This window comes from Homarus americanus, unplaced genomic scaffold, assembly GCF_018991925.1.
Source record: "Homarus americanus isolate GMGI-L3 unplaced genomic scaffold, GMGI_Hamer_2.0 scaffold57965, whole genome shotgun sequence".
In the NCBI taxonomy this organism is placed as follows: Eukaryota; Metazoa; Arthropoda; class Malacostraca; order Decapoda; family Nephropidae; genus Homarus; species Homarus americanus.
Genome location: NW_024725031.1, coordinates 3,543,737 through 3,612,459, shown reverse-complemented (window position 1 = coordinate 3,612,459; position 68,723 = coordinate 3,543,737). Strand labels below are relative to the sequence as shown.

Genomic DNA, 68,723 nt, shown 5'->3' with positions numbered 1-68,723 from the left:
TTATTGCTTCTCTCATCTCTCCTTCAAGTTAAAGTGAATTTTCTGACTATTGTTATTCTTTCTGTTTTATTGGCATTACTTTTCGACACATTTTGGAACCTCTGCTTATTACACCAAATGATTAAACACCTAAATACTAAATAAGAGATATTAGGTTAGGTTAGGTTAGCATTTGGGTGTTCGCTTATCAGTTGATATAAACTAGGGAGTCTAATTACTTTTTTATGCCGGGAATAGCCCACCCGGGCACAGGTCATCGACCCACAACGGGGCCTGGGTGGGGGCGGGGGGATATGAATAAAAATAAATTTAAAATAGAAAAGTAAAAGATTATATTAATCTACACCGCGAAGTTGCCGGAAAAACCAGCTTTTTGAAGTGAGACAGATTGTATGAGTATGGAAACACAGAAGAAGGCAGAGCATTCCACAGTTTGGCTGTGTGAGGAAAGAAGGATGTACTGTAATAGGTTATTCTAGTGTGACCGACAGCCACATAATTGAAATAGCCATTACCTTTGACTGAGGAAGGATTTAAACATGTAGCCCCTTTACTTATCACCCACAGAGCAAGTTATCAACCTCAAATACTTAATTATTTATGTTTAATGTTCAACACCCCATCTTATTTTACCTGACCCCCAAATACCGTAACCCCACCTACGGGGGTTAGGTTAGGTTATAGTAGGTTACAGTAGGTTAAGTTAATCTAGATTAGATTAAGGCTTAAGTGATTATTGTCCATCACACAGACACACACATACACACATGAAAATAAAATTACTCACGTAAAACTTTAACAATAAGAATAATAAAAAAAAACCCACAAAAAAGATACATAAGCCATATTTGCCTTATAAATACAACAAGTGTTAGAGACAAGAAAAAGAAGTTACCTTTTATTGATGCGAAATTCGATATTTTCTTTAATATATACAAAGTTACTTATTCCTTGTTTGTTACATTCAATCTTAGAAATAACCCTGACAGATGGGGCACTTACAAACAGTAATAAGCAGTCACACTCTCTTGAATGGCTGCAAACTCTACAATTTCTTATTCTTAACACTAAATAATCACACTTTGTCTTACAGATAAGCACAATAACACAAGTCCTTCAAAATATTATAAAATAGCTTTATGTTTTCAATGTTCAAAATCCTTCCTACTAATTCTCATTTAGAAGTTTTAGAATCATGAAGAAAATTTGGGATCATATGAAGATTAATCTCTAACTTATATCACCTTAAGATTAGCCACCCTAGCTTAATCTAACCCAAACTAACCTGCCCTAATCTACAAAGTTGGGGTGTTGAAATACGCTGGGGTGGGGCCTGATCTTCATGTGTTCCGAAATTCCTTTAAAATTATACCACATTAAGATTTAGAATCCTGTCAGCTTGGAGCTAATTGCTTCTGACAGGACTGTGTGTCTCCTCATCAACTTCCCATCCTCTAATTCGCACCATCGCCCCAGCCTCTGCGGCCCCTCAATTTCTCAACAAAAACATGACCGTGACAGCTGATGAACTAATTGCAGATAGAGCGGCGAGACGACTTGTCAGATGGTGGTGTATGAGGGAGGGACGTAGATAGTATGAGCGAGAGTTACGTTAAGAAATGTGAGTAGTATGGGTGGGAGAAATACGGGTGGTGTTGACAGGAGTGTGAAAGAGAGGCTGTAGTGTGGGAGGGGCGTATGAGATAAGGAAGGAAATGGGTGAGAAAGACGCGGTTTTATATGGGTGTAGGTGGGTACGGTAAAAATATGGGTGGTGAGGGCGTAGTACCAACGTGTGTAGTGGTAATCATTCTTCAGTCGCATACCTTGGTGTCGTCTACGGTGTAGCAAGAGCAACCAGACTCTGAGCAACGGCTGAAGTCCCCTGCTGTTTATATCCTTGTTGGTGTCGCCCTCCTGACGATACGTGGTCCTAGTGACTCTGACACGCCCATAGCCAGGATCATTATGGCTTTTGTGGTGGTGGGAGGTAAGATGATATACGATGATAACTGTGGGAAGGCTGTCTAGTCGACTTGCGTTCATATCAGGACTGAGGATATCATCAGGATCACGTTGCTGTCCCGAGAATCAGCATCTTTGTTGTTATCTACAGAATATGAGCAAGAAGTTTAGCAAATGATTTGTTTCATTCAGTTAACGTAATATCAAACTGTTGGTGTGCAGAGTATCAAGAAGTGAAGTGATAATTTTTCTCTGAGGTAAGATTAATGGTGCATTAAGGCACGCCTGAGTTTGGCCTGAACCACTTTTCGTATTTTATGGTCCAAGAAATTTAATTATCTAATCCATAATTCACAAAACATTTCTTGGTTTATATGGAGTGTTTCATTCATCTAACGAAAATGGCTATATTTTACTATAGTGTCAAGTACGTACAGATAACTTAGTTATCCCAGAAAATAAGAGAATGTTTAATAAAGAAAACGTAAGAATTACAACCCCGAAAGGAGTACCTAAAGAAAATTATAGGATTAACAACTACTATTCATTATATTTTATCCTCTTCGTCACTGATTGGCTCGTTAGCTGATTATTTCACCATTTATAAGCTATCTATCTATCTATCTATCTATCTATCTATCTATCTATCTATCTATCTATCTATCTATCCCTTCTCATCTGCTTCTGTGTTCTCTTCCTGGCCTCGGTTGCAGTGTAGCAGGTGACTCAGAAGAACTTGTTGGTGCTGGGGCAGGAGGTAGCGCTTGCCGGGTACCACATGAGGCAGGTCTCCTTCAGTAGTGTCTTCCCCGCTCTCCGTATACCTGAAGGAAGCCGGGAAGGGAGTTAAGTGTGAGAGAGAAGAAGAAGAAGAAGAAACAACATAATACCCTTATAACAACGAGAGAAGAAAAAATAAGATATAAAAGACAGAAGACATCAAGAAGACCTGTGAGGTTAGGTTAGGTTAGGTTAGGTTAGGTTAGGTTAGGTTAGGTTAGGTTAGGTTAACTTTACGATATTTATTTGCCAGTTGAAATAAGCTAGGGTCTTTAATCTTAACGTGATCCATAAAACGATTAAGGAAGATTCTTCTCTCTGGATTTTACCTGACGAGAAGGAGGCGGCGGTAGTCTTGGGAGAGAATAGGCTGCTGCAGGTAGGAGAGGAAGGCGTGAAGCACACCATCGCAGTAGTGATGTTCCCGGCCTACCACCTCGCTACACTCTGACGGTCACAAGTTGCTATGTAAATTATGAAGTAAATGGCAGAGGCGAATATGTCATCCCGGTCTCCAAGTGTCCAGGAATTGAGATTAAAACAGTTTATTTAACCAGAATAATACAGATGCAAAGCGAACAATAACAACAACAACAATATTGACATGACTGAGCCTTTCAAATGCTACACTTCCCTCCAATGAAGCTTCGACTCTGTCTCGATCTCCGGTTTTCGGGGAGGGTGACACAGGAAACTAAACCACAACTATAAGTGTTGCTGCTGCGGTCACTCGCGGTGGTGTAAATATTCTGTTATTGTTGTGTGAGTGAGAACGAGTGTTACTGTGTCACCACAACCACAGGAGTAGAAGAAGGAAGAGGTAAGTGTACCGCCATAAAAGGAATATAAGAATGAATTAGTGATTTGTTAGTATTATTAGGTAATATATTAGGGTTATCAAGCTGGAGAATCACTACCACCACTTGTGCTTCTTTCATAAAACGTGTAGAATTTAGTTAACGAGCTCCTCGACCAATGTTTCTGTCTAACGAACACTTTAATTGCAATAACAGTTAGTTTAGGGTCGCCACCTTAATAGACTATCTCCACTAACATTCACTACCTGGACGGCTTTTTCGACATGTTATTTGTTTAACGCAAGACGTTTTTATTTTTTTTTATTATTTATAAATTTTGCAATTTACATATACCTATACATATACATATACATATACATATACATATTACATATTAACATATTTGTAAGTGAAATATTTGGATGACTTTTCTTTTAAAATACACTTGATCATCCATTTATTATAATATATCCTGCCTTTAATAAAGGCTATAGTCTCCTTAACATTATAATTTCCTTTCCTACTTAACCACATACAGTAAATATAATCCGACATCAGCATGATCATTGTATTCTTATCCTTATTATCACTACAGTTAATATTAAACACTAAGAAATGTAGAAATAATTTGCTATTGACATTGCAGACTGTATTCAGGAGATTTTTAAACCATTTAATTATCTCTTTGTTATGGAAACAGAAGTAAAATACATGTAATGGATATTCTACCTCACCACATCTTACACAACTATCATCTTGTTTTATGTTTAACAGTTTTAGTATCTGATTTGTTGGTAGAGTTTCATGAATATATCTATAGTATATGAAGCCTCTCTGGTGAGGATCCATATATTTACAAGTAATATTTTCCCAAATTAAAGGCCACTTAAACGGCGGATACTTTTCTTCAACTGCTGGTTTTGTCCATATCATTAACATATTGTATACATCTTTATTCTTGACATTTGGAAAGTTATGATGCCTTGCTAACCTTCTTAGAGTATTGCTTGCAATATAATAATAAGGTGGAGACAAGTAGGAAACATTATCCGTAGGTTTTATTTCTAATAGATAGCTGGTCCTTATACTTGTATAATATGGAGTTAAAGATTTCCTATTTTCATGGTCTGAAGCAATTTTTATGAAAGTTGTACATAATACAGCAGCTGCTTTACAAAACATATTAACTACGCCAATACCACCTTGTTTGACAGGTAAATACAGAGTTTGTCTTTTAATTGGCTGGTACATACCACTCCATATGTATTTAAAAATACATGATTCAATTTTCTGTGAGTACATTTTATTTAATGGAAATGTACGGGATGGGTACCATACCTTGGACAAAACTTTTTAGTTCACAATAATTGCTTTTTGGCACAAAGATAATTTTCGGTTTGATAAACAATTTACAGTAATGCTGATATTTTCCAAGATTTTGTTCCAATTCATATTAACAGTGTATTCGTAATCTTCATAATATATAGTGCCTAAAATTCTGGAATATTCTGCTGATCTCATCCACAGCACAGGCCATAAATCTCTCTTCCTCCACTCACCCAAGCCCATAATACTTGTTTTGTCTTTGTTTAATATAGCACCCGTTGCTTCTTCAAATCTCTCTATTTCTCTGGTAACCTCAATTATGGACTGGTTTGTGACAACAAAGACTGTAGAATCATCAGCATATCCCAGTATGGGAATTTTTATGTTGTTTGGTAACTGTGGGGGAGTTATTCTGGCATTGCTGTTTACTGATAAATAAAAGGGTTCTTGGAAAAATATATAGAGAATCATAGAAAGAGGACATCATTGTCTTACTGATCTTTCAACCCTGAATGACTTACTTTGTATGCCATTAACCAAAACCTTACTCTCACAATTTCCTCACAACATTTTAATCCAGTCTACATCAATATTGTTAATGCCTAATTTTTCCATTACCCTAAATACAAATTTTATATCAACTCTGTCAAATGTTTTTGGCTAATCTAAGTTTATCATGGCACATTTTTGGTTCTCACTACTAACAAATTGCACTGTATCCCTAACCATGATATTACAATCTATTATTGATCTTCCTTTAATACAACAGTATTGGTCGTTTGACAATATTGAATTTAAATAAGGTTTAATTCTCCTTGCCAATATTTTTGCAACTATTTTATAATCTACATTTAGGAGGGTTATTGGTCTCCAGTTTTCAATTAAATTCAGATTCCCCTTTTTAGGCACGAGCTTTATTATTCCAGTATTTTGTTATACACTTAATACTTTATTGCTAAAGATAAACTGAATAACCTCCATGATCTCTACCCTGATAAATTTCCACATATGTTTATAAAACTCTGCAGGTAGACCATCACTACCTGGGGATCTACCAAGGTTGAGATTATTAACTGCTTCCCATATTTCCTTCTCGTTTACTGGTTTTATTAAAGATTCATTTTCTGATTCCTTTAGTCTTAGTTTGCAATTCTCTATAAAGTTTTCACAGTATTCATCATTAGTTTCAACTCTTTTATATAGATTCCCCCAAAATTCTTTAATTACATAGAGTATGCCTTCTGTATTCACAATTCCTTCACCATTTTCTCTCTTAACCTTAGTAATTAATTCCTTGTTTCCATTACTTTTTTCTTTACAGATCAAATGGTGGGAAAGCTTTTCTCCTTCCATTCTGTCTTTTATTCTGGATCTTATTTTAACACCTTCACAAATTTTGTTCCTTAATTCATTTATTCTGGTTTTCAGTGCCTTTATTTCTTCATAATTCACATCAAAGTATATAGCATCTTCATAAAGTTTTTTTTAACCTACTTTGAAATAAATTAATTAGGCCATATTTTTCTTGCGACATTCTTTTACATATTTTTATAAAAAAGTTCTTGCATTCTGGTTCAGCACATTGTTCCCACCGCTGTAAAATATTCTGGTATTTGTTTATTTTCTCCTTAACATGTTTCCAAAACACTCCAAAGTTTTCCTGTACCTCATCCGAGTTTAAAATACTACAATTCAGTTTCCAGAAACCTCTACCTACTTTTACATTTTTGTTAATGTTTACTTTTGACAGAACCATTGAATGATCTGAAAAACTGACTGGAACCGTATCACATTTTACTTTTTTGTTCTCAATCCCCTAAACATAAAGCCAATCAATTCTTGACCCATATTTATCCCTAACATATGTAAACTCAGGTTGATAATTGTGTATCATGGCAACATCCTTAAGTTTTATATCCTTTATAAGAGTTGTTAAGGCTTTGGACACCAAACCTTTGTTGTCATGATTGCTGCAATCTCTCATGTTGGTAATACAGTTAAAGTCTCCCCCAATCATTATATTTTCAATATTATTTCTGATAAGACGTTTTTATCAGTACAAAGAGGACCTCGTACACAAGGTGTTAATAATTGATTCAAGACCTCTTGTCGGTAGACACCCCCCCACACCCCCTATCCCCCCCACCCCACGCGGCCTGTTGCCTCGTCAGATGTGGCGGCTGGGGTGTCTACGACAAGAGGTCTTGAATCTGATGAATGTACAGTTTAGGGTGTCGAGGCTATCATGACGCAGATCGCCCTCCCGAGTGATGCCCCCCCCCCCAGGGGACCTGTGACCTCGCCAGAATCTGGCACCGTCGGGAGTGTTATCACCGCTGGCGTCAGTACTGACGAGTGAGTACTGGCGTCTGCTGCCTTACCCGATCAAAGATTGGGGGGTGGGCGGTGTTTACGGACAAGAGGTCCTGATTCCGCTAAATGTATGGTTTAAAGGGTGGCGTGGCCGCCTGGACTCCATGTGATCGCTCTCTCGAGTGATGCTGTAAGGAGCAGCCCTCTGCTCGCACTGGTAAACACCGACTATCGATAAGAGATAGCCAGTTTGTTGGGTTTCGCATCAGTAGCCTGCCCATCTTGCATTGCCTTCATCCACTGGTGTAGTCCATGGGGTCTGATTGGAGCTCTGTAAATATGTATTGCCCAGGCAGTGGCGCGTGCGCGCGCACACACACACACACACACACACACACACACACACACACACACACACACACACACACACACACACACACACACACACACACCCACACCCACACCCCACACACACCCACACACACACACACACACACACCCACACCCCCCACACCCCCCCCACACACACACACACCCACACACACACACACCACACACACCCACACACACACCCACACACCCACACACCCCACACACACACACACACACCCACACCACACACACACACACACCCACACCCACACCCCCCACACACCCACACACCCCACACACACCCACACCCCCCACACACCCACACACACACACACACACACACACCCACACACCCACACACACCCACACACCCACACCCCCACACCCACACACCCACACACACACACACACCCACACACCCACACACCCACACACACCCCCCCCCACACACACACCCCACACACACCCACACCCACACCCCCACACACCCACACCCACACCCCCACACACACACACACACCCCCACACACACCCCCCACACCCGCCCACACCCACACACCCACACCCCCACACACACCCACACCCACACACCCACACACACACCATAAGGATATTAGACAGACTTATATAAGGTAGAATTTTATTTACATGTGTTCAACAGGCGTAAACTTTTATATAATAACATTTTATATACATCTAAAACCTGGCGTTTGGATTATACCTGGTGTTGGTAACGGCTGACACCTTGTTACTCTATACCTGGTGTTGGTAACGGCTGACACCTTGTTACTCTATACCTGGTGTTGGTAACGGCTGACACCTTTTTACTCTATACCTGGTGTTGGTAACGGCTGACACCTTGTTACTCTATACCTGGTGTTGGTAACGGCTGTCATCTCGTTACTCTATACCTGGTGTTGGTAACGGCTGACACCTTTTTACTCAATACCTGGTGTTGGTAACGGCTGTCATCTTGTTACTCTATACCTGGTGCTGGTAACGGCTGTCCTCTCGTTACTCTATACCTGGTGTTGGTAACGGCTGTCCTCTCGTTACTCTATACCTGGTGTTGGTAACGGCTGTCCTCTCGTTACTCTATACCTGGTGTTGGTAACGGCTGTCATCTCGTTACTCTATACCTGGTGTTGGTAACGGCTGTCCTCTCGTTACTCTATACCTGGTGTTGGTAGCGGCTGTCATCTCGTTACTCTATACCTGGTGTTGGTAACGGCTGTCATCTCGTTACTCGCAAAAATAAAACCGTAATGAGTCACTTGAATGTAAAAAAATTCTTTACAAATCTGTATTATTTCTGGTCTATTTTCAGTTGTCCTCAGAGCTCAAGTTATATAGGAGGGAAAATAACGTTTTTAATGGATACAAACATGGCCGACATAATGACCTAAGACCGTATTATTAACATACCTCCTTCACCAACAGACATATGTTATCACCATCAGCACAACAGTGACTTAAAACATCGTACTCAAGGGATAAAATCAGTGTTAAAAGAAAAGAATACTTTACTAAATGAGGAAATTTATCTTATATGAAGAGGCTACATACAGTCATTCACAAAAGTCGTGTCGTCACTCCTCCTGAACTATGAACTCGAGATTCAGACCCGTGAATCCGAAGCATTTATGGACAGAATAATGTGGCCACTCATACGGGTTCACGAGTCTGAATGTCGGGGTTCATAATTTACGAGTTAGGACAGGACTTAGTGGATGGCGAACGGCCCATTGTTACAGTGTTTTCTTGTTTACATAACACAATGAATCATTGTTAGAGGAATTAACTAACCATGGTCCCAGTCTTCAGGAATAGGCAGATGTGTACTGTACATATTCGTTATTTTACATTAGTTGAAAAATAAATAAAAACGAATAAATGGTCCAGTAAAGTGAACAGCCTCATCTTTGGTTTTATCTGTAAGGTGAGGTGGACGAGGCGATGAGGTGGTACACTATTTAACGGGCTGTATGGGAGAGTGTAATTCCATACAAAACAACTAAAACAAATTTTTATATGCTTGTTTTAATCATTTTAATTCTGACAGATTTTTCCTCCATTGACTCTTAAGAATGGAGTTTCCTTAAATATTCCCGGGGCAGATTACCACACAAATATTATTATCATTTTTTTTTTAAGATCATTGATTTATTTCCCCATTTTTTTGTGGATCATGTAGAGGCAGTGTTAGTAATGTTTGTCTAATTTTTCAAACGTTGGGAAAATTATATACAGGTATATATGAAGAGGGTATTAAATGTCTCTCGTACCAAGGATAAATGTCACGTCACTGTATCCAATGCTACAGCCAAGTGAGAGATATACTGTATGTGCTTAACTATCTTTTAAAAGTAGAAATCTTTGGGATGAAGGTTGAGATAACAATACGTATAGACATCCTTTATCTCGTCATAGATTATAAGTAACACACACACACACACACACACATACACACACACACACAACACACACACACACGCACACACACACACACACACACACACACACACACACACACACACACACACAGGCTTCGCACTCTCAGTTCACTTCACCATTATGAAATAAATATATACAGTAAAACCTCCATTTAACGGACATCAATCTAACGGATAATTGTTCATTATATGGAGATCCCATATCTAATGCGCCTCGATATAACGGATTACAGTCTCTCATATAGTCCGTTAAATAAAGATTTCACTGTATTCAGCTTTTCCCCCTAAGGCAGCCATCACTATAGCAATAACGTAAATGATGTGTTTTTCTCCTGTGGACAAGTGTGTTACCAACCATCTCTGTAACTCACATGTTGGTCGAGAAACTCCTCCAGATAAGACAATAGTAAGTTACAAATTTATATTCTCAGGTATGTCAGGTGTAAAGATAGGTTGATGGATAGTGATATATTGCAATAAGTCATAGTTGACAAGAGATCATTATTCAACCATTTACACTTGCTACCGTAAAGAAAAAAATGTGTTGCTAAATGTTCAACTATTTGTTATGTTTCGATACATTCCAATCATTTTCTCCGGTTCATTCAATCACAGCTTCACGTACTGAAGAACTTGTAATGGCTATTTTGAACTATTACTATATTATCTTTTTAATCACATTGATTTGTCCCTTTTTTTATCATAGATCAACCTCTTATTTTCAATACATAGTTTCTCGAACATTAGTTTTTAATACACAGTAAAAGTTCCTGAAGGTTTAACTGTATAAAGGAGAAGGTGGGAGGTTGGTTGCCCGAGGGCTGGAGGAACGCTTCATGACCCGGGTCTTCAGAATTTCGTACGTCTAATTTCCCCTTAACTGGTGGTGAGAAAAAACAACTATGAGTAACTGACTCACTAATGTTACCACAGAGATCTCGGCCAGATACGTGCTCATATCTCCCAGGTAGGTTAAAAAAAGAGGAAATTATCGTACGATCTTGTGAGCACCTGGACGAAGGCTAGGTAGGGTGGCATGAGGCCCGGCTAAGATCGGTCGCAGAGCTTGGAGGAGGCGATGGCGAGGGGGCCAACTTGTCCTGGCGTAAAGCGCTCCTCGTGACCTGGCCGAGGGTGTGGCGAGGACGTGTGACCTCGACTCATCTGTGCCGTCTCGTACAGCTGCTTCTGCATTACCGCCAGTGAGACCTGTACAGGAGTAGGAGGAGGAGGAAAAGAGGCTCAGTAATAACACAGAGGACGCCTGGTAGCGCGGTAGAGAAGGGACTGGTGTGTAATATGTTGGTTAGTTTTAATACACTCGGTAGCATTCACGTCTATGTAGCGTTTTGATTAATGTAAATGAAACTATTACCCCACGATCAGACACGCCAATGTGGCCTAAAGTTAATTTTCTCAAAGTTCCTTGTCGAATTACTTGAAAATGTAATGCCTATTTCTTTAAGCCACTCCTGCATGGAACCACTTACAGAACTGAGGATAATTTATTATTTATATGAGAGATCACCCTGGTCACCCTGGTCACCCTGGTCACCCTGTGAATAAGTGAATAAGAGGTTCGAGAGAATCACTTAACATCCTGCCTGAAGATCCTCAACCATTACTATTACCTGAGGATGGTGATGGCATGGTGGCATCCACACTCACCACTTGCACAGGAAGACCTGGGTTCACTCCCCAACTGTGATTATACTTATCGTACGTGTATTTTGTTTCTGTCTCCATTACTGTGAAATTCTATGTATGATGTAAATATTATCGACCGTCATTAGTAATTTTTAGAAAACCTGAAACCATTGCGCTTTGCGGCAGGATATTCTTGTTATCTGTCGAGTAGATTAGATTCATTTTAAAACTGAATTTAAATGTGGTAAAACATTAATGCTCTGTTAAGTTACGTTACCCGTGTGTTAACTAATGATCTTAACATCTAGCGATACTTTACGACTTGTTGATGCTGTAACTTACTTATGTTTAGGGGAAACAACTCGACTGTGTGGTCAGACAGCTTTTGAGTTAATTTGATAAGTAGAATAAAAGAGAAAAAAGCATTACAAACTAATAACATACAAGATAAGTGTTAATGTGGCAATCAGGTTCATTATTAGTATAATATAGTTTTGTTTGTTTTTAATTTCCTTTGTAATGAGGCTGAAGTACAGAACATGCGGCCGTCAATCTCTGTTCAGCTTGGAAAAAAATATCAATATAGGAATCACATGAAGATTAAGCACCCTTGTTTATATTACTTGGCAATCAAACACCTTAACGCTACCTGGGGGTTAGGTTAGGTTAGCGTTAATGTGGTTTAATCATCAGGTGCAATAAGGTACGGAAGAGTACGTAAATTTCCATATGGTTGCATTATGGAATTGTGCAGGTGACATGCATGAGCAGGGAGGCGTGTGCAAAATCAAACCACTTCGATGTTGTAACGCAAAAATCGTCAATACTGAAAATTTCATCAGCGTCCGTTTTGAATCCTTTTTACATTACATAATAAACCTTCAGTGATTGAGAATATTTCTGGCAGTTTTTGTTGTACCTATTTGTTTCATTCTAAGCGTTGATGTGACAAGGATGTAAGTGATGAAGTATTGATGTCAGGATTAGTGATGTCTGTAGCAAGTTGTTCTTCACGAGACTGTAGTGATGATGATGATGATGATGGTGAATGTGTTTAAAAGCTGAGGCCAGTGATTGTGGCCAAGGCTGGTGGTGTATGTACAGTATATTTGAGCAGAAGGAAGGAAGGAAGGAAGGAGCCATACAGGTAATTATGAGGAGCCACCTGGCACCGAGTACCACCACTTGTACCAGCTGAGGGGGACTGTGTGTATGTGTGGTGCCGGTTGCATGGTAATAAGAAGTAAAGCAGATGCTCAGTGTTAATAGTGTGGTAGACAAAAGAAAGAGTCGACTGTGTTCATGACGACGACTCCTGTGGTGGTGGTCATCCAGGCAGGTGCTGCTGGATAACGTTGAAGAAATATGTTATAAAATAGAGATAAATATATCCTGCACCTTTTTCAGTTAGTGGAGGCAGTAGGTCCCTCGTTCTCTGGTCCAGCTGGTTACAAAAACACAAAGAAAATAATGAATTGGCAATAATATAAGGCATTATGGGACAAGTGGCAACAAATTCAGCTCATCATATGTCATAAATCCTTCAGTAAAACTAACTTCCAGTACCAACATATTTAGTTATTATATACAATCGATGTTTCTGAGATAATACCTGTACATTATTAAGGGAGATTCCGATAACACAATATGTGAAGAATACATGACACACACACACACACACACACACACACACACACACACACACACACACACACACACACACACACACACACACACACACACACACACACACACACACACTCACGTACGTCTCAGTAGTGTCAATGTTTTGTGCATCTCTCGCTCTTGTCGCCATGCTGGTGCCACCTCGCCTTAACGGTTGTAGGTTAAATGTTCCCCAATTTTAATGGACCCCAATCTAATTTACCCTAATTATTATGATTGGGATCTATAATGATTGGGACCTGTTATAATTGGGGTCTGTCAGGGTTGGGTCCTATTAGGGTTGGCGCCCGAGGTTCTCCAGTGACCTTTCCACTACCACCACCTCGCCACTACCCAACCCATCCCTACGCTCTGTGGCTCAGCATCGAGTAATAACATTAACTAGACTATAATGTGACCCGGTTTCTTTTTTGTACATATTATTTATTGTGTGGTTGAGACTGTGTTTATCTTCTATTTATTACTGTTTAGATAACATGTTTTTAGATCATTCCCGTAGCTATAGTTTAAGTGGTGCACGTGTGTGACTACGAGATGTTTAGACAATTCAAAATAGGATTCTTTTTCTGGTAAGTTTTTTTTTGTTTAGTGGTGCGTATAATGCTGCGCAGGTCAGCGTGGTCCGTGTCCTGCGCAGCGCTTATGGTGGGTTGTGCTAGTGATTGCGTCTGGATGTTGTGACCAAAATAGACCAAAATATTGATCGAGTAATGATCTGCTGAGAATGGCGACTCCCTCCCCGGTCCACCACAGGTGAAGCCATGATGGGTCGGGTTTCTTATAAGCGTTCATGCTATAAATTTCAGCTAACCGAGATGTACCGTAACTTGTTAACTTAAACCATGTCAACGTTGGCAGCTGAAAGGATGTCCAAATTGCCCTGAAACTCAACTTTAATAAGATACTTTCACCCAACCATAGTTAATCGAGAGAGATTTTATGTACAGAGGGTCAGGGAATCCGGACATTTCAACTGTAGAGAGCCAACACTTATGACAGTTTTACTGGATAGATATTGACGTTACTCGTGACTCACAACACCAGGACGAGATTTGTGCAGACGCGGAGAATTGTGGGTGCTGGTCAAACGGACCCCAGAGGATAAGTGGAGCCCAGTCTTAATAGGCGCCAACTTAACCAGACCTAACTATTAACACTTAAGACCATTACTTTTGGGTCACAATGCTAATAAATTTAGATTAGATTAGGTTAGGTTGGAGCCTAAAAGGACCCTTGACCAGACCAGCACTACAGTAACTAGTTGCCAGTATGAAGTAAGATCTGACTGTGTACTGTACCTGTTCTTGTATCCTGGGAAGGTTCGTCTGCGTGATGTGATAAGTGGAATGCAGTTAAGAGAAGATATATAATACTCATTTATTTATTGGTTGATAAATTCATCTATTTCTACACATATGAATAAAGAAATTGTTGAAAACTCTCTAATGATATTTATAACTCACCAGTTTTTGACTAGATTATTTTGCAAATTTTTGAAGGAATATTTTGTCTGGCTGTGGCAGGGTCGAGGCTCATATTAAAACTTTAGTAAAAGGTAAATGGTTTTTTTATATACGATGATGATATCCAACTGGTCTATAGAAAACATGGAACATTTAGTTATGTCTTCACTAGATATTGTCGACCATCTTGAGGCGTCGGTAATAAGTTGATTTACAAAAAAAATCTGTATTTGAAGGTGAACAGCTGTTTCTACGTCTCTTTCTAAAGTAAAGACACATGTCCATATTACCAACTGACTTCCCATCTGTTTTATACAACCACAAAAGACACATGCCTCAACGACGTCTCTTATGTACCTATTAAAATATATTTAATTACTAGTTATTTTACATATGATAGATGATGTTATACAGTACGTGTCTGGAGCTCCTGAGTGATGGACGTATATTGTCAGTAAACAAACAGGGCGGCCTCCACTTCCACACCTTGCGGGAGTCCAATGTTTACTGGGAAGTGTGGACCTCTCTGACGTGTCATGGTTTATTGACAACAAACACTCGATAGGTTAGGTTATGTGTGTTCTCCATTATCCTTGTCAGTGTTTCTTATGCACCAATAGTGTGAGTGCTGCAGTGTTGGCGTTCTTAATTATATATATACAGGTATGTAAGTGTTGCAACCTTTTCCTTTGTTGAGTGTCATCTTTTGTACGCGTGATTTGATGTTGACAAATGTTATAATTTCCATTTTTTCCAAAATAATTACCGGGTGTTAACAGGTGTTTATAAGCGGTCTTTTTCTGAGAACAGACTTTAAGACAGGCGGTATTTTAGATTCCACTCCCACCTCAGAATATGATTACTAACTGAAATATATTTCAACTGAATTAAAATACTTTGAGTTGCTTACTATATTACTTATTCATAACATACACCTAATCTCACCTGATGTAACCTATCCTAACCTAACTTTCAACTCACACAGTTAAAGGGAACCTAATCTCACTTGCCTTAACCTAAACTTATCTCACCTTAACTTAATCTCATAACCTAACCTAACCTCACCTTGTTGGTCGAGATGTACTCCCTCATAGAGACCATTTCTCCTGATAGTTTCCTCTCTGTCTCTGATCCGTACATAGAATCGATGTCCCCTTCAATACGTTTGATGGCGTGTTTCTGGAGCCGTGAAGGAGAGACGGCATTCCTTCGAGGTGTGGGTTTACAGTGACCTCGGGCGCAACACGACGCGATTCTCTGTGGGAGGTAAACCAGGCGTGGGTTATGTGGCTGATAGGGCGTGTGGGCGTGGGTTATACAGCCGTTGGGGTGTATGGGTGTTAGTTATACAGTTGTTGGAGTGTATGGGCGTGGTCCGGGATGATGAGGCGTGTGGGTGTGGGAGTATACGGTCGTTGGGGCGTGAGAGAGTCATTACTATCACGCGTGTCCTCACCTTAATAATGCAATTCAGAAACTGCTTGATGGTGATGGATATAACGTTGAAGAGGGAATAAATGCAACAACAACCCACAACAAGAATGGCGAAGTTGAAGAAGCGGTAGGTGTGTAATCCTGACCCGTAGAACGCGTTGGGTTCCTGTAAATAGATAGATACTATACATACATACGTACACACACATACTGTACATACATACATACATACATTGATAGGTATTGAATAAAAACGTCACACAAGTTGATATTGATTCAGCATAATGAGGACGTTATTGTGTGATATATATATATATATATATATATATATATATATATATATATATATATATATATATATATATATATATATATATATATATATATATATATATATATATGAAAGTTATGAGGACTGTACAATACATGTAAGTGTGTAGAGGCTGTGCTGACCTACACACACACACACACACTAAACTATACTCCCTGTTTACCTTAGTACTGAACTATTACTAACAAGTAGAATGTTAACATGCTAATATGTCATCTCACCTGAGCGGATACAAAGTCTCCAAAACCAATGGTGGCGAAGGAAATGAAGCAAAAGTAGAGTGAGTCAGCGTAGGTCCATTCCTCTACCTGGGGGGGAGACCAATGACTTACAATACGGTATATAACATCTTCAGGGGTTTCTTTTTCCTTGTGGTTATCAGCATATACCTGGATCACGCGCACCTACAGTGATTTATTTGCATAACTTACTTCATGTATATTAATTTCTTGAGGATGTGGTGATACGCTGTTTTTTTTCCCTGATTGTTACGTGAGGTTAACTTAAGATGATCCCCACCCCATCTCGGCTTAATTCACCTGATGATTAACCAACGTAACGCTACCTGAGGGGGGGGGGTGGTGGTTGGTTAAGGTAGAGTAAGATAGGTTAGGATAGCATTAGTGGGGCTAATCTTCAGATGGAATAATAAGCTGGGGTGGGCTAATCTTCAGGAGGTTAGCAGTTGAAGTACCTGAGACACTAAGGAGCAGCAACTGACCTCCATAAACAAGACGGCGCCGAGGAAAGCTACGACGACAGAGGCGAGCGTGAGGTAGAACATGACCCAGTACACGGAAGGTTTCCAGGCGTCCAGGCTGGAGTCTTCCATGGAGTCTTGAGAGCCTCGTCGCTGGTTATTCTCCACCACACCTTCCACACCACCAGCCGCTGCTCGTTGTCGCTGCTTTCGTTCGTGTCGCGCCCTGGAGGGGATGGAGACGAGTTGAGAAGGTAAATAGAAAGGAACTGGGGGAGGCGGGCATTTTGATGACAGTGGCAACTAATGGCCATTTCTGAGCATTCTCTGCTACGCCTATGGTCATTGCCTTCACCTGTACTATTATTGACACGGTTCACAAGTACTTATTATAAGTTATAGTCTAATACATTACAGAGCTATGTAATTTTGTCTTCGAATTACTAAATTTTATTCATTATTAGAATCGTTTGCATCCGGGACCAGTCATCGTCGTTGTTGCTGGTAACTCATTTTAACTGCTGGTAACCTGAACATGATATATCTTGGGTCAAAGAAGTTAAGTGAGTCATGCAGTTACCATTGACCTTTTAGACGTGAAGGTCATTAACAGTTCGTAAAAGGACGGCACTAAGCGATGGTGTGAGACAGTCCATTTCATTATTTTACAAGTAAATTTTCTCTTTTGTGACATTTACAATAGTCGCCTTCAGACCCTGACCGCATGAGGAAGACACTGACCGCATGAGGAAGACACTAACCTCATGATGAAGGCGAGGAGGGTGATGATTCGCTCAAGAAAGAGGTTGAAGAAGAGAATGCCGGAGGAACAGCCGATTAACCCGTAGAAGATACAAAAGATCTTGCCTTCTTGCGTCCTGGGAGAGGCCGCGCCGTATCCTGGGGGAGGAGAGACCTGGGGAGTTATACACGTGGGGAGGAGATAATCGGGGAGTTACACACTTGGGGAGGAGATATTCGGGGAGTTATACACCTGGGGAGGATAAAACTTGAGTTATACACTTAGGAAGGAGAGACCTGGGGAGTTATACACTTGGGGAGTTTATACACTTGGGGAGTTTATACACTTGGGGAGTTTATACACTTGGGGAGTTTATACACTTGGGGAGTTTATACACTTCACGTGGGTTTGTAGCCTGGATATAACAACCTCGAGAGTTAACCTGGGGGGGAGGGGCGGTGTTACGTGGTGGAAATTTCATCTTATCTCAGGGGAAAAAGGAAATGGAGGGGAGATTGACAGCCCGAGAGTGATAGTTGATTTATGACAGACATAGTAGTAGCGATAGTGGAATCTTAACGGGTATAACACTTTGTCTATAATGATATGCAACCCGTCTATAACCTTGACGGGTGGAGGAGAGATAGACAGTCAGTGTGGTGGAGTGATTATTCCTCTGTCTATGAATTATTGTTCCTGTCAGAAATTGGACACCGTTTGGGGTCACTGTGACGGGGATGAATGCTCTCTCTCTCTCTCTCTCTCTCTCTCTCTCTCTCTCTCTCTCTCTCTCATCTTAGCTTTTTCATGTTGAGGGACGGTCCAGGAGCTGTTGTCTAGGGATACCTGCTGAAAATACCCATTCATGTAGCGTTTACCTGAGAGATGTAAACACGACGCATTTAAAGCTACTGATGAGGGCAAGGTTGATAGTGCTCGAAGGGAGAAGGAGTGAGGAAGGGAGGGAGTGAGGAAGGGAGAAGGAGTGAAGAAGAGGAGGAGGAGGAGGAGGGAAGGGAGGGAGGAGGAAGGAGAAGGAGGAGGAAGGGAGGAGGAGAAGGGAGGAGGAGGGAGGAGAGGAGGAGGAGGGAGGGAAGGGAGGAGAAGTGAGGAGGAGGAGGAGGAAGGGAGGAGGAGTGAGGAAGGAGGGAGGAGGGAGGGAAGGGAGGAGGGGAGGAGGGGAAGGAGGGAGTGAGGAGGAGGCTGAAGAAAGGAGGAGGAGGAGGAAGGGAGGAGGAGGGAGGGGGGAAGAGGAAGGGAGGAGGGTGAGGAAGGGAGGAGGGAGTGAGGAAGGAGGAGGAGGAGGGAAGGGAGGAGGGAGGAGCGAGGGAGGGAGGGAGCGAGGGAGGGAGGGAGTGAGGAAGGGAGGGAGTGAGGAAGGGAGAAGGAGTGAGAAAGGGGAGAAGGGCAGAAGACAGAGGGGAGTGAAGAAAGGAGGGGGGTAGAGATTGAAGGAAATAGGGATGAAGGAAGTGAAAGAGAGAAGGAGGGAGGACAAGGAGGAGGAGGAGAAGGGAAAGGAAATGATGAAAGAAGTGTGTACGTGTGTGGGGGGGGGGGGCGACAGAAAAATAAACGTTACTCAGAACACACACACACACCCACACACACCCACATCCTTGACCACCATAAGGTCGAGACCTATCAGGCGCTGCTCCTGCTGAGCAGCGGACCCCCTTGGCCAATGTTAGGCCCCATTCCTCAAGTCCCTCTCCCCGACCCATCCTCTCCACCTGGATATCAACATAATCAAAAGAGACAATTTCGTTTCGGAAAGAAGTGGGATCAGTGTTGGACAGTGATGAACAGTGTTTAAGCCAGTGAATTCAGCACTAGACAGTACCAGTAAGAGCAGTGACCCGCCACTGAGAGAAGCACCCCTGGGAACTGACCGCCGTTTTCTGACCAGGAAGTGCTAATCAGTCCACCATGGGAACAACAGAGAACCGGCCGGCTATGCACCTGACTACCAGATAACTGTATAGGGGTGGGCAATTATTTTTGATGGAGGGCCACTTCATGAATGGTGGCACACTTCGCGGGCCACACACTTAATGTGTATTGCTGCTATGTCCACTCAACTTCCAAAATTTTCCTTTCTGTAATTAATAAGAATTTTTTTTTCTGATTGCCAAATGCAGTGGCAGGCCACAGAAATAAATTGGCGGGCCAAATGTGGCCCGCGGGCCGTACTTTGCCCACCCCTGAGATAACACAACACCACCCAGCAGGGCGAGGTACTATCACATAACCCCACACCACCCAGTGTCCCCATGACCACATGAGGTCCCTCATGTCAACACCCAAGGACGAGTTAACATAAGAACGTAACAATGGAGGAAACTGCAGGGGGCCTATTGGCCCATACTGGGCAGTCCCGTTTACACCCAACCCCTATTGCTCATATAAACATCCAACCAATGTTTGAAGCTATCCAGCGTATTCGAGTTAATGATGATGTTTGGTAACTTGTTCCATTCATCCACTGCTCTGTTTCCAAACCAGTGTTTACCTATTTCGCGCCTAAATCTAAATTTGTCTAATTTAAAACTATTGTTATGAGTTCGCTCCTGGTTGGATAGTTTGAGTACCTTTGTAATGTCCCCTTTGTTTAGCCCTGACTTCCATTTATACACCTCCATCAAGTCGCTCCTCGCTCTACGTCTCTCGAGGGAGTGCAAATTAAGATGCTTTAACCTGTCTCTATACTCAAGGTTCCTAATGCCTGGGAATAGTCTTGTCATTCTCCTCTGAATTCTTTCCAAGGATTCCATATCCATTCTGTAATACGATGACCAGAACTGAACTGCGTAATCCAGGTGAGGTCTCACAAGCGCAAGATATAATCGGAAGATGACCTCGCTAGTCTTGTAACTAACACTCCTTTGTATGAACCCAAGTACTTTATTAGCCTTGTTACGAGCAAAAACACATTGTTTACTTGGCTTAAGGTTCCTACTTATCATTACTCCTAAATCTCTCTCGCAGTCGGATTTCTCTATGGCATCGTTGTTCATCTGGTAACTGGTTTCCCTGTTTACATTTCCTATACTGAGTACTTTACATTTGTCCACGTTGAATTTCATCTGCCATATTTCAGGCCATTCGAAAAATTTGTTTAGATCCTCCTGTAGTTTTGCGGAGTCTTCGTCAGATTTAATAACACGTCCTATTTTAGTGTCATCAGCAAATTTACTTATGTTGCTGTCTATGCCGATATCTATGTCGTTTATGTATATAATAAATAATGATGGTCCAAGTAGTGAGCCTTGGGGAACTCCACTAGTGACGTTGCTCCAGTGGGATTTAGTGACGTTAATGCTCACTCGCTGTTTCCTGTCCTGTAACCACGCCCTAATCCATTTAAGGATATTACCTTTGATGCCATGTACTTCTACCTTTCTAATTAGTCTTTCGTGGGGGACTCTGTCGAATGCTTTGCTAAAGTCGAGATAAACCACATCATAATTGTGCCCCTCGTCCACAGTTTCGAAAACTGATGAAAAGAATGTTAATAGATTAGTTAGACATGAACGCCTGCTTGTGAAGCCATGCTGGGAATCATTGATCAATTGTTGCTTCTCCAGGTGATTTCGAATAGAGTTTGAAATGATTGCTTCCAGTAATTTGCCTACTATTGATGTTAGACTGATTGGACGGTAGTTAGAGGATAGTGATCTATCCCCCTTCTTGAAAATCGGTATTACATTCGCTATCCTCCAGGATTCTGGTACTACACCTGTTTTTAAGGACATGTTAAACAACTTTGCTAAGGGCATACTAAGCTCTTCCTTACATTCCTTTAATACTCTGGCAAATATCTCATCAGGACCAGGTGACTTATTAGGCTTTAGTTTGTCTATTTGCTTACTAACATCGTTACTAGTCACTACTATCTCGCTTAATTTGTTTTCTTCACTATCTCTGAATAGAGTCGGTGCCTTGGGTATCATGTTTAAATTTTCGGTGGTGAAAACTGTTAAAAAATATTTATTCAGATTATTGCTCATTTCTCCGTCGTTGTCAGTGAGCTCGCCGGTATCTGACCGTATTGGTCCAATCTTTTCTCGTGTTTTAGTTTGATACATTTGTTAGAATCCTTTGGGGTTTGTCTTCGCCTCCCTTGCTATCCTTACCTCATTATTCCTCTTAGCTTTCCTTATCTCGGTTTTTACCCTACTCGCCAATACCTTATAATAGTCCCAGAGGTAAATTTCGCCATGATTAATCCTTCTACCTATAGCCTTCCTTTGGCCAATAATGTTCTTTAAATAATTATTAATCCATTTAGGGTCATTGTTGTCTGATCTGAGTTTTTTGTATGGTATGTTCTGCCTTTGTGCATTAAGTAACTCATTATTTAAATTGTCGTGGAACTCGGCAATTTCAGATCTCGTTATCAGGTCAGTCTCAACCGTCAGGTGTCCTGGTATGGTGAGGTCGCCCTCTGTGGGTGTATTGAGTGAGATCACCTCATGCCAGGTCATGTAGCTCACCCCCAAGTGCGACACCCCCTCTCTCAGCTGCCTCTTCAAACTATCAAAGTTTGCCCTTCTGAAATCTGGGACTTTTGTGGAATTTTCCTTAGGTCTGCCCTGAAAATCTAACTGAAATCTAATTTCTTTGTGATTCCTGTTTGCAAGTTCGTTCCCTGCCTCGACATTGCTAATGAGGTTTTCTCTGTTCGACAGAACTAAATCGAGTATATTATTACCCCGGGTGGGTTCGGTTATATGTTGACTTAGGAAACAGTCCTGGATCGTTTCGAGAAAATCCTCTGATTCTGAGTTACCTGTAAGGTCAGTCCAATCTATTTGGCCAAGGTTAAAGTCGCCTACTATACAGACTTTTTTGTGTATGGAAGCCCTGCGCATTTCATCCCAGATAAGTCGTTCATTAACTCCATCAAGATTGGGAGGTCTTTATATTACTCCTGTGATTAATTTTTCCCTACCGTCGATTAATTCTATCCAAATTGTTTCTGTATTCCGCTCAGTTTTTATTTCCTTATTTATTTCACACTTCAGATTATCCCAGACATAGATTGCTACTCCGCCTCCTTTTCTGGTCTGCCTATCGGTATGGAACAATTTGTAACCCGCGAACACCACACCACCCAGTATCTCCATGACCACGTGAGGTCCTTCATATCAACACCCGAGGACGAGTTACTGCACCACGTGAACACCACACCACCCAGTGTCTCCACGACCACGTGAGGTCCTTCATATCAACACTCGAGGACGAGTTACTGCACCACGTGAACACCACACCACCCAGTGTCTCCATGACCACGTGAGGTCCTTCATATCAACACCCGAGGACGAGTTACTACACCACGTGAACACCACACTACCTGGTATCTCCATGACCACGTGAGGTCCTTCATATCAACAACCGAGGACGAGTTACTACACCGTGAACACCACACCACCCACATTGTCTCCATGACCACGTGAGGTCCTTCATATCAACACCCGAGGATGAGTTACTACCACGTGAACACCACACTACCTGGTATCTCCATGACCACGTGAGGTCCTTCATATCAACACCCGAGGACGAGTTACTACACCACGTGAACACCACACTACCTGGTATCTCCATGACCACGTGAGGTCCTTCATATCAACACTCGAGGACGAGTTACTACACCACGTGAACACCACACTACCTGGTATCTCCATGACCACGTGAGGTCCTTCATATCAACACCCGAGGACGAGTTACTACACCACGTGAACACCACACCACCTGGTGTCTCCATGACCGTAGGGTCCTTCATATCAACACTCGGGGACAGGTTACTACACACCACGTAAGACACCACACTACCTGGTATCTCCATGACCGTGAGGTCCTTCATATCAACACCCGAGGACGAGTTACTACACCACGTGAACACCACACCACCTGGTGTCTCCATGACCACGTGAGGTCCTTCATATCAACACCCGAGAACGAGTTACTATACCACGTGAACACCACTCCACCTGATGTCTCCATAACCACGTGAGGTCCTTCATATCAACACCCGAGGACGAGTTACTACACCACGTGAACACCACACCACCTGGTGTCTCCATGACCACGTGAGGTCCTTCATATCAACACCCGAGGACGAGTTACTACACCACGTGAACACCACTCCACCTGATGTCAAAATGACCAGCCCAGGCCCGGGCCATCAACTGTAAACTATAATAATTTGTATGTTCAATCATTGTTCCTTCTTCTTTCAGTAATGAAAGCTTTTGTTAAACGACCCACCTACCCCATGTCTTTGTATGTAGTAAGTCATTTTTGTCCAATGTATATTTTCAGCCTTCGGGCTTATTATTATTATTATTTTTATTATTAAACACACACACACACACACACACACACACACACACACACACACACACACACTTTGTCATAAATTCTCAACTCTGGACATATATTTTTTGTCTTAACAACTTTTACTAAAATTTCCATCTAAACTTTTCACGAAACTGATAACACAGCGAGTCGACTTCGGAGAATGTTATTTGTTGAATAATAATAATAATAATATTAATAATAATACAAATAATAAACCAAAAATGGTGACTTGTTTCCTGTGTTTATTTCTAGTGTTTACCCTGACAAAGCAACGGTGATAAAAAGAGCTTTCATTATATGCTATTTTCTAGGAATGTAATTACTATTATTTCTTATTTGTCCAAAGAGAGAGAGATAGATTTTTCTGTACGTAATCAATCAAACACCAGACTGGACTTGAGGGTGTGCGCGCAATTTGAACTTTATCATTCCTCAACCTAGTCAGAACCTAGATAGTGCCAAACACCCTTACCAAGATAACACCCTTAGCAAGATAACACCCTTAGTGAGATAACACCCTCATCAAAATAACACCCTCATCAAGATAACACCCTTAGCAAGATAACACCCTTAGTGAGATAACACCCTTAGCAAGATAACGCCCTTAGTGAGATAACACCCTTAGCGAGATAACACCTTTAGCAAGATAACGCCCTTAGCAAGATAACACTTGCAGCAAGATAACACACTCGGGAAGATAACACACTCGGGAAGATAACACACTCGGGAAGATAACACACTCGAGAAGATAACACTCTCGAGAAGATAACACATTCGCTAAGATAACCACCTTCACCAAGATAACGGTCACTAACTAACACCTGCCTCTCGAAAGTTTTCACTTGACGTCCTTTGTAGATAACTAGTGGCCGGAAAATTACAAAACAAAGAGATAAGATAACAGTTGGAACTCATTACAGTGTTGGTGGTTATCTCATGAAGTAAAAGGAAAAAATAGTGATGAACGTCCATCCTTATCAGAATTTTGTTTATGAAAATTTTCCTTTTCTCGTGAAGTTTGCAGTCAGTACTAATGGTTGTAGCCCTAATGGGTGCTAATCATAAGGGGTGGTGATTCTAAGGGAATTCTTTAGGGTTTACGAATAAAAAAATAGCCATGGTATTAATAAGTTAAAAACAGGTGGAAAAAATGGAAAGTTAATAGAGGTACTGGGATGAATAAGAGGTAATGAGATTGTTTCTGAAAAAATGTTAGAACGTTTCTGAAAAAAAAAATAGAATGCTTTTGATTTTTTAAACCTTTCTGAATGTTTTATAATTTTTTTTAAGTGTTTATGAAAATTGTAGATAGTTAACGAAAAATTTCAGATTGTTTCTGAAAAAAAAAGGTTTCTGAAAATTTTACACACATACAACGCACCACACACTACTTTGCTGTCACTCGGAATTGAGTATGACGACCATCCAGCTATGATAAAATGATATGAGTTACTAGGGATGTCACCTTCGTTGGGGAGTTCTGAGGTGACTAGAGAGGCCGATACGGTACCGACAGTGTCGTTCACAGGTGTTACACAGGCGCCGTTGGCGCCTGTCTGCCTCGGTATACAGTCGGGTTAACTCGAAAGTATTGACACCTTCTCGTGTGGTATTCCTCCAAGCGTTACGGTGCGGTGTAATCGTCTCCCAGGTGAGGGGGTCGATTTGGCACTGTTTTCAGGTTTGTCTTCAGACTATCCTTATGCCTTTTCAATTGCCCGCCAGCGTTACGTTTACTATGCGTTAGGTGACTGTAAAGTAGCTGCTTTGGCAGTCTACTGTCGTCCATGCGGGTAACATGGCTAGTCCAACGTACACCCTGTAGTTGTTCATGGATACATAATGGTAGCCTCGATGATCTTACAGTTGGGGTCGGCGAGAATACTGACATTTGTTCTCTTGTCTTCCCAGTGAACTCGGGGGATGGAACCTGACTATGTTGGTGAAAGTTTTCAAGTGCCTTGAGATGCCTCCTGTGTGTGACCCACGTCTCGCTGCCATATAGCAGGGTGGGGAAGACCACTGCTCGATATACGTGCAACTTTGTAGATAATTTAGCTCCCTCCAGCTGAGACACGGGTACGGAGTCTACCAAAGGCTTGAGATGCACATCTGATCCGATGTTCAATCTCTTCATCGATGTCTGTGGTGGTGGACAGGTGGGAGCCGAGATACTGAAAGTGGGTAACATTAGAGAGGGTAGTACCGTTGACCTGGATGGATGGTGGAGGTGTGGCTGAATCCCCCCTCACACACACACACACACACAACCTCACTTCATTCATAAAATGTAAGATAGTTGTCGAAATATGTAAACATTAAAAAAAAAGAAGAGTAAATGGTGTTGACTGATAGAAAATGGGAATATTTACACAAAAGAAAACGGGTAATATTGTCTGCTAATTTACCAGCACGAACTTAAACAAAACAAATATAATTTATTCTATGAGTTATCTTGTAATCTTAGTCATTCTTATCACCCTCTTCTACGATTTATAATAGAGACAACAGGTATTTTAAGCTCAACTAAATACCGCGTTGTTAGGGAGTCGCGTTCCTCTAAGTGGCGAGTTCTGTGAGAGTTGTTAAGGATGGTGGTGGTATGGTAATGGTGTAGTGTATAGTTGTGTTGTGGTGGTATGGTTGTGGTGTAGTGTGGTGGTAGTGTATAGTGGTGTTGTGGTGGTATGGTTGTGGTGTAGTGTGATGGTAGTGTATAGTGGTGTTGTGGTGATATGGTTGTGGTGTAGTGTGGTTGTTGATGATTAATGGTGTTGTGGTATTGTTTTTGGTTGTGGTGTTATGTTCTGGTGATGGTTGATGGTGTGGTGGTGGCGTTGTGGGAGTGTGGTTGACAGTAGGATAAAACAAGACACACTAACGGTTCCTTCTTATGACGTGGCTGTGTTGGTATAGAGGTTACCTGCTGAAAAGTTATGGATAGAACCCACTAAGTAGGTGAAGGTGTATTAGTGACGTAGGTGTGTTAGTGACGTAGGTGTATTAGTGACGTAGGTGTATCGGTGACGTAGGTGTATTAGTGACGTAGGTGTATTAGTGACGTAGGTGTATTAGTGACGTAGGTGTATCGGTGACGTAGGTATATTGGTGAGGTTAGGCAAGGTGTAGGTACGGGTAGTACATAAGAACGTAAGAAAATAAGAAGTCTGCAATAGGCCGGTTGGGCTGTGCATGGCAGCTCCTGTCGAGAGTTACTACCACTCTCTATCATCCATGAATCTGTCTAGCCTCCTTTTAAAACTTTCCAGAGTTCCCGCACTTACTACAAAGTTGCTAAGCTTGTTCCACTCGTCCACCACCCTATTTGTGAACCAGTTCATTCCTATCTCCCTCCTAAACCTAAACTTATCCAACTTGAATCCGTTGCTCCGAGTCCTATCCTGCTCGGATATTATAAGAACTTTATCTATATCTCCTTTATTGATTCCTTTCACCCACTTAAATAGGCTAGGCTAGTGTGTGTGTGTGTGTGTGTGTGTGTGTGTGTGTGTGTGTGTGTGTGTGTGTGTGTGTGTGTGTGTGTGTGTGTGTACAAAAAAAATGAAGAAAGTTGTTATGAGAGAGAGAGAGAGAGAGAGAGAGAGAGAGAGAGAGAGCTGTCGACGACCCTACATAAGAAGAGATTTGATAACCTCTCACCGATTTTCCATTCTCGTGAAAAGAGAGAAAAATAAATTGTTATGATATGTTACGTGACGAGGGGCTCAAGGCAGCAACCCCCCCCCTCCCCCTTCCCTCCTTCCATTGTTCTCTCCCTCACTCGGTATCTTCCTCCTTCTCTAGCCATCTTCCTTCCTCTCTTTTCACTTACCTCCTTCACCACCTCCCTTCCTCCTCCTTTCCCTCGCCATCTCCCTTATTCCCTACCTCGCTCTCCACTTCCCTTCTTCTCTCTTCGCCTCTCTCTCTCCTCACCTCTCTCTCTCTCCCTCCTCACCTCTCTCTCTCCTCACCTCTCCTCCTCTCCTCTCCTCACCTCTCTCTCCTCCCTCCTCACTCTCTCTCTCCCACTCCAAAAAGAGAAATGAGGAAAAATTTACAAGTCAAACGCCAAAAAACAAGGAAATCCTAAGAATGGTGAGAGGACTGTGAAGCCTTACCTCCATCCTCCTAGCGGCGAGAGAGAGAGAGTCAACACGAATATAAACAAGCTAGAAGTGGGTGTGGCGTATTCACGTGAAGTTGTGGGCTCCTCCCCGTGTATACAAAGGCCAATGTTTGCTCAATTACACTCCTTTTCTTCACAACTCTTCCTCCTCTTCCCTCCCTCCTCTCACTCCCCCCCGTTACTCCTACTCTTGCCTCTTCTCTGCAACACTAACCGGGTCTTAACAGTTTGGGAGGGTCTCTCTCTCTCTCTCTCTCTCTCTCTCTCTCTCTCTCTCTTGACTATTGGTTCACGTGTGGGTAAACTTGAGTTCCTGTGACATTTTTAACCAAGAGAAAAGGAGAGAGAAACAGTGAAAGAGAGCGAAAAAGACAGAAAAAGATCGAGAGAGAGAGAGAGAGAGAGAGAGAGAGTGAAGACGAGATTGAAAAAGTGAAAGAGAGGAAGAGGGAGAGAAAGTGTCAGGACTCTTTCATGAATCGTTTAAAAGCTTGTGTGTTCCTTTTTATCAAGCAAAATTGTTCACTACTTTTCATAATCTCATTTTACGAGTTTGTACGTTCCTCGTTCTTCAGTTTTGGTGGGAAAAAATAGGTAATGTCATTCCTTTATCTCTGCGGCCCTAAACGATATTATCCATTGGTAACTAAGCGATGCAGGGCAGTCCACCTTCCTACATTCTGGAGTTGTTTTTTGGTTTTATTTTTAGTTGGTAAAGATGTTACTTCAAGGAGCAGTTGGCCATGGATGGTGGAAGTGGGACTTGTTATAGGCTGTTGGAGATGTTACTTGAAGGAGCAGTTAGCACTTAAAGATGTGTTGTTGATGCCTGAAGGAGCTACCTGGTCATGGACGGTGGGGAAGACTTCCTTCACTAGCTGCTGAAGACGTGTTTATAATACCTAAAGAAGCTCCTGGCCCTTTATGGTAACGGTCGAGGGTGTTGGGGGGGCGTGACCTTCACAACAAGGCAGGTTGTTTGTGTTGGGGACAAAAGAGAGGGGGTGGATGGCTCTGTGCGAGGAAAGGAAGGAGAAAGAAGGAAAGGGAGAGAGAGAGAGAGAGACCTGAGGAAAGATGGGTGGAAGAGAGAGAGAGAAAGAGAGAGAGAGAGAGAGAGAGCAAGCAAAGAAAAGTATATGTAATGAAATGAATCAACAAAGACAGAATGGATAAACTGAAAATTCTTCGTGCCCGATGGAGTGTGTCAGGGCGGACGAGGCCATAGTAAGGCGAATAAGTTGTGTTTTATAGTTTTATAGATGTGATTTGATAGGGAAAGGTGGGAGGGGAAGAGGAGGGGAGGAAAAGAGGAGGGAGGGAAGAGGAGAGAGGGGAAGAGGAGGGAGGAGGAAGGGGAAAAGAAAAGGAGGAAAGAGGAAAGGGAAAAGAAGAGGAGAGAAAGGAGGATAGCAGTTATCAGAATCACAACCAATCAGACAGCTTGTGTGAGATGTCTTCATCCCGAGAGACAGACCAACAGATAGATTCTCAATGAGGTCGTACCATGAGTCTTTTTCCCTGACTGGAGAGGGACGACCATATCTGACAGACCTGGCAACCATCATAGGGAGATAGATGAGACAATGAAATCCGAAATGTCATCAAGATTACACCGAGACTCCTGTTAATTTGATGCATATAGGTTAGGTTAGGTTAGGTTAGGCACTGAGTTGTTTAATGAAGAGGTGCGTATGACAAAACCTATATGAAGAGACGAAGACAAAGCCTAGAAGACGTGAAGAGTGAGAGGAGTGGAAGAAATCATTGGTTGATAGTACAGTACTATTATTCTGTAGGTCAGTCCACGCGCCGTCGCCACCCTTCCCCCTTCTCACATCTCTCCCCCTCACCACCACCCCCAGAATACCTATTTATATTTTGGTTCACCGACAGACCACACCGTCATCGCCAAGGATAGAATAAAGGTCACCATATGACTATTTTAGCGAGTCTTCAGTTGTAACCTTCACACAGCTACCCACGGCCACAACAACATAGCCCCCCTCCTTTTTAATATGGCCACTTATATAACCTCTCCTGGCCACATCAAAGCCATTTCATAACTCCTCCTGGCCACACCATAGCCATCAGTGGCCACGACACGCTTTCCTGTTAGCCACAAAAACAAAGACCTTTCTTGTGGCCACTTACAGAACGTCTCCTGCCCACAACACTCCATCCTCTTAGCTACCACAACATAAACGTAGGGATGGCAGTGCTGGCGTAAGTTTGACACTCCTAACGTAAGTGCTGGCGTAAGATTGACAGTTCTGACGTAAGTACTGGTGAAAGTTTGAGAGTGCTGACAGAGGTTGCGATAGGAAATATTATTAATAACGGCTGCAGATTCACTATAGTTCGTCAGTCTTTTTTTCTCGAAGTTAAAGACATCGAGTTCGTCTTGTAGGACTCAAACCCTCAACACAATACAGTTTTTTTTCCCGTGTTAATAAGGACTAATTAATGCAACTAATTGGCTTACTTTGTTCATAAGGGGAGGCGATGTGAAGGATAGTGGGAGATGAGATGGTGAGGAGAGGGAGAGAAAGAGATGGTAAGCAACGGAGGGAAAGAGAGATAGGGAAGGTGAGTATATGATCAATGTTGCAATAGTCAATACTAGGTCAAGCTAGAAGTAAAATCAAACTAAATCAAAATAATTCGATTCATTAAAGACCTGCAAGAAAACCCCTCCACTAACTGATGTGGCGTCAGCGCCACCACCAGGAGGGTTCAGGTTAGGAGTCGAGAACCCATTTAGAGTGTGTGTCGAGAGTGAAGGTTGAGGCATGATGGCGACGAAGGAGAACCTCATATAAGTGACCTTTAAGTATATTAACATTACGTACATTTAGTTTTTTTTTACCTGTACTTTATATTTAGTGTAAAGAAATAAGTAAATCTAAGTGTTTGTATTATATTTAGGTATTTAAGTTAATTACTATACCTTTACTTTATACTTAATTGAATGGGTTAAGTAAGTTTTTTATATTTTTCTATAATAATGATTGTTTTTGGCTTAACCTACGCACTAGATAAGGTACCATTTAATAGTAACTTTCAGGTAGGAGAAAATATTTTGTTTATATATAACTCTTGTTTCTGAGTAAGTTTTTTTAAATTATAAATTCGCGAGATTGTTTGACCCATTGAATATAACATCATACTGGAGGGGTTAAATCACCGTACTCAAGGGGTTAAATCACCGTACTCAAGGGGTTAAATCCTCATTGTCAAGGGGTTAAATTGCCATAAGCAAGGGGGTTAAATCATCAGACTCAATATCTTACTTAATATTTGTCAGTTAATGTGAATGAAAGCTATCCATGTTGTCATAATTTTTCTGTCACATCTGTCATAAGTACACCTGTCAACAACACTTCAGTCAACTACACGTCAGTTAACAACACGTCAGTCAACAACACGTCAGTCAACAACACGTCAGTCAACAACACGTCAGTCAACAACACAACTGTCAACTACACGTCAGTCAACAACACATCTGTCAACAACACAACTGTCAGCAACACAACTGTCAACTACACGTCAGTCAACAACACGTCAGTCAACAACACAACTGTCAACAACACAACTGTCAACAATACAAATGTCAACAAAACTGTCAACAACACAACTGTCAACAACACAACTGTCAACAACACAACTGTCAACAATACATCTGTCAACTATACATCTTGTCAACACGTCTAAATCCAAATGACAGGGAGATAAAATTTTTAGTAATATATACAACCTATGGAACACAGGCGGGGAACAGAAGCTCAAGGATCAACAACAGGTGAACCCATGTTACACCTTAGAGCTGATTACTACCCCGAGAAACATCCAGGATCGACCCTTATGATGGATAACCACGTCGACGCCTTCTTCCACTCACTCCACCCCAAGATACATCATCACAGTCCAACAAAATTGGAAAAGTTTGCGGAGTTTATCTCAACTGTGTAAGAAAGGAACTGGGAGTGGGAGCGCTGATCTACTTAACGTCAAATTCTCCGCTGCTGTCAAGGGGCGGTCCTCCTCCTCCTCACCTCCTGTGGTTGGTGATTTAACCCTTTGAGTCTTGGAGAGTTCAATAATCTTCTTAAAGGGTTTAAAACCATCGTCCTCAAAGGGGTTAAAATCATCGTCATCAAAGGGGTTAAAACCATCGTCCTCAAAGGGTTTAAAACCATCGTCCTCAAAGGGGTTAAAATCATCGTCATCAAAGGGTTTAAAACCATCGTCCTCAAAGGGTTTAAAACCATCGTCGTCAAAAAATCATCGTCATCAAGGGTTTAAAAATCATCGTCCTCAAAGGGGTTAAAATCATCGTCATCAAAGGGTTTAAAACCATCGTCCTCAAAGGGGTTAAAATCATCGTCATCAAAGGGTTTAAAACCATCGTCCTCAAAGGGGTTAAAATCATCGTCATCAAAGGGTTTAAAACCATCGTCCTCAAAGGGGTTAAAATCATCGTCATCAAAGGGTTTAAAACCATCGTCCTCAAAGGGGTTAAAATCATCGTCATCAAAGGGTTTAAAACCATCGTCGTTAAAAGGTTAAAACTCATGTTCTCTCAGGTAACCAACAGCTGTGTTCGTGTTACACCTGAATTAAGGTTTATTGATGTGCTGAGTAAAGAGGGAGATTTAAAATGGCTTCATTGTAAATACTGCGGTGGAATACAATTGCGTCTCTGGTGTAAAACTTATTTATTCATAAAAAAAAACAATAACTTTAATTTTACCGACTTAAAACTGACTCAAAACTAACTCGAGACTGACCCAAGACTGACTCAAAACTAACTCGAGACTGACCCAAGACTGACCCAAGACTGACCCAAGACTGACTCGAGACTGACCCAAGACTGACCCAAGACTGACTCGAGACTGACACAAGACTGACTCGAGACTGACCCAAGACTGACCCAAGACTGACTCGAGACTGACCCAAGACTGACCCAAGACTGACCCAAGACTGACTCGAGACTGACTCAATACCCAAGACTCAAGGACCTCAAGCTTGGACGGGACGAAAGGATCCAGTGAGGTATTGATTAATCGTATTGGTAACTCTCTCGACACCTTTGGTAACTTATGATGCTGCGTTACTGGGGTGTGATGCTGCGTTACTGGGGTGTGATGCTGCGTTACTGGGGTGTGATGCTGCGTTACTGGGGTGTGATGCTGCGTTACTCTCTCGAAACAGAAATATATTCAATATCAGAATTTCTTTCATCAACAAATACGGATTATGAGAGAGAGAGAGAGAGAGAGAGAGAGAGAGAGAGAGAGAGAGAGAGAGAGAGAGAGAGAGAGAGAGAGAGCACACACACTTTGATGATCACGTTGTAATCTTGTTAGAGAACTGAGGGTCTAGATTGCCTCTCTCCCTCCCTCTGAATCATCTCTTTCACACCCTCACTGATGGGAGGAGGACAGATGGGGGGTGAGGGAATAGATGGGGGAAAGTAGGGAGGAAATAGATGGGATGTGAAGGAAAGGAAATTGTGAAATATCCTCCTCTCGTCTACCTGTCTACACCTCACTCCCTCCTCCCGTCTACCGCTGACTACACCTCACCCCTCTCCTCCCGTCTAGCTCTCTTGTGTACATCTAACCAACCTTAACCACAAGATTAGCCTCCAACTCTGTCTGTAATTTGAGAGAAATACAGGTACAGTAAATCCTACATACCCTAATGATAGATACAGTACATGTAATGTAACCGAGACGTGGTAGAAATAGTGATTTTTTTGTGTAATTTATTGTGTGGCAATATTGATTATCTCAACCAAATGTATAACGTAAAGCGTGTTAGTGTTGCATGTACCTGCCCGCTCACCTGGCCCCTCACCTGTCCGCTCACCTGGCCGCTCACGTGCCCGCTCACCTAACACAAGCAACGTTTACCTCGTATAAACTTACGGTACTCTTTGATGTTGTTCACTCAGTCTGTATTGATGAATTCTTAAGTGTTCCCGATAGCTGGGTACCTGACACACACACACACACACACACACACACACACTTAGTAAATAATAGAGACAGGATGGGAGGGACATTGTCCTAAATCACACAAATTTAACCTAATCATTAAAACTTCGGTTTAATCGTAGTGGAGCCCAATCCTAGTGTGGCCCAATCCTAGTGTGGCCCAGTCCTAAAGGCACACAATCCTAATTCTTGGGTTAGGTTAGGTTAGGTTAGGTTCCTGGTCCGAGTCGTTCTCTGGGGATTAGTAAGTCCCTGTCTTAGGTGATTAGCACGTTAAGTGACCTATCCCAAGTGGGAATATGAGGAGATGTGACCGACATGTGAGGGAAGTGATTGGAATTGCTTCTTGTTTTGGTTGTCGGAGATGGTGTGTGTGTGTGTGTGTGTGTGTGTGTGTGTGTGTGTGTATGGATGTATCTACAGTATGTGAGCGCTGATGGCTGTTTGTGTGTATATGTATATGTGTATAACCATTCTTGAGTCGTGTGAGAATTTTCGTCCAATGGCAGTAGGAATTCGGATCAATGTGAATTCCTATTGGTGTTCATAGGTCCGGGGATAACATTCGATTTGGTTTTCATGGTTGACGCTGTGTGAATATGTTGTGTTTGGTTGATTCACTCTTCTTTTATCATCTATTCTCTCTCTGTTTTCATCATCATCATCATCATCTTGCGCTTGTGTTGTTATTCATTCTTGTGTGCATTGTTATTCTCATCCCCCGTCACAACTACGGCCCCTAACCGTCTCAACCACTAAAATACTATTACCACTACCGTAATCACTGCCACAACCAATGTTTACAAGCATATCGTGACTTAACGCTAAAGAAAACCAATCAGGTGAGGCATAAATAGCTACATCATGACGTCACGCTAAAGAAAGCCAATCAGGTTGAGGTATAAATAGCTACATCATGACGTCACGCTAAAGAAAACCAATCAGGTTGAAGTATAAATGGCTATACCGTGACGTTACGTTAATGAAAACCAATCAGGCGAAGTATAACTTGACTACCAATGCTATGTCGTTTAGTGAAGGAAAAATTCATAAGTTTGGACCCCTATTGGCAGCCATCCTTTGAGTCCAGCAATCTAACAATAATGGTTAACATATAAAACTTTTTCACCTGTTCATCAGTAACCAATAACTGGATCCAGGTTTTATGTGTATCGACGGTGTTCAACTTAGCCGCCAAAATACCATTATTATTCTACAAGGTTTTATATTTACGATCCCTCAACAGGTGATACCAAGGTTTGTTTACAGGAGGAAAGAGAGAGAGAGAGAGAGAGAGAGAGAGAGAGAGAGTCAACAAAGGCAAATTTGAGCGAGAAGAGAGAAAAATGTAACGGTGAGTAATATCCCCGGTGTTGGAAGCTGGGTCTAGCACTGTAAATTATTAAGCAAGAGCTTTTCATGGCCATGTTTGAGCGTGAAGAAGGACCAGCTAGCGAGTCCTTGGTCCTGTCCCGTACTTGTGACAGGTTTGGGGAAGTGTGTGGTACATGTTCACCTACAAACACATTGACAGATAGACAGAGAGTCGTACACAAACAGACAGAGACAGACATTCGTACACTATTAGACACCCCCCACCCCACACCCCCACACACACACACAGACACATGAACAATTTAAAACCAAGAGAAGACTTTGGATTATGTTACAGTAAATTATAGGTGAATTTAACGAAAGCAATGACTTTAGACAGGTGAACACAAATGAACAACTAGACAAATCAAGAGACAGTTAAAGAGACGACAGCTCATGCGCATGCGTGAATGGATCGATAGCTAGCTAGTTAGTTAAACAGAAAGACAGAGCAAATTACTCTCCTTACCTGAAATGGCCGAGCGCTAGTTAATTGTGCAATAAACCCGCTATAAACACATGGGGGACGATATAAATAATATGTGGTGAGTCCTTCTAAAAGTTATTCTTAGTTCCAGTGACAATAATGTTTTCATAAGGGGGAACTGGGGGAGAGGAGGAGATGGAGAGGGAGGTAGGAAAGGGGAGGTGAATGGAGAGAGTGATGGGGGAGATGGAGTAAGAGAGGGAGTGACGGAGGTGGTGGGGGAGTGGGAGGGAAAGGGGTAGTAGAGGAGAGACACTTAGACGGCAGCGCAGGTCACCCTCATATACCAGGTCATCCTCATATACCAGGTCACCCCTCATACCAGGTCATCCTCATACACCAGGTCATCCTCATATACCAGGTCACCCTCATATACCAGGTCATCCTCATATACCAGGTCACCCTCATATACCAGGTCATCCTCATATACCAGGTCACCCTCATATACCAGGTCACCCTCATACACCAGGTCATCCTCTATACCAGGTCACCCTCATACACCAGGTCATCCTCATATACCAGGTCATCCTCATATACCAGGTCACCCTCATATACCAGGTCACCCTCATACACCAGGTCATCCTCATACACAGGTCACACCAGGTCACCCTCATACACCAGGTCACCCTCATACACCAGGTCATCCTCATACACCAGGTCACCCTCATACACCAGGTCACCCTCATACACCAGGTCACCCTCATACACCAGGTCACCCTCATACACCAACCATCATCTCTACTCTTCCAGAAGTAAAATCCGGGTTATTGATTTTTCAGCCATGTGGAGAAAATATGGTCTCTATAACTTATCTTTTCTGTGTGTGTGTGTATATGTATGTGTGTATATATGTGTGTGTGTGTATATATATATATATATGTGTGTATGTGTGTGTGTGTCTGTATATGTATGTATGTATGTGTGTGTGTGTGTGTGTGTGTGTGTGTAAGTTATCGACACAGTTCTTGTTCCATATTTAAAGTTCTATTGATTTTGAAGTATAATGTCAAGTCATTATACTTAAGGCAGATTAGTCTCCACTTACCACGCTATAAAGTTTTGCTACTCATTTATATCTAAGTGAACTGGGGAGGGGTGGGGAGGGGGTGGGGGTGGGGTGCGGGGGGGGGTCGAACCAATTATTAGAACCGGAGGCGAGCGTTTTATCCACTCGGCCATCGGAGTAGTTAGAGACAGAGAGACAAGTAGAGATAGAGAGACTATTTATAACCTGTATATAAGATAATCCATAATTACAAGGCACTATTACGTGACACCTCCTGATAGACAGCCAATAGGAGGGTCGATTTCCCAAGATAATTACCCACTTAACTTACCTCCCCCTGTAACAATCATCTATTTATTGACGTTAATATTCGTTTTTATTTCTACGTTGTTTATCATTTTTGTTGTTATTATCCTCCGTTGTGTTTACTTTTTGTCTTTAATTGATGATATTTCGTTGTTAAGTCATCGTAATCAAGGGATTTAGACCATCGTGTTCAAGGGGTTAAACCATCGTGTTCAAGGGGTTAAACCATCGTGTTCAAGGGGTTAAACCACCATCGTGTTCAAGGGGTTGGTTATCGTGTTCAGGGGTTGAACCATCGTGTTCAAGGGTTAAACCATCGTGTTCAGGGGTTAAACCATCGTATTCAAAGAGTTAAACCATCGTGTTCAGGGTTAGACCATCGTGTTCAAGGGTTAAACCATCGTGTTCCAGGGGTTAAACCATCGTGTTCAAGGTTAGACCATCGTGTTCAAGGGGTTAAACCATCGTGTTCAGAGTTAAACCATCGTGTTCAGGGTTAGACCATCGTGTTCAAGGGTTAAACCATCGTGTTCAAGGGGTTAAACCATCGTATTCAGGAGTAAAACCATCTGTTCAGGGGTTAAACCATCGTGTTCAGGGTTAAACCATCGTGTTCAAGGGGTTAAACCATCGTGTTCAAGGGGTTAAACCATCGTGTTCAAGGGGTTAAACCATCGTGTTCAAGGGGTTAAACCATCGTGTTCAAGGGGTTAAATTATCGAAATCCAGGATAATCTCTCTGTATTAACCATATTATTGACTCTAAAACATAAAGTGACAATACTAAGCCTTTGTTATTATATATATAATCCTTTGCCTAAAAGCTAATTGTATTGCTGACATTAAGTAATTATTTTACTCGTAGTGTACTAATTATATGGTATATAATCACCTAACATAATTGATATATATATATAATTTCGATATTACGATGATAGTTCGAGGATGTCTTCAATGTCTATCCAGTATGTCTTGTTTTAGGACCATGGGAGAGTGGTTATAGATTCTCGTGTCTATAATTGTTCGGGTTTTTGCTGGTTTAGTGGTTATAAAAGTCATGGTCTACTGTGGGAAGCTTTTGGTCATAAACCCCGTGTCCTCAACCCTCAGTGGATGAATCCAAATGTTCTTGATAAACAGAATCATTTTGGATTAGTGAGTAACCAGCAAACCGGTTCCTGCTATGACCTAACCTAACCTAACCTAATCTAACCTAACCTAACCTGACCGTAACAGCAAGGGGCGTGGAAAGATGGGTGAGTAACCACAATCGGAAAATACCCAAGTCAGTAGAAGGGATGGAGAGGGAAGAGTCATTAACCCACCCACACACACGCCCACGTCAGCAAAAGGTGACATGACGTTTCACCTGTCTCTCATCAAGGTCGATTAAGTGTATTCCAGGTAATGTTTGAAGAACGTCTTTCACATGGAAGGAGAAAATAGAACCCCGTTATGATTCAGGTGTGTTGATCAGGTGATGCCTCATTAGTTAAGGGAGGGATCTTACCTGTTTGATGTATGGTTGGTGGCGGCCCTATTAAGCATGATGGGTGGTGATGGTGGGTGGTGATGGGTGAGGATGATGATGGGTGCTGATGATGGGTGGTGGTGATTATAGGTGGTAAGAATGGGTGGTGAGAATGGTGGTTGCCTCACGGAACAAGTAATTCGAAAGAAAAAAAACCACAACTCTCTCTTTATTTTTTATCCCAGGTTGAACTACCACTCACACAACCTTCCACCGACTTTGTAATACTTAGGATGCTAAAAAATGTCCCAGTTCATCCAAGGAGACCAAGATCCCCTCGTGATGTATTGAGAGGGCCACACGTCCCCCTAGAGAGAGAGAGAGAGTGACCTTAGGGACTAGATACTGGTGTCACGTTAAAATCAAAACAAAACACAATAGGTGACTGCTGTATACTATAATCTTGCGTCTATTGGTTGTTGGTGGGAAGCTTCAATCATGGGAAGGGAAAGGACGACAAACAGACAATGAAAACAGAAAACACAATACCTCCCTTAGGACACCATGTGGGGCATAATTATATAATCTATAATCCTAAACACAATTATCACATTTTGTTTCTTCGGGATAAATTATTTGTTACATCACCCTGAGGTAGAGTACAGCGTTAACCTTGGAGATCTTAAGACGCCCACACAGGTACACTCTTCACGCCCACACAGGTATACTCTTCACGCCCACAGGTATACTCTTCACGCCCACACAGGTATACTCTCCACACAGGTATACTCTTCACGCCCACACAGGTATACTCTTCACGCTCACACAGGTATACTCTTCACGCCCACACAGGTATACTCTTCACGCCCACACAGGTATACTCTTCACGCTCACACAGGTATACTCTCCACGCCCACACGGGTATACTCCTTCACGATAAACGTCGACTGTATCTCTTGGGTCTGTGACGTAGAACTTGAAGTTGTTGGGTTGGACAAGACGGTTTAATTATTAAGTTAATGGGGATATATCGTACGTACACACACGGTCTAACATATATACACACAAACAAGCAGATTAATAGAGACAGACAGACAGACAGACAGACAGACAGACAGACAGACACACAGACAGACAGACAGACGATTGATTCCTCTCTCCTGTCTCGCTTTTAAGGTCAGGATACAATTTCAAAACTTGTAACTTATTTCATTGTAGTCTTATCTCTCTCTCTCTCTCTCTCTCTCTCTCTCTCTCTCTCTCTCTGTTTGTTTGTTTTTGCGTGCGCGTATGTAAATAGATAATTACACATATACTGTGCATATTCTCTCCCTTACTCCTGAGACACACACACACACACACACACACACACACATACACACACACACACACACACACCATCATTTGCAGTCCCATGATCTTTTGATAAACATGAAGAGGCTATTTTTATCTCATGGATTATGTGTGTGTGTGTGTGTGTGTGTGTGTGTGTGTGTGTGTGTGTGTGTGTCTTCTCAAATTACCTGTGTGTGTAGGAGGCGGCAGGTAAATGGCTTTGACATTCTATCCCAGGGTTTTCATTTTTCTTTTACGTATTTGTGATTGTTTTTTGCCAGTCTGTGTTACCTATCTACAGCCTGTCTTTGTATCTATGTCTACAGCCTGTCTTTGTAAGCTCGTGCGTGTAACCTGTGCCAGAAGGATTTTTTTTAATATTAAACATCCAGAGTACGACGATAACACCCAGAGTACAGCAAATAAACCCATTGAGTAAGATATCTTAAAGCCTTGAGTACAGTTACTTAATCCCATGAGTACTATGACTAATAGATTTTCAGTTAAAAATAATAATGATTGTTTTGACCGAGTTAGAATTCACCATTGTACAATTTTGATGTGTTGCATTTGCGGGGTGGACTGAGACAATAACTACACGGTAATTCAGCGACATTAAACTCAGTAACTCTTAACACGTCAGTTTGGTCTCCGTGTGAGTGTCATCAGCCCGCCATTATTATCTTACCTTGATTACGTCTTAACTCAACCTTCTGTGTCAACGTTACTTGGAGAAAGTTTTGGAGGGAGTTTTGATATATTTAAGTGATAACACGAGAGAAACAGAAGCAAGAGAGATGATGTGTGGAAGAGAAGAGAAAAGAAGAGAGAAGGGGGGGTAAGATTAGGAGAGACAAACTTTTATTCCTAATAGGCGCACTTCTTTTTTTTTTGGGATCTATATTGCTAATTAAGTGCATGTTGTTTAATAGCCTTTACCAGTCGAAGAGATTAGATATAAAAAAACGATAACAGCTACTCTCATCAGGTAAGGTTTTATTGAAGCCGATAAGAGAGAGATTACCGGCCCAGTTAACTCTCTCGTTATTAAAGGAATAGTTCTGAGTTTGTGAGGTAAAGGATACATTTACCGAAAGTCTATGGGCACAGAATAACTCATTAAGACACTGTATATAGGGCAAAATGGAAACGGATATATTTTTTTATTTTTTTGAGAGAGTGGGAGGTTCACATATACACGATGGACGTCTTCTGCACACACACACACACACACACACACACACACACACACACACACAGTCTCTTTGAACCCCTGAACAACTCCTATTATTGTGGTTTCTCAGTTAATTTCTAGGAAAATAATGTTTATTTCTGTACTAAAAGGACGATTCAATGTTTAAACCTGATCCTTGTGACTTACATTTCGGGTTAAATGATCCCAAGTCTTAACAGAACCCAAATTAACCATCTATAGACTTGAGGGTCTTTTAGAATTAGGACCAGGAAACACTTAGTCTCCGTTACAATTGGTCCCCATTAGACTTTGGGTCTATATTAGGACTGGGGGCTGATAAACACTATAGACCCCATTAAGACAAGGCCCTGTTAGGATTAGGGGCCCATTAGGAAGGCAATTAATTTCTTTTCACTCGTCTCTTTCAACAAATTTACACTTCCTCTCCATTAAATTCCCACTTCATTTCCTCTGTTTGTCTCTGTGTCTTTCCTTCCCGTTTCTTCTTTTTACTTCTCCGTTATTCTTCGTTCATCACCACCTATCCCCAACCTAACCCGCCTCGATCCTTAAATTAAAGCTAAAGTATTGTAATTTAACATAATCTTAACTTAACTTAACCTGACCTAACCTAACCTAACTAAACCTGACCTAACCTAACCTAACCTAACGTAATTTAACCTAACCTACCCTAACCTAACCACATTCCTAACGTAACCAAAACATAAAAAAACTAACCTAACCCAACTTTAACCCAGCCGACCATAACTCCCCTTAACCTACCCAAATTAAAGGTTTTCTATATGATAATTTGGGTATTTGCATTAATTTGGTCTCTTCTTCTCTTTCTCGTGTGGATTATTACCCTCTTCCTTTCTTTATCTCTTACTTTCTTTCTTCTTTCTTCTCTCACTTTCTTCCTTCTTTCTTCTTTCACTGTCTTCCTTCTTTCTTCTCTCACTTTCTTCCTTCTTTCTTCTCTCACTTTCTTCCTTCTTTCTTCTCTCCTGTGTATTATCTCTCTTCCTATCTTCCCGTTTCATTCTTTCTTTCTTATTCCATTGTTTTGTTTATTTTTATTTTTTGCTAATACGAAACTTGCTTACGATATTTTCTATTTTGTCTTACGATTCTTTCATATCTTCTACGATACTTTTTCCTCCTTCCTACGATACTTTCTCCCCCTTCTTTCAGACATTTCTTCTCTCCTTCCTTCCTTCCTTCCTTCCAGGAAGACACATCTTCATCTTTTCTTCTCTCTTTGATTTTCACTCCCTGTTCCCCTCCCTCCCCACCACCCTCTCCCCCACCCTATCCTCTCTCTACCCTCTCCTCCCCCTCTTCCCCACCTCCCCCACCCTCTCACTCTCCCCCACCCTCCCCCAGAGTACCAAGGTACCAGCAACCCAACCTTTCCCTGTTTGGATGTGTGGCATTTATCTATCAAAGGTCAGGTCCAAGCCTTATGTGGTGTTACCTGGTCTGCACGGTGGTACTGTACGGTGGCACGACGGCGGCACTGTATGGCGGCAACTTCCCAATCAGCTCCACAAGAGGGAAACTGTTCTATAGGTTAACTCGTATATGTCTGAGGCTTAGGTGTGTCGATGTCTTTCATGAGAACAAAATAACGCCTACCTGTCTCTTGTGTTATATAAGATCAGGATATACAGTGAGAACCTAACCTAACCTCCTGTCAAATGTTAAAACCCAAAACATAATTCTAGTATTTTGTTTATTTCAGATTATAAAGGAGCCTTTAATGATTGATCAGGATGGTGGACTGGACAGAGAGAACAAGTTACAGGTATATTAGTGATAAGTTATACAGTGTGTACACATCTTCACCTCTCTGGGTCGTTAAATCTTCTATGGTCGAGGATCATCTTATTCAAGCTGTGGTTCTCAAGCTTTTTTGAGTCATTACCCGTTTTTCACCTGGCAGCCGGCATTAATGACTCAGCCCACCTGGTGCCACAGTAACTACCTGCAACATGGACTGTGGTTATAAGATTAATGGAAGTATATTTACAGTTCAAAGGAAAGTTTTTGGTTCGCTCAACTCTTGTCTCTCAGTCACAAACAACATGAACAAGTTAATAATAATCAGTGAGACGGATGAGGTTGTTTTGGTGCTGTCAGCTGCTTGGTGGTAGATGGTGCCGCTGTGGCCCCATGTGACGCAGCCAGTTGCAGCTCTTTGTTCACACGCGGTAGATGCAGGATGAACCCGACTCCCACAAACACAATATCTTGTTGAAAATTTAGTCAAAAGTGTCAGTTCCTGCTTCGCGATATATGGTTACCTAATACAGTATATGTAATATATGTACTTACCTGTATTCGTGGCAGAGTGCACCATTACCTCACTAAAAAAAGTTATATAACTCCACCTCATATCTTCTACGATACTTTTTCCTCTTTCCTAAACAGTTCTGTACTATTTACTTTTAAACTTTGTCTGTTCTCTCGGCCAATTAAAACCGAGTGTTTGTTTCAACTCTACCTGGAAAAATATTTATAACAAATATCGTATACAACTACCTAATTGATCAGTCGTTTTGGAAATATTGTAATACTGCTTTTTACAGATGAAGCACGAGAATAATTTTGTTGTTAATTTTTGTAGATACATCCCTGGGTTTTTATTTATTCAACATTTAATAGAAAATATCAGAATTTGGAAAAAAAATTGGACACATACACGTAAGGTTTCTTGTTGACACCCCGCGAGGCGCTCTAATAACACCCCCCCCCCCTCCCCTAGTTCTCTCCCTCTTTACACCTTTTCTCCCTCCCTCTCCCTCTTCACACCATTTGGCTTCCTCCCCCTCTCACTTTTATCATATCCCCTCCCTCTCCCCTTTATATTCCCCCTCCCTTTCCCATTTTCCTATTTTATTTTTATTTTTTCATTGATTTGTTCACATTTTCTTGTTTTTCTTTCACTTTCTTACCGACAGTTGTGAGTGATAACACAAGAACGCCTCCGGTGATCTAGTGTATATTTAAGGGAGACAAGAGCACACGCCCTCTGTATTGCTCCAGGCTCATGATGTAGTCAGGGCAAAACAAAACAAAGATTCCAAGAGTTTAGTAATCAATAGACACATTCTGTTGACGACACACGTGGCTCTGATAACACACCTCCCCCCTCCCTCACAGGTTTTATCTCTTTTCACACCTTTTCTCTTCCTTGCTCTCCCTCTCCCTCCCGCTTTTATCTTCTTCCCTCTCCTTCACATCAGGAGCTTTTGTATGCCACAAAGTTTTATGTTTTAGGTCAGATTATTTGGTTATTTTCGCTCCCCACCAGTTTATATTACCTGATGATTACAATATCCTTACGCTACCTGGGAGGTTAGGTTAGGTTAGGTTAGGTTAGGTTAGGTTTCTTCAACAGGTGAAATATGCTGGGGTATCTAATCGTCAGATGATCCCTTATTTCGTATACAGGGACAGGTGTAGTGGTCGTATGGTACAGGAGTGGGTGTGAGTGGTGTAGGTGGGGTTAGGTAGTCTGCAGGAGGGTCTCTGTCATCACACTATTTACCTGTTGAGCATCGAGTGTCGCTGCTTGTATACCTGGATGTAGTATACTATAGCGCTTAAATCATCTATGACGTCATAATAGCAAGGAAGTAAAATTAGTGATAAAGATTAACTTACCGATAGTGGAGACAACAGTGTAGACAAAGTGGAAACTTCCAGCGAAGTCCCAGAGTCGTCTTGCCTGGGGCTTGTATCCCTCGTCAGTCATGTTGCCCCAGATGTAGAGGAGCTCCTCCACCCTCGACAAACTCACGTTGTTGTAGTTTATTTCTTCCTTCAGCTCACTCAGCTTCGCGTCGTACTGCTCCAGGTAATTGGTTCTTTCACGTTTTTCGTTTTCTTCCTCGAAGGCCTGGAAGATGAGGGCACCAACCACCATGTACAGCAGCAGCACCAGCGCCAGCAACAGAAAGCGGGCGTTATCCTCCTTCAGGGCCACGGCGTTCCAGAAGCGCGCCCTGCGGGGCACCACTAGGTGCCCGCTCGTAGGCATCACCACGTTTTCTGCATCAGGTTTGGCTGGTGCTGCAGACTCGCGTGACGTGGGGCACATGCATGCACAACACCCTCCTGTCGAGTTCTCTGAGCGCACCCACCCTTTCCCACACCCTAAGCTGTCCCCACTGCTGCTATCTACTGTACTGCTGCCAGAGGTATCACCAGAGTAGCTGTTGCTGTCGCTGCTGGTGCTACTACTGCCGTTGGTGGTTTTGTTGGCCCTTCGATTCGCGGTCTTGTTTTGGTCAGCTGTCCAGCCGTCCACTGTCCACACTTTGCCCTCTTTCTGAGTGGGCGCCAGGGGCTTCACTCCGTCTCCCACGCATTCTCCTCCAGCCCCAGCGCCACCTGCGCCCCACGCCCGTGCCAGGTCCGCCAGCTGGGCGTGCGTTTGATCGTCCATATGAACTACTACCTGGCCGGGCTGGTGAAGGCGCCGGGCCCGGCCCCCCGCTGCAGCATTTTAACCGATGTTGGGGCACACGGTGGTCACCTCCCGCCTCTCGAGATGCACCACACCGGTGACCTGCCCCGCCTCTCTACCCTTCTTGTTGATCCTTTTGACAAGGAATCTTTATGTTGTCACAGAGTAGAGTAGAGAAGAGTAACGCCCTCCTGTGGGGACGAGAAGCACCACATTTCGTCACACTGTCGTCACCGTCTCCCTCCTGCCTCGACTACGAGAGGCAGCCACCGGTGAGTTGTCTAGCTCCTCTCTCTCTCTGAAAAAAAGTGAACATATTAAGATCAATGGACACCGAACTCTTACGTCTAAAAATTATTATACAAAGTCGCTGGTGGACAAAACGATGACAGTCCGCAGCATTAAAGACTCACAAGACACTGCCTCTGAAAACATTGTTAAACAGAACGTTGATATAATTTACGTTAAAGGAGTCATCTGTGGACCAGGACCTCTTCTTGACGTTCTCTCATACGTTTAGGTTCCTTGTTTTTGTTTACATAATGGAAGAAGTTGCCCCACGCGTCGCTACTATAGATAATTTTAACGTAAGATGTCCATTAAGAACTTATTAAAGTCTCTTCACCTTCCTGGACCCTGAGACATGTTGAAGACTCTTACCTTTCTTCCTCTTCATTCTTATACTTCACTTCTCCACCCCTCCTCCATCTTCATCTCTTCTTTTGCCCTTTTCTCCTGATTCTCCTCCTCCTCTTTCTCCTCTTACTTTATCTCCTCCTACTGCTTCTCTTGCTTCTCCTCCTCTTTCTCCTTTCCCTCCTCTGTCTCCTTTACCTCTTCCTTTTTATTCATTTTTTTTCTTTTTCCACACCTCATCATCCTCTTCCACCTCCACCACCTCCTCGGCATCCTCTTTCTTCCTCTTCCTTCTCTTACTACTCATCCGTCCCGTCTCTTTTTAATCATCACCACCTCCTCCTCCTCCTCCTCCTCCCCTCTTCTTCTTCCTGGCCCCACACATCCGCCGGGCCACAAGAGGAGCTCCTCCTTGCTCCTGTGGACTTTAAAGTTGAACTTCTATGCGTCAAGGGGGTAAAAAAAATTATCATAGGCCACTTTTATGAGGTGTCTTATTGAATGGTTTCCGTCTTTGTAGGCCCCGACCCGACCCGACCTAACCTAACCAAACAGACGTCAGGGCCACTTAATCTACAGGCCATTAAAATTGAGGACGTGGTAGAGTTAATGGTAGTGAAGGAGCTTTGTTGTATCTGAAGAGAAGGGAATAACTTTGTTACATTTTTTAACCTGAGAAATAATAACAAAATGACCTTCTTATCCTCACCTGATATAACTGAATGAATGGAAAGGTAAATAGATATGTAAATAGATGGATGAATGAAGAAGTAAATTTGTAAATAGCTAAGTAATTACATTAATAAATTGATTAAATACATAAATAAATACATATATGTAAAACTACAATAATACTGAAATAAATAGATCCAGTAAAGGAATAAGGAGTAAATGAATGAGACAAATAAAAGATAAATGGTTAATAAACATAGAACTAAACATATGATAATATCGGCCTCTCTACCCCAGATGGACAAGGCTTAAAAGGTTGAGAAAAATGAACGTACAAATATTAGCGTATGTGTACACTTATATTTTTTAGGCGTGTGTGTGTGTGTGTGTGTGTGTGTGTGTTGCGGTGGCCGACTGGATACAGCATTCAATTCTTCTCCAAAGGTTTATATTGGTTTATGCTTGGGGCGCCCTTAGTCAATCCAGCTGTCAATGAGTACCTGGTTTTATATAGTAAGGGAAATGATGATGGTCGAGAATAGCTTATGGGAACTATTTTTATGACACAAACTATAGACAGTTTTTCTTCAGTCCACCACCAAGTGACGTCACCATCGTACGTAAGCTGATGAACCTTAAGTGTTTGTTTACGTCTCAGACTCGACATCACTTCAAACAGAGGAACGCCCAAGTGACCATAAGCCCATAAAGACCACCTTCTCGATACGTGGCCACGGGGTAGTCGCACTTGCAGGTGGGGTGATGGGGACGTGTGTCTTGCCTCAGGATATTCAGGTACTTGGCGAAATTTTTTAAGTATTTAGTATCTCAGGAGGTAACGTCTCTGTGTTTACCTCCCAGGCATTCACTACAGTGCTCTGACGGAGGGAGGAAGGGAGGGAGGGAGGGGAAAAGGAGGAAAAAGAAGAGAGGGAAGGAGGTAACAGGGGAAGACAGATAGAGGGAGACGGAGATAGGTGAGGGCAGGAGACAAAAGGAGGTAGAGATGTAATTCGGTGAGAGAATGAGAGAGAGAGAGAGAGAGAGAGAGAGAGAGAGAGAGAGAGAGAGAGGTTAGAGACAATGCAGCAAGAGGAGGAGGAGGTTGATCTCGTGAGCAAACACTCGTCCTCTGTCTGGCTCTCCGTGATCCCCGCCTCACCACCACACGCCCTCACAGCTCCTGACTGTTCTTTATGCAACAAAAGCGAGGCACTACTTATGACTTGGTTGTGTGTGGGGGGGGGTGGAGATGCGTGTGGGTGTGTGCAAATTGTTTATGATTTGGTAAGAAGTAAAGAAAACAACGTAGGTCTTTGTTTGTCCTAAATTGAGTGTAAATATTGAATAAAAGTGACAGACAGAAGCGACGAAGCGACATGTTGACCGCCAGGCTCCGGAGGTCCCCAGGCGCCATTGGGATAAAATGGTCCGTAACTCCCCTAAGATTTCTTGGGAAAATACTGACTCTATAAATGATGTGAGATTTTGTTGGGTTACCTTACAGGTCAAGTTTCGCACACACACACACACACACACACACACACACACACACACACACACCGGCTGCAACTCTATTAATAAACCGTTTATTATTATTATTATTATTATTACACACCAAACACACACACACCAAACAAACAGAGTGGTTAAGTTAGATTAGATTTGGTTAGGTTAGTTATTCTCCAAATACTCAATGTTCCTTTATCCATTATATACGGTAAACTGAATTTAGTTACAAGTCACAACACTATCCTCTCTCCCTTCAATAAATCGCCGGACGAGAAGTTTCCCCTGAATGCCAGCCACACAATCACTCCACCACATCTGCGTTTCTCATCCTCCAACACATTCGCCCTTGACCTAACCTTCACGTCACGGCGCGAGAACTCATCCAAATTTAGCAGCGATACTTGTCAACCCCTAAGAGCGAGGAGAGTGCAGTAATAAGTATCTAATGCGATTAAAACTGTGTATCTGGTCACCATTTCCATCAGGTCTCTCGTTCAATCTTCTTCACGATTCTGAAGGTTATGGCCGCCTTAGTTTGTATTTCTTCGTGATACAATACGTCTATTAAAAACTCCTTCTTTGTTTTCTGCTGTCTTTGCTATACACTGTGATTATTATTATTATTATTATTATTATTATTATTATTATTATTATTATTATTATACGACTCATCGCCAACATAAGAGGGGAGAGAAAACTTGCAGGATGGGTTAGGGGAACAATCTGTCATACCTGGAGCTCATCAGTGTGTCAGCATGAACCAGGTGATTTTCCTGCGCCAGCGATGGATGGCTGCTTCTCCCTCAACCCACCCGTCCTCCACAAGTAAATAGACTCTTGTTGAAAACGCTAGAGCCCAAAGTCTCCACCAAAGAGGCTTTACACATCGACCTTGTCTCACCTGGTGTATAAAACTGATTGAATTAGTGTGGGAGGCTGCGTGTGGGAAAATTTAATGAATTTTCCCTGATGAAAATCAAATATGTTTTAAAATAAAGGACGGGTCTTTTTTTGTCAGTTCTTTTCTTCTTTTTCCAAGGTGCGTGCGTGTGTATGTGTGTGTGTGTGTGTGTGTGTGTGTGTGTGTGTGTGTGTGTGTGTGTGCGTGAGCGCAGGTTTACACATACAGTACGTACATATATCACTAGAGGTTGTTATTGCGTTACAGAACCTCATAGCATACTGTACATCGACCTGTTATTTAACGTCACCACTCCCTGCACACCTTGCCTGATGGCTCCCCAGTCCTTATAGATCCTCACCTCACCTAACCTCACCTCACCTAACCTAACCTCACCTAACCCAACCTCACCTCACCTAACCTAACCTCACCTCACCTAACCTCACCTCACCTAACCTCACCTAACCTAACCTAACCTAACCTCACCTCACCTCACCTCACCTAACTTAACCTCACCTAGACATACACGTAACATAAACTGGGCTTCACCTTATAGCTCAACACTGACCTACATGTACTGTACTGTCAGGTAATACACACGTAACTCCACCTGACTTCACCTCTCATTACCATCACAAATTACTCCTTCACATGTCCGCCACAAGTCCACGTTCTCACATGCTCTTACGATAAATATTTCTCATAACTTTAAAAAATGTTATGAATGTTACACCTTAGCAAGACACGTTCAGTAGGTCCAGGTAAGGAAGAATATTATTATACGGAATATTTTTTTTTTTAATTTAACTGATGTTGAATTACTGTATCTAAGCATGGTTGAGTCACAGTGTAAGTTAATGTTATTTTTCAACGATATCTTCACTTACGAGGAATATTTCACCGTACGAGACTTTAAGACTCTGTACTGAGGTATTTCTAAGTCACGGGAAGTATATTACACTCGCACATATTATCGTGTGCAAGACCACTTCTTTTACTCTTTCTCTTTAATGCAAACCTAATCAAGTTATGACAACATGCTGAAGTGTATATCAATATGTTATGTTCCTGTGTTGGTTACATCACTGGTTCACAAATAGGGTGGTGGACGAGTGGAACAAGCTTAGCAACTTTGTAGTAAGTGCTGGAACGCTGGAGAGTTTTAAAAGGAGGCTGGATAGATTCATGGATGATAGAGAGTGGTAGTAACTCTCGACAGGAGCTGCCATGCACAGGCCAACCGGCCTATTGCAGACTCCTTATTTTCTTATGTTCTTATGTTTTAGGGATGACTGAGACTATATTAAACACAATGAGAATAAATGATATAAATGGTTAAGTCGACTGTCTTTTGTTTCCGATAGTATTTACTGTTTTAGGCCGTTATCTAAAAAAAAAAAGACAATCACGACGTAAACGCCTAGTTGTCTATACTTTTACTCAATATATAGATAAACAATAACGCCATTAGCCCATCGTATTCACTACAGGGGTAAATAAAGTTTCATTTTATTGTCGGTAATTGGAGAGTAGACGGAGTGGTGTGTGAGTGTGTCTGTGTGTGTGTATGTAGCCCCCCACCTGGACACTTTCTCAGTGTAATGGGAGAGTCTCTACCTGACGAAGGCGTGGGCTTACGTGACATGTTCCTCCACATCGATCCATTTCCCGAAGAAAAAAAAATAGCAAGAATTTAGTTCAACATTTTCTGATCTACAATATATCAAAATTTTCATACATAAGACATCAAAAAGTCATCATAGATATTATTTTTTAACATTTTCACTACAGGGGCGCTACTTTTAATGTTTAATTTGGTTAATGTCAGATAATTGTGTTCAGCTCAGAGGCGACACCGTATACAAGGGGTGTTAGTAGATTATCTCCAATCAATATCAAGAGAGAAATTTTGAACACCTAATTTAATTACTGCTGGGCGGTTTGGGGGTTAGTTTTCCGTTTCATTTGGGAAGATTGATAAATAAAGGTATTTTTGAGAGAGAGAGAGAGAGAGAGAGAGAGAGAGAGAGACCACCAACATAACATCAACTAGGGGAAGAAAATCCTTTACAGCACAACACTTACTAGGACTGTCAGCTACAAGCAACACTCGCTACAACACTCCCGCAGCAACACACACATTACTTCTATAGTAGAGTAAAATAGTGATAAAAAGAACAAAAATACTGAAGCATTAAACTCATCTCGGATCTAATTAGGTCGTTAACTCCCACCAATTTTCATAAGATTTTCACATTTTGCGGTCCAAGGAATCCCGTCCACCTACAACGTGATGAGTGATACATTTGTTGTCGAAATATCATGTTTACAACTAGGGGATATGGACGGACGCAACCATGGACGGACGCAACCATGGACGGAAGCAACAATGGACAGACGCAACCATGGACGGACGCAGCCATGGACGGACGCAACCATGGACGGACGCAACCATGGACGGACGCAGCCATGGACGGACGCAACCATGGACGGAAGCAACAATGGACAGACGCAACCATGGACGGACGCAGCCATGGACGGACGCAACCATGGATAGACGTCACCATAGACAGACGCAACCATGGGCAGATGCAACAATGTACGGACGCAAGAAGGGATTCAAAGGCACAAAGACACGCACGGACGTAAAGGCAAAAGGACGCACGAAAGGCACAAGGACACACGCAAGGACACAAAGGCACAAGGACACACGCAAGGACACAAAGGTACAAGGACGCACTTTCAAGTTCCACCTGCAGCTACGCAAGAGGTTACGACAAAGGCCCCGACATCAAAGAACACAAACCAACCTACTATCGCCAGGCGTAATTAGGGACCATCTTAGTTTATACTCTACTTTCTCTGCTCAAACATAAACAAACATCCTCTATTGTTTGTTTGTTTTTTACTTTCTCCGGTTTATACTTTCCCCCCTCCCCAGCCCCCCCCTCCCCCTCCCCAGCCCCCCCTCACCCCTTATTTTGTTTATGTCCCTTGAGGTTAGTTATTATATAAGAGGAGAAGAGAGTTTTGACTGGACGTGTTGCTACTGGTTGCACACAAGTGTTAGGTAAACGAGACACACTCCTGGACAAGGGACTGCTTGTAGGGCTGCCTCGTTGACACACTCTTAAGTTCACTCTATCGTCGACGCAATCTTATGTTCACTCTATCGTCGACACACTCTTGGGTTTACTCTATCGTCGACACAATCTTAGGTTCCTCTATCGTCGACACAATCTTAGGTTCATCGTCGACACACTCTTAGGTTCACTCTATCGTCGACACACTCTTAGTTCACTCTATCGTCGACACACTCTTAAGTTCACTCTATCGTCGACACACTCTTAGGTTCACTCTATCGTCGACACACTCTTAGGTTCACTCTATCGTCGACACAATCTTAAGTTCACTCTATCGTCGACACACTCTTATGTTCACTCTATCGTCGACACAATCTTAAGTTCATTCTATCGTCGACACACTCTTATGTTCACTCTATCGTCGACACAATCTTAGTTCACTCTATCGTCGACACACTCTTAAGTTCACTCTATCGTCGACACACTCTTAAGTTCACTCTATCGTCGACACACTCTTAAGTTCACTCTATCGTCGACACGCTATAAAATTAAATAGAATATAATACCTAGTCTTTAAATAACCTCTAGTGGGGATATAAATAAAAAATAGCCATCTGTAAATAACCAGAAAAAAAATAGCCATCCTTACCTAGCTACTGTCGTTAAACGGTGGGGAAAAAATAGACGTTTTCTATAAATTTGGCCTTTTTTTTAAGCGGAGAAAAATAGCCCACTTTAACTAACTAGAAAAATAGTTCTCTCTAAATGGCGGGAGAAAAATAGCTATCTCTAACAAGCTAACATAGTAAAACATCACAGGGTTAGAGAAATCGGCCGTAAGGGACTTATTATATTGAGTTTTATTTTGTAAGTCTGTTTTGATTGGCTATTGCGGGGATATAGGGTTAGAGGAGTCCTATCTCTGTCTGTCTGTCTGTCTGTCTGTCTGTGGCACGAGGGCAAGGATGTAGAAATTAGGAGAGAGAGAGAGAGAGAGAGAGAGAGAGAGAGAGGTTAATAAAGTCGAAGAAAAACAAAGCAACGGAGAGTGGAGATTCATTATGTGAATAAAAGGAAGAGGAAGGAAGAGGTTAATCAAGGGAAGAGAGAGAGGCGGAGAAGAGAGGCAGCGGATATTAAAGAAGATGATTAGAAAGCGAAAGAAGAATTGGCATAAAAAAGAAGTGTAATCGGAGTTAGTATGTCACAGTAGTTAGTATGTTACAGTAGTTAACTTGTCACAGTAGTTAACATGTCATAGTAGTTAACATGTCACAGTAGTTAACATGTCATAGTAGTTAACATGTCATAGTAGTTTACATGTCACAGTACTTAACATGTCATCGTAGTTAACGTTTCACAGTAGTTAGCATGTTATCGTAGTTAGTGTGTCAAGCGTGTAGTAAGTTCAGGTGTTCTGATACTTTCACCTTGTTACCTGCTGTTAATGGTATAGGAGTCCATTTACCTGGGCAGGTGTGGGTGGGAGTATGCAGGTATGTACTGTAATTTATGCTTTATGAGGACTGGGTCAGGAGATTATAATGGGTGAGGGAGCTTTGGAATGATGTATGTGTGTGTGTGTGTGTGTGTGCGTGTGTGTGTGTGCGTGTGTGTGTGTGTGTGTGTGTTTGGTATACATTGCTCTGTATGACGTAAATCGCTCACTCATGGTAGCGAGCAAAATACCTCTGCCCGAAATGGCTCCGTGAAACACAATCTCACACAGTGCCTTGCTCGCCTCGGCAATTTGCACCACCAGATATGTCAATAGAGAGAGACAGAGAGAGAGACAGAGATGGAGAGAGATTTACTGAGACAAATACTGAGACAGACTGACATTGAGAAAGACAGAGAGAGATAGAATTAAGGTGAGAGAGAGAGAGAGAGAGAGAGAGAGAGAGAGAGAGAGAGAGAGGGGGGGGGTTTCTGTGCTAAAGCCAGGTTACCTACACTCCTCCATCGTCTATAAGAAACTCACCTTCAGTAGCCGACATCTTCATTTCATCTTCCAATCGTCATCCTGAACGTGAACCCAAACAAAAAAATATCCCACTTGTATCTTGTCTGAGATGCTAAAATGACGCCTTGTATTCCTCGCAGTGAGCACAAGAGCACCGTGTTCCTCTATCAAGGGACACTCAATGCCATTACGTGGACTGGAGAGACACTCACTGCTGTTCTTTCAAGTCACGACGGCACCAGAGACGCGAGGTGGATTCATACCTGCTTCACTAATGGTCTTTTTTTCTGTTTTAAAGACATTTTGATTGTGTTTCTGGTACGTTTTCTATTTTGTTTTGTAATATGTGATGTGAGAGTATAGAACGCGTGAGTTAGACGCGTGAGAAAGGCGTGAGTGTTGGGTGCGACAGGCGGAGTCGACGACACTTGTTGCCCGTGCTGGAATGTCAGGGAGACTGTGGCCTTCCAGTCTGACCCGGCCTCGCTAGACACGCCACATACACACACACACACACACATACATACACGCCTCCCTTCCCTGCCTGCCCGCGCCTTCCCATGCCTGCCTGCCAGTCCCTGCCTGCCTGTCTCTACAACCCTGCCAATCCCACGCCCTCACTCCTGCCTGTCTACTCCTCTCCACGCCCGCTTTTCTGCCCACGCCTCATCACACCACCTCTCCCGCCCATACTGGTCCACATCCCCTCTCACCCGCGCCTTCCCATGCCCTATCTATCACCCGATGTGTAAACTATTATGCATGTATTTATTTGTTCATTTCTATTTACTTAAAGAACAGTGTACACGTGGACACCATAGCAAGCACACACACACACCTCTCTCTCTCTCTCGCTCTCTCTCTCTCTCTCTCTCTCTCTCTCGTAGTCCTATCCGCCCCAGCATCTAACATTAAAGTCAATCTTTATCCTGTCTTTTAAATTTACTATTAACAACGATGGATAAACTTCACGACGGAAAACTTAACAGCAGTATCTATTAACACTTCAATGTTTAGTTCTCAAAACAAAGATCCAAGATAAAACTCTTTTAATTATTATGTCATAAGATATCGTCACTGTTTCGTTTGTTTTCACTTTTTATGAACCAAAAACAATTTCCAATATTTTTTGTTGTGTTTACATTGTCCTAATCTTATTTTCTTCTTCTTTAAACATAACAAAAAACATCTTAAAGGATACGAGTAAACACGAATAAAATATGAAATAAAATGATGTGTTAGAATGAAAATAAGATGAAGATGGGAACTTTAACGTAAGTCGATATTGTGAATCTGTAGAGGGATATAAATTATATCAGGATTACAATATCAAGAATCACTTTGTACCAACAGAATCGGATACCTTAAACACGAATAAGTTAAAGAGTTTATAAATACCGACTCTTGGTTTTAGAGTCAGTTTATAAATCAACAGTTTAATGAATCAGGATTGAGGTGAATGAACGCAGAATCTCTCTAACATAACCGGTTTATATCAAGGGAGTCAGTAGAAACATGTCGACCTCGGCAAGAGAGAGAGAGAGAGAGAGAGAGAGGATGCAGGGATTTAAGCGGTGGAGGACCCGGGTAGTGGTGGTGGTTGGAGAATATTTTGTTGTTGAGATTTAGGTGATGCATGATGTAGCAACAGTACTGGAGGGAGACATTTTCTATAGAGGACATTTTAGAAATGTCCCAGAATCACTTTACGAGGACATTTACCTCGGAGAATATTTTAAGAAGGATCGCTATAATATATCTCATGTTCAGGGAAGAGAAGTATTGATGGTGTCTCTAGTAGCCAAGTTGACAGTGGGGAGACATTGTGTGTTGCATCAGACAGAAGAGAGAAAAATGTCCAGGCAAAGTCCCGTGTGGAATTGTAATCCAGATAACTATGTCAAGTCCTCAAACAAATCCCATATTCATTAGTATTAAGTCACCACCGTAAAAACAATAAACATTTTATTACTTTTAAATGAATGGCTCAGAGGGAGAGATCAGACAAGTGGGACACGTATCATTGTCAGATTTATTCATCGAGGTGAAAAGGAATTCTGAGTGTGTGTGTGTGTGTGTGTGTGTTCAGAATCACAGGTTGTGTTTCACTGTAAGAAAGTTTTGGGTCTGTTTTCGTGTTGTTGAAACAAATATCTGGAAAATTATCTTCCACAATGATCGAGATGACATTTGAAGATAAAAACTATAGACGCCAGGATGAACACGACAGCCTGAGTCGCTAAGCCAAGGGCGACTGACATTATCATCTACGTAGAATGACCTTTGAAGTAGTATACAGTACTTATTAAATGTTACGTCAGCGTGAGTGAGGCTGACGGCAATGATACGAGTCTCACACACACACACACACACACACCACTGGGTCTAAGGTAAAAATCAGCTTCACGGAGCCTTTAATTGAACTGTTGGAGTGGGAGATGAGTCAGACCAACAGATCCTCTCGTACACAAACACTGGCGACGGAGGGAGAGGAAATAACTCGCCTGTCACACGGAAAACTTGTAGTGGGTCTGTTGTTGGGTTTATGAGCCAGTCACCACCCTCACACCTTCCAGTCACCTCCGTCACACCTTCCAGTCACCTCCGTCACACCTTCCAGTCACCACCCTCACACCTTCCAGTCACCTCCCTCACACCTACCCCAAGCCTCTCACTCATATCTCTTGGGCCCTCTTCACACCTATTGTACCTTACACCTTCCTCATACCTTCCTCACACCTCTCTCACACTTCCCTAATATCTATCATATCCTTTATGTTGTACTCAGTGAAAATATTAACCTAATGTATAGAGTTTGTGTAAATATGGCGGCATTATACACGTTACCGCGGATGTTAGCTTTGTGCGTTACCATAACCTAAAACAGTCACTTGGTCTTATGGCTTCTGTTATGACGATAGATCATTGTTGGAAGCTTTTAGAGAATATAAACCCGGTCTAGCATAATGGGTCTTCTATGACTACATCAGTGACACCCATCATTCCCCTCCCCCTCTCCACCTTCCTCTACCTTACCCATCCCTCATCCCTCCCCTACCCACTCCCCCTGCTCCCCACCCCCTATCATCCCCCTCCCAATCTCCTCTTCATCCCCACCCCCCTCTACCTCTTCCCCTCCCCTATCCCCCTCGAATTCCCCCATACTTCATCCCCCTCTCTTTACCCCCTCCCCATCCCTATCCACCTCCCCATACCATCTCCACCATCCCCACCCCCCTCCCCAAATCCCCCCTCCCCGCCATTTCCACACACAGTCATCGTTAAGGTAAATGACCCGGATTTGCATCACTTAGCATCTTGACCTCGCCGGATGATAGCCAATCACTTCCAAGGTTCACTTCGTTAACGTCAATTTCGCTGTGAAAGAAGAGGCAAAAAAATAACTTAATGACTTGAATTAAGAATTAAACACCTTTACTCACCCGACTCACAGCAAGGCAGGTTAACAGTATCAACGTTGTAACTCCTGGGTATGACTCAACACTTGCAATATTGTGATAAATTTTGTCAGTTCTATACTTATTTTTTTCTTCCTTTGTATTAAACTTGTTATTCTTCAAAATTTCGTTTTTTAATCATGAATTTTCGTTCGGCTTTTGGTGGTCAAGGAATAAGAAAGTTTCCGATGAAAATGGTCTAATGTTGTGTGTGTGTGCGTTTGTTTTTCTGTATGCATGTGTATGTGTGCGTGTATATATGTTCTTACATCGCTGACAAATAACTCCCATAATAATGTATCCTGAATAAGACAACTGTTGCAATCTAATATACTATAGGACTAGCTGTCTGTCTGTCTGTCTGTCTGTGTGTCTGTTCTGGGCAGCCGAAACGGCACAATCGTTTTTCATTAAACTTGGTGGAAAAATCGCAAAAACCTGGAACAAACCTGGTCCCATGTCGATGTTTATTTAGGAGGGCATTAATTAACCATTTTATTTATGCTGGAAAACGATGTCGCTGTACGCTGTTAGCCGGACGGCGGTTGCACGCTAGCCAAGCACGAGCGTTCGAACTTTCACGCCTCGGTAAACTGTACCACTGGACTCGCCACCGGGCACGAAGGGCTCACGATCACTTGTAACTCTCTATGACTTATTATTGACATATACCAATAACACCTGTAACTACTTGTGTTGTCCAGGTATACACGTGTTTATATACTCCCCCAACAATACAGGTGGCTGCATTTATAAGGTTCCTTGCAAGGAATGTAATATGTTTTACTAAGGCCAGACAGGTAAAGATCTTGTAACTAGACTTAAACAACATAAATATAGTGTTAGGACAGGCCAGGAATCCAATGCTCTGTTTGTTCATTTGAGGGATAATAAGCATTGCATTGACTGGGATAATGCCTCCTCAATATTACCTTGTAATTCAATTGACAGTAGGAACATTATAGAATCTAGTCTCATTAAACATACCGAATCAGTCAACATGAATTTGAGTAATGGTATGTACAAACTGGATAATTTCGTAATTAAGAAGATTTGTAACCAGGTGAGAAGGTTGGGTCAGCTTACCCTCTGGCCTGACTACCGACTGCTGCGGTGCTTTTTGAAGGTTAGTAGGGTCATTACCTAATACCTGACCATTGTGGACTTGATCTCACCCTCCTCTGTATATATACACCTTGTTTTGTACTTCTCCTTAGTCTGTACTCACCCCTGAAGATGTGAATTACACGAAAGCGCTTGGTAATTTCGTGTTTTCTTCTTTCCTTGTGGTTTATCAGCATATACCTGGATCACGCGCACCTACAGTGATTTACTTGCATATATATATATATATATATATATATATATATATATATATATATATATATATATATATATATATATACCCGTATAATGGTGTAACAGGGAAAGGGTATAACACGTGATATAATGTCCTTCAGAGTCCTACAACTCACTCAGAGAAGCTATTAATAAATGTGTTAAACTTGTGCAGAAGGTCGACCAATACCTGGAGTGAAGGAGGGGGTGGGGAGCTAGTGGGGAAGGCTGACATGTTGTGACGTGTTGGGAGTCATGGTGGGTCTGCTAACGACTGCTGACTGGCGTTTACTGCAGTTTGGGCAGTTACTGAGTTAGACTTGTTGACAACACTGTCACGCCAGCCTCCTCCTCCTCCCTTGTGTGTGTGACTGTGGAACTCCAAGAAGAGTGACCATGTGCAGAGGGATTTAGTCGATGTATACATATAAATGACATATCCATCGCCAATAGTGTATGTCCACATGACCACACAACCACTAATATAAACTTCCTGACAGTTTAATATCTATTGTTGATAATAACAGCGTCCCAGTGAGCACTAGATCCGGGTATTATATGAACACCAAGGATCATCCGACCTTATTCTCAAGGACTTTGCAATAATTCGTCTTTACGACTTTGTTAACGAGTTTCTATTTTTTATTATATGCGTTATGTCATTCTGATGTCTGTGTGTGTGTCTGTCTGACTGTCGTTATTCTCATCATTGTCTGTCTTTCACTGATCTAATTAGGTTAAGTTAGATTAAGTTAGAATAGTTTAGGTTAAAGTAGGTTAGGTTAGGCTAGGTTAGATTAGGTTAGGTTAGGTTAGGCTAGGCTAGGTTAGGTCCAGGAACAAACTAATTCACAACCAGACACTCACTCATCTATTCCGATTGCTTCGAATATTTCATCACCCCCGTAGCTAATTTTAACATCGCAGCAGAATTACCTATGTGACCCTCCCAGAATACTATGTTGATTGTCTCTCTCTATATATATATCTCTCTGTCTCTCTCTCTCTCTATATCCCTCTGTCTCTCTTTCTCTCTTTTCCCTATTCTATTAATAGGAGTCTTAATTACCATCTATCTGGTTCCTCTTTTATCAGTATATGTCATTTACAGTTGAGTTTATCATCATCTTCCTCTTCCTGTTTTCGTTGTTCGGATTTCATAAGGTTTAATTATTATTTCTCTTTTCCTCCATTTTTATCAGTCCTTTCTTAGTAAGTCCTGATTCTTGAGCATTCTTTCTGCCTCCACGTTCATCTCCTCTTTATCTCTACTTTCATCAGTTTATTAATAGTCTTTATTTTGGCATTTTTATGGTTTTACTTTCATCCCTCTATCATTCCTATTCTTAATTCCTATCTCTTTCGTGTTTCACTTTTATCGGTCTATAAACCAAGTCATAATTATCATGTATTTTCCTGTCTCTACTTTTATCGGTGTAGCTTCATCTGTCCGTCAATATGCCCAGGGAATGATTAATATTGGAGTGGTGTCACCTGTAAGTAATTTACTGACTGAAATTGGGTTTTAAAGGTCAGGTGTATATTTTGGTAAGCAGATGTGGCTGGTCGGGCCTCTGTGGGAAGTGCTATAACCTGAGAGAGTCTTTATATGCCCGTCGCCCCCTTGTGGTCACTTCGAGTCTGACCCTGACATTATTCTCGAGGGTGAAATATAGTCCACCTCTTCACCTTTCTTCGCTTATTTTTTCTTTTTCTCCCTTTCTTTCTTCTCCTTTTAGTCCCTTCAACTTATCCTCTTTCCTCTTCTTGAAACCCCCTTCACTCCTCCTCCTCTTCCAGTTCCTCCTCCTCCAGCTCGGGTACTGGTTCCCTCCATCTCCTGTTTATTGATTCCTTCCCTCCACCCTCCCTCCATCTGTCATGTTCCCTCCTCCTCTTCCAACCTGGTGGCGTCGTGCCCTGCTAACCTCCCAACTTCTTGTATTTATTTGACAAAAGAAGAAAAGAGAATAAAGAAAAAGACTTTGGTAGTTGGAATGTGAGTCTGGATGCAATCAGGAAGATAAGAAAAGAATGACTAAGTTTTGACGACCAAAAGAAACCTGTATGTGTTGTTTATTTTTTGCAAAACAAATTCTGAAGGTACAGGAGAGGTTAGCTGGGGACAAGTGAGAGGAGTAAAGTCAGGCGCATCTGAGAGAGTAATGGTGAAGGAGGTTTGGCGGTGTTGCCAAGTGATTCAGTGTGGGAATAATTGTGGGATTGTAAATTAGATTGATAGAAGTGACAAATAAGGAAAGAACAGAAAGAAAACAAAACATGGAGTGGAAGAGGGAATAGAATAAGAACAACAGTGTACATACATGACTGAAAAGCATAATATCGAGTAACTAACCAGAGTTTACGCGTTGCTGATGGGGTGATGCTGCGTTGCATGATGTGACAAGATTTTTTTTTTATTGGGCACTCCCCTACATCCTTGTGTAAGGTGAAGCGCAGAAGCGTTTACAGCCCCCAACAGGGAAGCATGCTAAGTTCATACTTGCCTTTATGTCTCATGAGGGCGTAGAAGCCTGAAGAGTCAATGGTTTTATGTCATCAAGTTATTGGAAGCTCCAATAACTCCCTGAATACGAATTCGCAACTTTCGACTTACAACAGGTACCTACTTTACTGCTAGGTGAACAGGGACTAATGGAGGCAAGGAAGTATGTCCAAACAACTTCCACCGGCCCGGGAATCGAACCCGTGACATCTTGCTTGCGAGCAAGAGCGATACCGCTTCTACCACCGGCCCCCCAAGTAACAAGAATGAAATAGATTTGAAACAATGAGGCTTTTTTTTGTTATAAGAGGAATACCTTGATGGAACATAGCTATTACAGTAGTTAGAGAGATTGATGGGAGAGAGTGTGTTGGTCGTAACCAAAAACAAACAACGTGAATTAAAAAACAAAACAAAGCCGAATATTGCTGCTATTTTTGTGTGTCTCATCTCGTTTCTCACCCTGACAGTTATTGTCTTATGTCTCTCATGCCTTGTATTCTCCTTCCTTTACTTTCCACTTTTCTCTTTTTTCTCTTTCTTTTCTTCCTTTCCTCTCTGCCCCTCATCCTTCTCTGTCATCTCTTCCTCTCCCCTTTCTCCCTCTTCTTTATCTCCCATCTCCTCCCCAACCTCATTACTCCCATCCCTGCTTTTCTTCCTTATTCTTTTTTCTTTCCTCTTCCATTTATCTTCTCCCCTTCCCTCTCCTCCCCCTTCCCTCCCCTCCCCTTCCCTCTCCTCCCCCCTTCCCTCCCCTTCCCCTTCCCTCCCCTTCCCTCACCCTCCCCATCCCTCCCTCCCTCATCCCTCCCCCCCTCCCCCCATCCCTCCCTCCCTCACCCCTCCCCTTCCCTCCCTTCCCTCACCCTCCCCCATCCCTCCCCTCACCCCTCCCCCTTCCCTCCCCTTCCCTCTCCCTCCCCCCCAACATGCCATCCCTCGTAAGTAGTAAATACATCGATATATTATCATCATCTAAACGGTGATCGATAACTAGTGTGTGAAAGTCAGTGTTGGTTGTGCCGCTCATCCGTGGGTCCATGGTCCACGGCCCACCATGGTCCGGGGTCCATCATGGGGCAAGATCCAGCGATGGTTTAAGGTTCATTATGGCCCAGGGTCCACTATTATCTAAGGTCCTCTAACCGTGCACTGACAGGAGACAGACAGCTCCACTTCCTTCAGTAACTTGTAAATTGCTTCGTGGATGGAAATAAAATCAGGTGTCCATCTTTATATCGTTACTACCTGTTTGTTTATGAGAGTTCTGGAGTTCATGCGACAATGTAAAACATCTCGTACAATAATAATTAAATATCTCTTTCGGTTGAGTCTAAACAACCTATTTCCCGGCCTTCCCGACTTGACTAATAGATGTTTTATAGATGTGAGGCAACTGTGATCTAAGTGTTTATGACCTATTTCTTTTTCACCAATTTTTCATTTTGTGTTATATTATGAGTTTTTTAAGGTGATGAACTTAGTGATTACTTCACCAATAACATGAGCTTACATGCCCTAGGTCTAAACCTATTCTAGACCTATAACTACATTCATCCTATACCTATCATGAGCTTATATATATACCCTAGGCCTATATCTACCCCTGGCTTATATATACCCTAGGCCTACATTCACTTTAGGTCTATAGGCTTTCTATAACTTAGGCCTGTACGCACCGTGAAAGCATCCTCTTAGGTATCCGGCTCCCATATTGCCGCAAAGGGGAGGGGCCGCTCATCACCCTCCGGATATAACCTGACGGAGATATTTTGCTTACCTGGGGACACGGCCGGTACTCACATGGTCTTCCTCCTAGTGTAATCTCCAGGTGTCTCTGTCTGTCTGTCTGTCTGTCCTCTCTAGCTGTGTTTGTCGGTCTGTCTGTAGACATACATACAGGCAGACCGACAGACAGGCAGTATAGCTGCTCTCTCTCTCTCTCTCTCTCTCTCTCTCTCTCTCTCTCTCTCTCTCTCTCTCTCTCTCTCTCCACCTTTTTATCAAGACAACTTCTCCGTTCTCATTCCTCAGAGTCGCTGGTTCACACTCGGGACACTCCTAGTTCACCAAGTTGGGAATGAGTGCCTGACGTTACTGCCCCCTTGTGTACCGCAAAAGACTTAGTGAACAGTATGATCTCTACACTGCCCTTAACGGGAGGTCAGGCCTAAGGGATCCACTTTCACTTTTCACGATAATAGAAAAGAGCGCTATTTAGAATGTGTATTTATACGCGAGTGCTATTAAGACAGAATCCTGCCTATTTAGACAGCCTTATTATGACAGACACCAGGGCTATTTAAAGAGCCTTTATGTAGGCATTAGTCTTCTTAAAGCATCGCAAGTGGAGCCTTTGTTCATATACTTCCTCTTGACACACTAACTGGTCCTGAAGTGTCTTTATATGGTCTTAAAACACCGTAAGTGGTTTTGTAAGGTTCTGTAACGTGTGTACTGTCTTCGTATAGTCATCAGAAAGCACTTATTTTCTTCACAAACTTTTTCTTGGATATTTACTGTCTTCCTTGGGTGTTTACTGACTTTCATGAGTCGTATGCAATTTCTTTTTAACACCAACAGAGTCAACAGAACAATTACTCGTGGCGTTTAGTAAGTAAATATTGTCTTGTTATTTTCCTGCATCTACCTCCTTACAAATGTTGGTACAGTCGTGTCTCAGAGTTTAAATGTTTCCCTGACTCGATTTTATCTCTCTGGGTCCAAGTGTCTCTCTCACCCCAATCATCTCTCTGGGGCCAAGTGTCTCTCTCACCCCAATCATCTCTCTGGGTCCAAGTGTCTCTCTCACCCCAATCATCTCTCTGGGTCCAAGTGTCTCTCTCACCCCAATCATCTCTCTGGGTCCAAGTGTCTCTCTCACCCCAATCATCTCTCTGGGGCCAAGTGTCTCTCTCACCCCAATCATCTCTCTGGGTCCAAGTGTCTCTCTCACCCCAATCATCTCTCTGGGGCCAAGTGTCTCTCTCACCCCAATCATCTCTCTGGGTCCAAGTGTCTCTCTCACCCCAATCATCTCTCTGGGGCCAAGTGTCTCTCTCACCTCAATCATCTCTCTGGGTCCAAGTGTCTCTCTCACCTCAATCATCTCTCTGGGGCCAAGTGTCTCTCTCACCTCAATCATCTCTCTGGGGCCAATCAACGTCTCCTAACCAATCTCGCTGGTTTATATTAATCTCCTGAACGTTTCTAGTTGTTTACTTTGGCTGTTCCAACGTTTCCTGTGTTTGTTGTTTCTTTAACGTTCCCAGCTGTTTATTTTAGTAGTTTTTCTAAAGTGTTCAGTATTATCAACGTTGCCAGTGTTGTTTAGGGAGACGTCTTCAGCTCCATAAAAAAGACGCCAAGCACACATGCTTGCTCGCTCTGGCGCAGATCCTCTTATGGTGGAAGAGAAACGACAGGCGCAGATGGTTGCTCGCACTGGCTAACATGGTCGATTCTTCTGTCGCGTCCCCAGCCCAGCCATGCCTCCCTGGTGAGTGCCTGAGGGGCAGTAATCAAGCAGATGGTGGGAGGGTGGAAGGAGGTGAAGGATCGATCGTAGGACTCTCCCTCCTCCCCCTCCTCCTCCTTCTCGTCGTCCACGACCTGGTGAGAGACGCCTACCCACAGGACGCCGTCACCACCTTCTTCCTCCCTCGGTGACTCACCAAGGGACACCTCTCCCCCCTCCTCTGCCTTTTCCTCCTTCTCCTCTTTGTCTTCTTCTGTGTACTTTTCCTTCATGTCTCCCTTCTCTTCATCCTCCTCCTCCACCACCTCCTCTTTCTTCGTGTCCTACTCTCTCGTGTCCCTCTCCTGCATACTGTAGGAACCTGTACAGCATATTCATGTATTCCGTGTGTTCCTGTGTTCCTGCTGCCGGGTGTAAAGTAAACAGGGGAGGGCGGCGGATCAACAAACTCGCCCTTACCTCTACAATTTAAAACAAAACCATTAGTAACGAGATCCGTGAGAGGGTACAGGCTCTCTCTCTCTCTCTCTCTCTCTCTCTCTCTCTCTCTCTCTCTCTCTCTCTCTCTCTCTCTCTTTCTCACGAGCAGAAACGCATGGATGGATCACAATAAAAATGATCTCTCACTGCCTTACCTGGCCCAACTCCTCATTAAGGTGGTGAGTGGGAGTGGATGAAAGCGGGTCTTGGCGGATTCTCAAGGGGACACTACGTCAAATTTTTCTCTCTTAGTGGAAACACGAGACCGTACCCAAGTAGATCACTTAAGGGACGAAGCAAAGATGATGGCTAATTTTGTTCCGACATTACATTAAGACCAGATCTTTAATCACATAAGTGGTTGACTGATATTGTTTGGGTGATGTCATAACATGTGTGGGTCGCTCGGGATGGCTGGAGACAAAGGAAGATGGCGGCAAATACGAGGAGGTGATCCAAGAGGCGGAAAGATTAAGAGATTCAGTGAAGGTCAATTCTTAGTAAGACCCACTTTAACCGAACCAAACCTGACCTTTACGATTGGTGGATAACCCATTAGGAGAGGAATTGCCCCATTAGGACTGAACCCCGAATTCTGATGGTTGGGCTGGGTAAGGATAGGGCCACTTAGGACTGGGGCCCATTGTATCAATGACCCGCAAAACCCGCACCGTCTAAGTGAAAATGATCGTACATATCCCGTAGACTTTATCTCCATGACATTTCCTCCTCCCCTTCTCCCTGGTCCTGCATCTCCCTCCTCCACCTCCCCCCCACACCTTCGTCGTCATCCTTCTCCGTGTTTATACTCCAATCACGTCCCCAGTTATGTGATGTTTGGTAAAGAAGAAGTTACCGTGATGTTAGAAGCTACTGGGGGAGAGACTTCAGAAATTGGTTCAAGTGCCAAAGACTGAGAAGGACTCTTGTAACCTTCTTCCAGGTGTTGAGGAGTTGGCTAAAAGTCAAACTCCCAAAACTTTACAATGAAAAGAAAAACTTACTCGTTTTTGTGAAGCCTTTCATGGTGAAGTAATCTCTAGGTCGGAGGAACTTTAAAAGCGATCTTCAAGACTTCGAGGAATCAGAGTCCCAGGTAAGATTGGATATCTGGTGAGCTTGTAGTAGATATTTGGAGGCAAGGAGTTTTAACATCTCGACTAAGTATGTCAGAGTATTTAACACCAGCCGTCGACAGACAAGTTGTGTCGAGCGTTGCAAGTTTGTCTCACGTTAAATGGTTTTATTTATGGAGGTACAAATATTGGACACAAACTATACACTAATGTTCCTACTGCTAGAGACTGTTTCTCCTGCGGCTAGTAACTGTTGCTCCTGTTGCTAGTAACTGTTGCTCCTGTTGCTAGTAACTGTTGCTCCTGTTGCTAGCGACTGTTGCTCCTATTAGTGATTGATATTCTTTTTATTCTTCCTTGTTATTCACGCTGGTGGGAGTGTTCCTGCTGTTATCTCTCCTCTCTGGTCCTCTGGTGCAGCTGAAGAGGTATTGGGTCGGCAGCCCGAAGGGGGAAAATCCAGACACGATAAATGGAGTAGGGAGCGAGGTACTGGTGGTGTCGTGGCTGCCTCCCTGTTGCTGGTGAAAATATTTCTGCGAGATTAAGGGAGATTATACATGGGGTGAAAAGGGTTCCAATGCTGGGAGGAAGCGTAGCCTTAGGTTGAAAGGTTTTGCAGTTATATAAACATTGTATAGTTGTGAATGTGTGTAGAACTAGAGCCTGAAAGTGTAAAATATTGTGTGAGAGTATAGGCCATAGGGGCGGTGTTATGTTTGTTTACATCGAGCCTTAACATAGCATACCATTGCCATATAAGATTCATTTATTATTTATTTTATATCATACTCTTCTAAATATTTAAACGACGACTAATAAATCTCTTCCTGATACAACGACAGTCACACACTAAAACAATTATATACTACGATAGACAGACAAACAGACAGATTGACAGGGGCAAAAATAGACAAATTATCCTAGATATACATTTTATGACCTGGCATTTCCACCCTCTCGCTGTCTGCCCAGGTCCATCGTAACTTCTTCAGGTCTTAACCAGGTCTTGCAGATCTCCAGGTCCTTCTACATCCCTACAGGTCGCTACATATAATTCTAGTCTTCTCTAAAATCTTCCGGGGCTTTCCAGGTTCATACAGGTACCCACAGACGGTGTTCAGGTTCACATTTAAGTCCTCAAAATACCCTTCAGGTCACTATTAGGGACATGCTGATATCCTCCAGGTCCTCCAGTTTCCTACAGGTCCTTTCAAATTTCTCCATGCACTCCAGGTCACCACTAATAGCCCCTCATGCACTCCAGGTCACCACTAGAGCAACTGAGACTTTGAGGAGATCGGCAACATGAGGACGCGGCTGGGGTCAACTCATCTCAGAAGGACAAGGGGAAAAAGGCCTTGTCCGGAACTTAAATCTCAAATATTTGCGCAGATACAATTTTTTCTCCCCGTAACTTTGATCAAGGTAAGTGATTCTAGTTTAGTGGTAGAGTCTCAAGGGAA

At 42.4% G+C, this 68,723-nt stretch overlaps 1 protein-coding gene across 3 annotated transcripts; it reads right to left on the bottom strand.

Moving 5' to 3' along the window:
* Positions 1-8,181: 8,181 nt before the first annotated feature.
* On the bottom strand, positions 8,182-55,363 carry LOC121864651 (potassium channel subfamily K member 13-like). Of its 3 annotated transcripts, XR_006088626.1 has the most exons (10): positions 54,937-55,363; positions 45,347-46,449; positions 18,029-18,167; positions 17,289-17,493; positions 16,789-16,875; positions 16,259-16,402; positions 15,868-16,059; positions 14,638-14,664; positions 8,389-11,215; positions 8,182-8,312 (listed from the first exon to the last, which is right to left on the bottom strand). XR_006088626.1 is itself a non-coding variant. In XM_042363775.1 (9 exons), the coding sequence occupies exons 2-9, from the start codon at positions 46,128-46,130 to the stop codon at positions 11,054-11,056; spliced, it is 1,740 nt and encodes a 579-aa protein (XP_042219709.1). In that variant the 5' UTR covers positions 46,131-46,449; positions 54,937-55,363; the 3' UTR covers positions 8,182-11,053. The 3 variants fall into 3 exon arrangements, 2 of the variants coding, with proteins under 2 accessions (XP_042219709.1, XP_042219710.1); XM_042363775.1 differs by having other exon boundaries at positions 8,182-11,215; XM_042363776.1 differs by lacking the exon at positions 14,638-14,664 and having other exon boundaries at positions 8,182-11,215.
* Positions 55,364-68,723: the final 13,360 nt, after the last annotated feature.

Excerpts from the sequence above, each read along its gene's own strand:
- LOC121864651 (XM_042363775.1), bottom strand. The coding sequence starts at position 46,130 with ATGGACGATCAAACGCACGCCCAGCTGGCGGACCTGGCACGGGCGTGG. Across the intron at positions 18,168-45,346 it reads CACTGTTGTCTCCACTATCG|GATACGGCGCGGCCTCTCCC; the intron begins GTAAGTTAATCT and ends CTCCTCCCCCAG. Across the intron at positions 17,494-18,028 it reads CTCCTCGCCTTCATCATGAG|GGCGCGACACGAACGAAAGC; the intron begins GTTAGTGTCTTC and ends CATCCCCTCCAG.